At 41.8% G+C, this 60,948-nt stretch overlaps 1 protein-coding gene across 1 annotated transcript; it reads left to right on the top strand.

Annotated features, from left to right (window-relative positions):
- Positions 1–42,746: 42,746 nt before the first annotated feature.
- On the top strand, positions 42,747–60,617 carry LOC311112105 (butyrophilin subfamily 3 member A2-like; the record flags this gene model as incomplete). The annotated part of the gene is made up of 13 exons (XM_084155082.1): positions 42,747–42,886; positions 45,266–45,328; positions 47,255–47,602; positions 51,272–51,436; positions 51,539–51,673; positions 54,230–54,322; positions 54,637–54,663; positions 54,770–54,790; positions 55,081–55,113; positions 59,673–59,724; positions 59,931–59,959; positions 60,083–60,281; positions 60,584–60,617. Exons 1-13 carry the CDS (start codon positions 42,877–42,879, stop codon positions 60,615–60,617), a joined length of 1,209 nt encoding a protein of 402 aa, XP_084011208.1. The 5' UTR covers positions 42,747–42,876.
- Between the last annotated feature and the right edge of the window lie 331 nt (positions 60,618–60,948).

The raw sequence follows: 60,948 nt of genomic DNA on the forward strand, positions 1-60,948 counted from the left end.
ATTTCTGTAGGATCAGATATCAGTCCCTTAGTAGGGGATCTGATCAGCTGTATTGATGATCTTGTTTCAGCATGTTTAAGCTTCAGCAGCAGTAAGAGGCTAGGCCTACTCCCTTGAAAATAGTATTTTTATCTCACCCTCTGCATAATGAATTCTGCTCTATGTCGCAACAGGTCATTTAAGTTCCAGTCTACTTGTTTTTAGCTCTCTTTCTCTGTTGAATAGTTGTTTTTAAGAGAGTCTTCCAGCATTTTACAATGATTTTCCAATTCACTGATCTTCTGACGTCTTAATTTCTGTAAATTAGAGGAAGAATGTGCAGTGTTTCCTCTTATGAAACCTTTTAAAGCTAACCATACCATAGTTGAGTCCTCCACTGAGTGGTAATTTATTTCATTTATTAATTTTTTTGATCTAAACTGAACGATGAAGTCAGAGTTGTGTAGTAAAGTATTATTAAACCTCCATCTCAGTGCACACTTTTTCATTGGGAAGATTAGAAATTGACGAAGAATGGGATTATGATCAGATAGAATGGCTGGTAATGATTTTATAAGTTCCATGTTACCTGTAATATCAGTAGATGTTAAAACATAGTCAATTCTCAAGAAAGTCTTAAATCTAGCAGAAAAGCATGTATAGTCCTTAGTTGTGGGATTATGAAATCTCCAACAGTCATTAAGATCTTTAAGAAAATTTTTAAGTGCATTGGAAGCATTCACTTGTGAAGAGCTATGAGAAGGTCCATATCTATCTAGCTTAGAATCAATAATGGCATTCATGTCAGTCCCAATAATAAGCGTATAATCCGATAAATTGAGCAGGCTTCTGGTTACAGAAGGGAGAAAATCTTTGTCGTATGAGTTAGGATGTCACGCCCTGGCTCTGGGGACTCTTAAATGTTGAGCCAGGGTGTGGATTTGCTATGTTTAGTTTTTCTATGTTTTTGTTCTATGTTGGCCAGGGTGGTTCCCAATCAGAGGCAGCTGTAGCTCGTTGTCTCTGATTGGGGACCATACTTAGGCAGCCTGTTTTGCACTAGTCTTTGTGGGATCTTGTTCCGTAAAGGCTTGTGTTGTTAACCTCAGGACCTCACGTATCGTTCGTTTTGTTGTTTGGTTCGTGTGTTGTGTACTAAATAAAATGTACGCTTATCACGCTGCGCCTTGGTTCCACGAGTCATCAGTCAACGTTCGTGACAGAAGATCCCACCATAAGAGGACCAAGCAGCGTGCCCAGGAGGAGAAGATGGCGATGTCGCAGGTGGGCAAATAGTGGTCTTGGGAGGAGATATTCGTGGGTAAAGGGCCATGGGCAAAGGTGAATGCCCAGGCAGGAGAGGAGACTGTGGAGGCGCGCTACAGAGAGGAGCAGCGGCAACGCAGAGGGTACCGGCCGGGGAGGAAGCCCGAGAGACAGCCCCAAGATTTTTTTTTTGGGGGGGGGCTAAAAGGGTGGTTGGCGGAGCCACGTACTGTGCCGCGAGTGTTCCGGCACAGTCCTGTACGTCCTATGCTAGCACAACGCACGTGTCGTGCTAAGGTGGGCATGCAGCCAGGACGGGGTGTGCCGGCTCAACGCTCGTGGCCTCCAGTACCCCTCCTCGGTCCCGTATATCCTGCGCCAGTGCCACGTGCTGTAGCGCCAGTACGAGTGCACAGCCCTGTACGTCCTGTGCTGATGCCTCACACATATTGTGTGGAAATAGGCATTCAGCCAGGACGGGTTGTGTCAGCTCTCCACTCCAGACCTCCAGTCCGCCTCCACAGTCCGGCTCGGCCCGTTCCGGCTCCCCGCACCAAGCCAATGGTGCGTGTTCCCAGTCCAGCCCGGCCTGTTCCTGCTCCCCGCACCAAGCCAGTGGTGCGCGTCGCCAGCCCGGTCCGGCCGGTTCCTGTCCCTCGCACCAAGCCAGTGGTGCGCGTCACCAGCCCGGTCCGGCCTGTTCCTGTCCCTCGCACCAAGACAGTGGTGCGCGTCGCCAGCCCGGTCCGGCCTGTTCCTGTCCCTCGCACCAAGCCAGTGTTGCACGTCGCCAGCCCGGTCCGGCCTGTTCCTGTCCCTCGCACCAAGCCAGTGGTGCGCGTCGCCAGCCCGGTCCGGCCTGTTCCTGTCCCTCGCACCAAGACAGTGGTGCGCGTCGTCAGCCTGGTCCGGCCCATTCCTGCTCCCCGCACCAAGCCTGTGGTGCGTGTGTCCAGTCCGGCACGGCCCGTGCCTGTTCCACCGGTGCCTGGTCCGGCACCGGTCAGCTGCTCCACTCCGGAGCCAGAGCAATCCGCTCCACCGGGGTCCGGTCCAACTCCAGTCAGCGGATCCACTTCGGAGCCAGAGCAATCCGCTCCACCGGTGTCCAGTCCAGCTCCGGCCAGCGGGGCCAGACCAGATCAGGGGCGCAACGGGGGGGTGGAGAGAGAGTGGTGGTCACGCCCGGAGAACGATCCGCCTCCGAGGCGGAATGCCCACCCGGCCCCTACCCTCTTGTGTTTGTGTGGCGCGGTCGCAGTCTGCGCCTATGGGGGGGGGGGCGTACTGTCACGCCCTGGCTCTGGGGACTCTTAAATGTTGAGCCATGGTGTGGATTTGCTATGTTTAGTTTTTCTATGTTTTTGTTCTAGATCGTTTGATCTATGTTGGCCAGGGTGGTTCCCAATCAGAGGCAGCTGTAGCTCGTTGTCTCTGATTGGGGACCATACTTAGGCAGCCTGTTTTGCACTAGTCTTTATGGGATCTTGTTCCGTAAAGGTTTGTGTTGTTAACCTCAGGACTTCACGTATCGTTCGTTTTGTTGTTTTGTTCGTGTGTTGTGTACTAAATAAAATGTACGCTTATCACGCTGCGCCTTGGTTCCACGAGTCATCAGTCAACGTTCGTGACATAGGAGCATAAATAGATACAAATGCTTTTTTCCTTCCATACAGAGTGGAACATATGTAAGTAAATCTGCCCTGTTTATCATTTGCACTTTTTCCAATTTTAAGGGGTAAATTGCGTTCACGTAGAATAAGCACCCCTTTAGATTTAGATGTAAAGCAGGAAGCAGCTGCCAGTTTGTATGTCACGCCCTGGCTCTGGGGATTCTGAAATGTTGAGCCAGGGTGTGTAGTTTCTGTGTTATATTTTCTATGTTGATGTGCTAGATCGTTTAGATCTATGTTGGCCAGGGTGGTTCCCAATCAGAGGCAGCTGTATCTCGTTGTCTCTGATTGGGGACCATACTTAGGCAGCCTGTTTGGCACTAGTCGGTGTGGGATCTTGTTCCGTAAAGGTTTGTTTTGTGTAACCTAGGACTTCACGTATCGTTTGTTTGTTGTTTTGTGTCGTGTTAAGTACTTAATAAAATGTACGCTTATCACGCTGCGCCTTTGTCCGTATCTTCCGTTAACGATCGTGACATTGTATGATTTGTTTTGAAGTCTATGGACATCACCCTCTACAATATGTGTCTCTTGCAATAGAGCAATGTCAACTTTATTCCTATATAATATCAAGACATTTAATTCGCATTTAATGTGGTGATGTGAATACCAGTTTGATGGATAAAATGGGAGAAAAGTAACTTATGATAGCTATAAAATGACTATTCAGTTGCCAGCTAAATAATTGTAAACCAGATATTCCAGAAAAAAACTGTAAACATATCCATTGTTGGATAAAATTATATATAAAATTACAAAACCCTTCAGATTGCCATTCCACCCCAATAACCCTGCAAAATATATAAAAACTATTGAAACAAAGAATTCCTCCCCTCCCTAACAGGTTAGGACACAACAGTCATCCCTCCACTCAATGTTAGACCAGCGGTGTCTATCACTAAAACCCCCCCAATACCCCTGAATGTCTCACTCCATTTCCTAAATATCTTGCATTAACTGACACAATGGAGATATGAGAATGGCAAGAAATGCTCAATTGACTGAATGATTAAGCCTTAACGTAGCACAAACATGGAGAACTAACTTGCAAAATAATTCAGTGGTGATAGTTGACTTCTCTAGCTAGCAGTTGTTGTCATAGCAACATGAGACAAATTAGCTAGCCAGCCACCACCTGACAAACTTATCAAACAAATGTTGTAAACGTAACTTAGTTGTAAAATACAATTTTAGTTTATAGAAGATAGATAAACTTTCAACAACATGTAGGTTATACTGAACACTACTGAAGAGATAATCAGTTAGCTAGCTAACAGTTGTGATGATGACTTACTTAGCTAGCTGCTACCGTTATTAGCTGTAACGTTACTGTCCCAATCACCCAGCTAGCTGGAAAGCTAGTTCACTAGCTAGTGAGCTTGCTGGTGCTCAGTTGTCGAAGTTCATAATGATCACAAGTAATTAGATCAAATGTTCCTCAAAACTCCTTGGAGTTGTGGATAAATCCTCTTGACCAGTTCACTTATTCCATAGGTTCCCCGGTGCTTGCACGGGCCTGTTGTTGAGTCTTCCTCCTCACAACAGGACCAGTGGCGTGGTGCTCACTGCGGTGCTCGTGGTTGACCTCTCCCAGTGATACCACAAACTCCTCAGCGTCTTGTGCTGTGGTGAATGACAGGCGCTCTGTGTGGGTATAGACGTGGAATGACTTGATGCCCCTCAGTCTGAGTTTGTTCCGGACCTCGTTGAAGATTTTGCAGTGTTGGGAGGTGTGCGTGTTGCAGTCAGGGAAAAACCGCAGTACCTTACCAGCGTGGTGAATGAGCTCGGCTGCTCTGGTTCCTTGTAGAATGGCTTAGCGGTCGTTGTACTGGAGGACCTTGAAGATCAGCATCCTCGGTCTGTCTGAAGCATTACTAGTCCCAGGTCCCGAGTAGATGCAATAGGCTCTTTCTATCTCAACCTTGTGCGATATGGATGGGATCCATTTAGTGATCATTCTCTTTAGGAATTCGATGGGATCGTCAGTCTCCTCCTTTTAAATTAATTAATCTTACATTTGAGTGACGTGAACAGTCCTCCATTTCAGCCATCTTGAGCTGCATCTTCTCCAGTTGTGAAGAACAATTGTTGATTTTCCGTTTGCTTTCCCTATTTTCACCTTTCAGATTGTCCACTTTAGTAGACAGATTGTCAGTCACTTTCATCCTTCTCTCAACGTTGATTGTAAGAGCTTCAACAGCCACTCTGTTGAGTGGTTCCACTGCCTCAGCTAACACCCCATTGTAGCATATCCTTGAGAGAGTTCTGTTGCTTGGCTAACGCCTCAGAAATCGCGCCAGCTATGAAGGCCTCAGTTTCAGTGCTGAGGGCTGTTTTCTGACGGTTAACTATAGGGGAAGAAGTCGGAGAAGCAGCGTTTTTGTTGCCTCCTTGGGTAGTCGGCATTGTTAGTCAGTCTTGTTTTTTTTTTTTTTAAGAGTTCCTTATCGAAATAATGTAATAAAATATGAAAAAGAGGTATTGGGTTTGCAGTGCTCTATTGACTAGCCACCATAACGCCCGTTGGTCACGTGACCATCCTCCTTCTACATGAATGTCTTGATATTTTGTAGAAGTTTTTGCAACAACTTTACTTCATTAAAAAAAATTCAAGTATCGTCTCAAAGAGCGATAAGACTTCCTTTTTCACTGGTTTATTTGTAACTCTGTGTGGTTTGTAACCCCATATAGCAAGCATGGACCTGTGGCCACTTCCCCTTATGGCTCATAACCTTAGACCTAGGCTACACGGTCACTTCAATGGTTATTGTACATTCATTATACATACAGTGCATTCGGAAAGTATTCAGACCCCTTGACTTTTTCCACATTTTTTACGTTACAGCCTTATTCTAAAGTGGATTAATCTACACACAATACCCCATAATTTATAAATGTGTGCACATTTATTAAAAAAATAAGACTGAAATATCACATTTACACCTAAAGGACACTCAGACAATGAGAAACAAGATTCTCTGGTCTGATGAAACCAAGATTTAACTCTTTGGCCTGAATGCCAAGTGTCACGTCTGGAGGCAACCTGGCACCATCCCTACGGTGAAGCATGGTTGTGGCAGCATCATGCTGTGGGGAAGTTTTTCAGCGGCAGGGACTGGGAGAATAGTCAGGATCGAGGGAAAGATGAACAGAGCAAAGTACAGAGAGATCCTTGATGAAAAAATGCTCCGGAACGCTCAGGACCTCAGACTGGAGCGAAGGTTCTCCTTCCAACAGGACAAGGACCCTAAGCACATAACCAAGACAATGCAGGAGTGGCTTCGGGTCTCTGAATGTACTTGAGTGGCCCAGAGCCCGGACTTGAACCCGATCGAACATCTCTGGAGAGACCAGAAAATAGCTGTGCAGCGACGCTCCCCATCCAATTTGACAGAGTTTGAGATTATCTGCAGAGAAGAATGGGAGAAACTCCCCAAATACAGGTGTGCCAAACTTGTAGCGTCATACCCAAGAAGACTCGAGGCTGTAATCGCTGCCAGAGGTGCTTCAACAAAGTACTGAGTAACTGGTCTGAAATGTGATATTTCCGTTTTTATCTTGAATAAATGTGAAAAAATGTCTAATAACCTGTTTTTGCTTTGTCATTATGGGGTATTATATATATATATATATTTTTTTTTTAATGTTTATTTAAATTTTTTATTGTGTGTAGATTGATGAGGGGAAAAAAACGATTTAATCAATTTTAGAATAAGGCTGTAATGTAACAAAATGTGGAAAAGGTCAAGGGGTCTGTATACTTTCCGAATGCACTTTATTTCCTAAATTATAATAATTATTTATTACCATTGTTTTATTATTTATTTTTCTGCTGCCTCTTGGGCCCCCAACAGGCTTGTGCTCCGGGGCTTCAGAACCGGTAAGCCCCTGTATTAATAAGGCCCTGGTTTTCTGATTGACGCCCCTAGCTTTTTTAAAGGTATCTGTGACCAAGAGATGTATATCTGTATTCCCAGTGATGTGATTTCCATAGATTAGGGAATAATGAATTTATTTCAATTTACTGATTTCCTTTTATGACCTGTAACTCAGTAAAATCTTAGAAATTGTTGTATGTTGCGTTTATATTTTTGTTCAGTGTACAATATATTTACTCCAAAATGACACTACATTATTTAACATTTGTAGAGTCACAAACTTGATATAATCATTGCATGCTATGAATATTGGAGCAAATACTTAACTTCTTACTACTTTAATACACATATAAGTGAATTTGTCCCAATACTTTTGGTCCCCTAAAATGGGGCGACTATGTACAAAAAGTGCTGTAGTTTCTAAACGGTTAATCCAATATGGATGACAATACCCTCAAATTAAAGATGACAGTCTGCACTTTAATAAACCTATAATTTCAAATCCAAATTACTTTAGTACAGGGTCAAAACAACAACAAAAAACAGAACATGTTCACTGTCCCCAACACTTGGAGCTCACTGTATAATAATAATGTTGTTACACAAAATGAAATATATTGAGGTAAAAATTACTTTAGCCTACAATAGCAAAATATAACTCAATTGATTGAATATGTAATATGAATCTAGGACTGTAGCCTATGCCTATTTCATCTCGGTTTTCATTGAAATATTGTTTTATCCTTCACTTGTTTGTAACAATTGCAAAGATATTGTAAACTTTGTATTTGAATTCAACTTTGTTCTGAAGTTATCAGTGGTTACAGAGAGACAGATTATTTGTGGGAGGGCAAAACATCATCTAAAGATGCACCTACCTGTTCTACGAGTGGTCTGAGTCAGTTGTTAACTTCCGAGTGTTTTCAAGTGCAACTTAACTAGGAAAAAATGTTTTTAGGGAACAGCTAAGAGATATAACGATGCTCCTACAAAGGTTTTAACAATGAACTTAGCCTCAACACTAGAACTGCCATAGGCCAACGTCCCCTGCCGTTTGATTTTGTAATAAAAATAAATCTGCCATTTTGAAATAAATTTTTTACACCTAAATTGTTGTATTTTACATTGTTCGGTTGTCAGAATTGTAAAATCACAAACAGAAAAGTATTTAGAACCTGTTTACTTTTTCACACCTATTCCTAACTTAAGGAGAGAAGACAAATGTGCTGCTGGGCGTTGGTACCTAGGCGCTAATATGCCTCTGTCCTCAATGAATGAATGCCATCACTAGATGAATGAGTGATAGAAACTGATTATTGTGTACGTGACTTTACAATTACATTTGAATGAACTGAATGATGAGGAGGGTGAAGTGGGTGATTGAATTTAGAACAATAGTGTAATGATGATGAAGAATTGTGAACACCAAGAAAGCAAGCAACTGCGCGTCGTACTCCTCCTCCTCAGCATCGTGCACGTGCTCTATAACTAAACTAGCTAGTTTGAGAAAGAGAACGGCGGTCTGTGCATTGATCCTGCTGCTCTGATTGGATAGAGCGAAGCTGTCTATTTCACCCAATCACTTCTCATCGCATCTTTCGGTCTGATCATTTAGATTGTTTCTGCCTCCTGTTAGCCTGCTACTATGATGAATCAATAGGCAAGGATGTTTGCTAGCAGCTATCAATGTGCATAATATCTAACAAGTGAAGCGAGAGTAGGGAAAGAAGAAGAAACTCTGACAGCAAACTTGTCTGCCTGCTGCAAGTTTTAAGAACACACAGACAGTCACACACACACACACACACACAACTCAGCATGCTGCTCCTAACCTGCAGCTTTTTTGGTCTATAAACCTGCAGGGAGGTGAGGTATTTTGCCAACATCTAGTTAGGCATAAAAAAACACTTCATTTTTTCCCGATCACAAGTAACTGTCAATTTAAGGCTAAGATTACGAATACGAGCATAGTCAGGTTGTCACACCCCAGTAACACAGTATATGAATTTGATACGTAGGATAAAGAGGATGCCCGACAGCATGTTCTCTAGTGGGTACTTAGAGGCTGAGAATCCCAGCAATTATATTGTTAAGAAACCAGGGCCTGTGCAATTGTTATGCATCACAAAAATGTATCTATGCCTGAATCTCTCTCATAATAAATTGTTGTGTATCACCCACTTCTCTCTGTGTCAGATTCTCAGGGCTTGTTGAGTGTCAGTAGCTGGCTGCTGTATTCTCCCTCAGACTCAGATTGACTCTCCTGTACAGTCGCTCTGTCTGAGGAGAAGAGAGAGAGCAGAATCCTACCTCACAATCCTGGTAAGTGTGTCTTCTACACAAACAGCATATCAAATCAAATGTATTTGTCACACACAGTTTACAGCAGGTATAAAAGGTGCAGTGAAATTATTATGTACCACAGTACATTAATCAGTATTTAATAATAACAATGAAAAGAGTCAAGTACAAATATCCACATACAGTGCCTATAGAAAGTCTACACCCCCTTGGATCTTAACATTTTATTTTGTTACAAAGTGGGATTAACATATATTTAATTTCCCTTTTTTGTCAATGATCTACACAAAATACTTGAAAGTCAAAGTGGAAGAAAAATGATATCATTTCTTTTTTTTTACTAATGAAAAATAAAAACACTAATATACAGTACCTTGATTAGACAAGTATTTACCCCCCTGAGTCAATACATGTTAGAAACACCTTTGGCAGCGATTTACAGCTGTGAGTCTTATTGGGTAAGTCTCATAAGAGCTTTGCCCATTCTTCAAGCTCTGTCAAGGTGTTGGGGATCATGTCTAGACAGATTTTCAAGCAGATTTAAGTCAAAACTGTAACTTAGCCTCTGAGGAACATCCACACTCTTCTTGGTAAGCAACTCCAGTGTAGATTTGGCTTTGTGTTGTAGGGTATTGTCCTGCTGAAAGGTGAATTCCTCTCCCAATGTCTGTAAAGCAGACTGAAGCAGGTTTTCCTTTACAATTTTTGCCTGTGCTTAGCTCCATCCCATTTCTTTTCATCCCCAGTCTTTGCCGATGTCAAGCATTCCCATACCATAACGCAGCCACCACCACCAGGCTTGAAAATAAGGAGGCAGTTTTTCAGTGATGTGTTGGGTTGGATTTGCCGCAAACATAAGGCTTTGCATTTAGGCCAAAAAGTTTATTCCTTTGCCGTGTTGTTTTGCAGTATTACTTTAGTGCCTTGTTACATACATATGCAGGTTTGGGAATATTCTGTATATTTGTATTCTTCTTTTCACGCTGTCATTTAGATCATTATTGTGGAGTCACTACAATGTTGTTGATCCATCCTCAGTTTTCTCCCATCACAGCCATTGAACTCTGTAGCTGTTTTAATATTACCAATGGCCTCATTGTGACATCCCTAAGCAGTTTTCTTCCTGTCCTGCAGCTCAGTTCAGAAGGACAACTGCATATTTTATGTGTCTGGTTGGTTTAATACATAATCCACAGCATAATTATTAACTTGACCATGCTTCAAGATATACAGTATTCAATGTCTGATTTGTTATTGTTGCCTGTCTACCAATCACTGCCCTTCTTAATGAAGTTTTTGAAAAGCTCTCTGGTCTTTGTAGTTGAATCTGTGCTTGAAATGCAATACATGACTGAGGGAGTCCATATAATTTATTATGTGATTTGTTGAGCAAAATTGTACTTCTGAACTAATTTAGGCTTGCCTAAACAAAGGGGGTGAATACTTATGCAAAGACGACATTCTATAGGCACTGTATCCAAATATCCACTCACCCCCACAAAAACTGAGGTGAACATGCTTAGGAAGTCTATCTGTGTTTTATGAGGATTTTAGAACAATTTGGTCCATGTTGAATATCTGTGTGCAGGAGCCTGGAAAGAAGCTTTCATTGTGACTTTGGTCCTGTCTTTGCTCCTTCTCTGTGCTCTGGCAACTGTGGTCTGCATTCTGCTCAAACAAAGAGGTATAAAACACATTATTGTCATTAACAGCAATATACAGTATGTTAATGATAATAACATTACTGTAATGAGATTTGTTAACACAGATTTTTCTTTGAAAACCTTTCAACAGCCATCCTTGTTATCTTTCAGGGTCTTGCATGTTGTTTTCATCACAGAAAAGCAAAACCCATAAAGATTGTATATATGTGAAATCTCATCAGTGTGATGAAATTAGATATGACACGTTGTAACATAAAACATGATTGATTTTATATTAACATGATTTTGATTGTGGCTTTACTTTTCAGATCAAATTAGGCTTGAACAGAGTAAATCAGGTAAGCTAACTGTTCCATTCTGGCCACATTTTTGTGGGAGGTATTCTCATATAATATGTCTCGAACTCAAATTTCTAACTCGAATATCTGAAGTTTGGATTTGACTGTTCAACAAAGACCCCCCTCAGCCCCCAGATGTGCCCTGGACACCATATGTGAATTGATTGCCCCCCATTTATCCTCAGAGTTCGTACTGCTTGGTGACCTAAATTGGGATATGCTTAATACCCCGGCCATCCTACAATCCAAACTAGATGCCCTCAACCTCACGCAAATTATCAACGAACCTACCAGGTACAACCCTAAATCCGTAAACATGGGTACCCTCATAGATATCATCCTGACTAATATACCCTCTAAATACACCTCAGCTGTCTTCAACCAGGATCTCAGCGATCACTGCCTTATTGCCTGCGTCCGTAACGGGTCCGCGGTCAAACGACCATCCCTCATCACTGTCAAACGCTCCCTAAAACACTTTAGCGAGCAAGCCTTCCTAATTGACCTGGCCCAGGTATCCTGGATGGATATAGATCTCATTCCGTCAGTAGAGGATGCCTGGTTGTTCCTTAAAAGTAATTTCCTCTCAATCTTAAATAAACATGCCCCATTCAAAAAATACAGAACTAAGAACCGATATAGCCCCTGGTTCTCCTCAGACTTGACTGCCCTTGACCAGCACAAAAACATCCTGTGGCGTACTGCATTAGCATCAAATAGCCCCCGCGATATGCAACTTTTCAGGGAAGTTAGGAACCAATATACACAAGCAGTCAGGAAAGCAAAGGCAAACTTTTTCAAACAGAAATTTGCATCCTGTAGCACTAACTCCAAAAAGTTTTGGGACACTGTAAAGTCCATGGAGAATAAGAGTACTTCCTCCCAGTTGCCCACTGCACTGAGGCTAGGAAACACTATCACCACCGATAAATCTAAAATAATCGAGAATTTCAACAAGCATTTTGCTACAGCTGGCCATGCTTTCCATCTGGCTACCACTACCCCGGCCACCAACTCTGCACCCTCCGCTGAAACTTGCCCATGCCCCCCCCGCTTCTCCTTCACACAAATTCAGACAGCAGACGTTTTGAAAGAGCTGCAAAATCTGGACCCCTACAAATCAGCTGGGCTAGACAATCTGGACCCTTTCTTTCTAAAACTAGCCGCCGAAATTGTCGCAACCCCTATCACTAGTCTGTTCAACCTCTCTTTCATAACATCTGAGATCCCCAGAGATTGGAAAGCTGCCGCGGTCATCCCCCTCTTCAAAGGGGGTGACACTCTAGATCCAAACTGCTACAGACCTATATCCATCCTGCCCTGCCTTTCGAAAGTATTTGAAAGCCAAGTTAACAAACAGATCACCGACCATTTCGAATACCACCGTACCTTCTCCGCTATGCAATCCGGTTTCCGAGCTGGTCATGGGTGCACTTCAGCCACACTCAAGGTCCTAAACGATATTATAACCGCGATTGATAATAGACAGTACTGTGCAGCCGTCTTCATCGACCTGGCCAAGGCTTTCGACTCTGTCAACCACCGCATTCTTATTGGCAGACTAAATAGCCTTGGTTTCTCAAATGACTGCCTCGCCTGGTTCACCAACTACTTCTCAGATAGAGTTCAGTGTGTCAAATCGGAGGGCCTGTTGTCTGGACCTATGGCAGTCTCTATGGGGGTGCCACAGGGTTCAATTCTTGGGCCGACACTTTTCTCCGTGTATATCAATGATGTCGCTCTTTCTGCTGGTGACTCTCAGATCCACCTCTACGCAGACGACACCATTTTGTATACATCAGGCCCTTCATTGGACACTGTGTTAACAAACCTCCAAACGAGCTTCAATGCCATACAACACTCCTTCAGTAGCCTCCAACTGCTCTTAAACACTAGTAAAACTAAATGCATGCTTTTCAATCGAACGCTGCTGGCACCCGCCCACCCGACTAGAATCACCACTCTTGACGGGTCTGACCTAGAGTATGTGGACAACTACAAATACCTAGGTGTCTGGTTAGACTGTAAACTCTCCTTCCAGACTCACATAAATAATCTCCAATCCAAAGTTAAATCTAGAATCGGCTTACTATTTCGCAACAAAGCCTCCTTCACTCATGCTGCCAAACATGCCCTCGTAAAACTGACTATCCTACCGATCCTTGACTTCGGCGATGTCATTTACAAAATAGCCTCCAACACTCTACTCAGCAAATTGGATGTAGTCTATCACAGTGCCATCCGTTTTGTCTCCAAAGCCCCATATGCTACCCACCACTGTGACCTGTACGCTCTTGTTGGCTGGTCCTCACTACATGTTCGTCGTCAAACCCACTGGCTCCAGGCCATCTATAAATCACTGCTAGGCAAATCCCCGCCTTATCTTAGCTCATTGGTCACCATAGCAGCACCCACCCGTAGTCTGCGCTCCAGCAGGTATATCTCACTGGTCATTCCCAAAGCCAACACCTCCTTTGGCCGCCATTCCTTCCAGTTCACTGCTGCCAATGACTGGAACGAATTGCAAAAAACTCTGAAGCTGGAGACTCTTATCTCCCTCACTAACTTTAAGCATCAGTTGTCAGAGCACCTTACCGATCACTGCACCTGTACACAGCCCATCTGAAATTAGCCCACCCAACTACCTCATCCCTATATTGTTATTTATTTTGCTCTTTTGCACCCCAGTATCTCTATTTGCACATAATCTCTTGCACATCTAGCATTCCAGTGTTAATACTATTGTAATTATTTTGCACTATAGCCTATTTATTGCCTTACCTCCATAACTTGCTACATTTGCACACACTGTATATATATTTTCTGTTGTATTTTTGACTTTATGTTTTTTACCCCATATGTAACTCTGTTTTTATCGCACTGCTTTGCTTTATCTTGGCCAGGTCGCAGTTGTAAATGAGAACTTGTTCTCAACTGGCTTACCTGGTTAAATAAAGGTGAAAATAAAAAATAAATAAAAAAAATAAAAAATTCATCTTTGTACACTGACTTGAATTTTCACTGAACAGAGACAAAAAACAGAGGTAATTAAAGAACATTTATGATCATAAACTATGGCATAACATTGATAATCATGCTTAATTTCTTAGTTTGGTTTGCAATATATTTACTTAAGTATGTTTATTATGAATGTGCCCTGTTAGGGTCAGAAAACAGTCAGGAGAAACAACCCATCAAAGAAGGAATTCATCTAGAAGGTAAAAAATGTTTGTTATTTTCCTACACAATCTTCATTGTAACATTTGCGTTTCACATTTACTTGGAATTTGTTTGTATGCAGATTGGCGCCAGGTGAAAGGATTCAAAGGTAGGAAAAACAATCTATGCCAAGATTGTTACATGTTTTTGTTTACATTTAGGGGAAGTTCAACTTAATGTTGGATCGTTCCTTAGTCTATGAGCCAGGATAAACTGTGATCCATGGTAATACGGGAGAGATATGTGCATGCAGTGGCCAAATTACCATTACTTGGGTAATCAGCAGTTGCTACATCCATTTTTGGACTTATAAATTAATGATATGTACCCATTGATTTTTGAAGAATTTAACTTATAAATGCCTCATGAGCTTAGTTCAACTGTCATACCCCATCAGAACCCCACATATACAGCTTGTTTTTACTCCAATGTTTATAAACAAAGAAGAAGAAAAAACATGGTTAAAAGTATAATTCTGATATCATGGATGGTCAATCCTTGCATCCATAGCTCTGCTTATGAATTTGAGAGTGGTTACGTTTCTCCAGCCCCATTCCTCAACTTTTTACTGAACCAGGAGTGGGGAGCCACTTTAAGTAATTAAGACCAGTTGAAAATTGGGCAAAATTTAGATTTCCGCCTAAATAGACATACCCAAATGTAATTATTTGTCATGAAGTGGCCTTAACCAATAACTGGTAATGTTGCATATTTTAGAAAGGTCTGGAACTGCTTTCTGGTAAATGTTTTTATACATTGCTAAGGTGTACTCACTTTTGAGGACACAAGCTCAAGTACATAGTACAAATATTATTAAAATATATAAAATCATATTATATTTTTCCTATCCAACAAAAGTGGGCCAATAGGGCTTGAAATGACTGAAATGCTTTCTAAATATAGTAACAATCAAATTATAAACGACTTACTATAAGATTTCACATTTCTTAAAAAATATGATCATTAGACAGTACAACTGGCGACAGATGTTTTTACTTAAATCCCACTGAGCAGCGCAGAGACACCATTCAAACGTGTGCAGACTCGTTACAACTTCAGCGTTAAGCACACAGTGATTTCATCCGTCTGTGACCAAGACAAAGTGGTCTTAGTTAAATTCCATGAAATGTTCCTGTTTAGAGCTCTAAATCCGGCTGAGAAAATCACAGCGAGATTAAACTAGTACTGTTGCATTCACTAGATTCTCCCGTTTCATAAACCTATTGCAAGCACAGCTGTGAGTTTCGCAGACACAGGAAATTGTTCATTTGACTGAATAGGCCAGAAAATGTGATACGTCAGTCCCTATGCAAATATAGGGTCTGAAACCTGAAATTCAAGTCAGCTCCACTGGGAGAGTGGGAGCGGAGAGCAGAGAGATGGGGCTTTCTTGCACTATAGGCAAAGATTTGTATAACTAACTCAAAATAGAGCAGACCTTGTTGTTTCTAATGGGAGCAAATTAATCATAGTGGGCAGAACAAGCAAGGAGATGGGCAGAGCCAAGCACAAGCTAGTGAGATCCTATTGGTGCATTCTAGCATTTATTTGCACATTTCCGTTAGGGAACGCCTACTCTGTGAAGTGCGTGTGTGCAATAACTCAATTCACCCTTGTACTCCTTCTAAACAATTATATATTTTTAAGTTTGTGCATATATTATGATGACATTTTGGGACCTTTTTGTTCATTTTGGACTTCGGTAAGGGTTTCTTCTGCTGTTCGGGCACACCAAAGTCGGTAGCCGAAGTTGGTAGCCGTAGTCTACGCCTCACGTGATTGGTCAACAGTTCAACAGTAGGGATTCTTCAATAAAGTCTTGGTTGTCATTCAATGAGAGACGACTCATTTTCATGCACATTTTTTCATTGAGAAGTACTGTACCTAACATCTTAGTTAGATGTAAAATTGCATGACTAAGATCTCCTCGGCAAAAACTTCAAAATGAATGACAGATTTCTTGAGTTAATTCTGACTGTTGAAGAAGTGTATATTGGCTACGACGTCTCAAAATGGACAAACAGTACCATTGGCGCTTTATTTCTCGTTTTTAAAGGGAGTATACGGGGACACTCATTTGGTTTGAAATGAAGCATGCTGACGCCTTAAGACATGGTACCCTACGACGTTCACAGAGTGCTTTGTATACCAGAATATCAGTCAGAACCGGTCCAGAACCACTCAAAGCCCCCCAAATAGGTTACTTAACACCTAAGAGGTAATAATGTCAAACCAAAAAAAGTAGTTTATTTGAGTTGATTTGGTAATGCAATTTTTAACAGGCACTGTATGCCCCTATCAATCCTGTTGATTACAGTTTATCCTAGCCCATAGATCACTTTCAGGGTGAGTAACCATCTAACATTAAAAAAGTAAAATGCTGAACTTCCCTTTTAAAAGGGATAGTTCGGGATTTTGGCAATGAGGCCCTTTATCGACTTCCCCAGAGTCAGATGAACTTGTGGATACCATTTTTATGTCTCCGTCCAGTATGAAGGAAGTTAGAGGTAGTTTCGCGAGCTAATGCTAAGTAGCGTCAGCAAATGACTGGAAGTGTACAGGAACAGCTAGATAAAGGGCCTCATTGCCAAAATCCCAAACTATCCCTTTAAGATAATATTGTATAGGCCTAGATCACATTACTTTCACATCTTAATATTGTGTGTGAATGAATAAAACCATATTCTCTTCCCTCAGAGAACATTACTATGGATGATTATACAGCTCACAATGCTATAAGGGTGACAAAAAAAACTATGAAAACTTCCGGTCAAAGGCATCCTCATGTATTGGCTAATCAGGGTTTCAGATCGGAACAACACTACTGGGAAGTTAAGATGAGGGATGAAACAGTGGATAAAGCAGTGGGTGACTGTGGGCAACTGTCATGGTATGTTGGTGTGGCCAGAGATAATGCTGAGAGAACATCTATAGTCCCTGTAACACCTCATTATGGATTCTGGATTCTCTCTTATGAAGAAGGAAAGGGTTTCCATGTCAATACTGACCCTCCAACCTCAGTACCTGTGAGAGAAGATCTCTCTATGGTAGGAGTGTTTCTAGAATGTGATAAACACACTATCTTTTTATAATGTTGATGCAGAGTCACATATCTACACGTTTTATAATGTGGTGACATCACATAATTTCCTTCCTGTGTTCAGCCCTGTCAACGTGACCCACACCGAATAACAATATTGAATAAAAACTAAGACATGAGGGTAAAAACATGTCACATGAGACATACTGTGTTGTGCACATTTTTTTTTTTAAGGCCAACAATACAGGCCATCAATAGAACAGGCATGTTAAAGACAGGAACACATGGTCAGAGATAAATTTTTTGTCATGAGTGTTATTCAGTGATGCCCAGTTGTATATATTTTGTCGTTGGAGGCACAAGGGTAATCAAAACAACAAAAAATGTCAACTTGTTGCTACTTGTAGTGAGATTATTGATGTACACTGTAATTCAACTGTAATAAAAGCTAGTAGTATCATATATTCTTTAATTCTGTTGAAAGGTATTTAGATAATGATGTCCTGCTGTTAAAAAGGAAATATGCTTAAATAAATTCACATGAAGAGTACAAGACTGACTGCAAAATATTTTCCACGGACCATGGTGTCCAACCTGTCAGCTGCCACAAAACAGCTTTTGTTTCTGATTCCAATGCTACACCTCCTAGTGGTCTAGTTAGTGCATTGTACCGCGTGCATTGCACAGCAACATGTCCCAATCCTAAAACAAATAGACAAACCATAGCTCCTATAAGGAGCAGATGGAGAAAATATGCTGGTTTGCCTGTTGGTTAATACAAGCAAAGTATAGCATCGACGGTTTTGAATTTGTTCTATGTTATTGCCGTAATTTTGATCAATTAAATGAAATAGTAATGTTATGTTTTGTAAAACAATTTTGAAAAACAACTGACGATAGGATGACACAATACAATGACAAAATGGAAAAAACAAGACTCCTTTTAATCAACATGCAACATGTCTATGGGCTTTAAAATGGAGAGCTGTCCTTAGAAAGTATAACATAAGAAGTACAACTGTTACTTTTTGTTTTTAAGAAATATACTTTTTTCAGTTTTCCATCACTTCCATTGATTGTTAGCTAGCGGTGGCTAAAGTTAGCAAAAATGTGTAATGGTTGTATAAAGAAAACTGAACCATGGATTACAGTTTCTCCTGGTCCATAGACTACTTTCAGGGAAAGGAACCATCTAACATCAAGTTGTAAAATAGTGAACTACTCACTTAAGATGAATGCACTAACAATAAGTCGCTCTGGATAAGAGCATCTGATAAATCACTAAAATGTCAATGTAGATGTACAGTTCAAGTCGGAAGTTTACATACACATTAGCCAAATACATTTAAACTCAGTTTTTCATAATTCTTGACATTTAATCCTAGTAAAAATTCCCTGTCTTAGGTCCGGTAGGATCACCACATTATTTTAAGAATGTGAAATGTCAGAATAATAGTAGAGAGAATGATTTATTTAAGCTTTTAGTTCTTTCATCACATTCCCAGTGGGTCAGAAGTTTACATATACTCAATTAGTATTTGGTAGCATTGCCTTTACCTTGGGTCAAACGTTTCGGGTAGCCTTCCACAAGCTTCCCACAATAGGTTGGCTGAATTTTGGCCCATTCCTCCTGACAGAGCTGGTGTAACTGAGTCAGGTTTGTAATCCTCCTTGCTCGGACACGCTTTTTTAGTTCTGCCCACACATTTCTATAGGATTGTGGTCAGGGCTTTGTGATGGCCACTCCAATACCTTGACTTTGTTGTCCTTAAGCCATTTTGCCACAACTTTGGAAGTATGCTTGGGGTCATTGTTCATTTGGAAGACCCATTTGCGACCAAGCTTTAACTTCCTGACTGATGTCTTGAGATGTTGCTTCAATATATCCACATAATTTTCATAATTCTGACAAAAACAATGGATATACTGTATGTTGCCCTAAGAGTTGTGCAAGGTTAGTAACATCTTATTGAAAATGATTCACAGCTGTAATGGCTGCCAAAGGTGCTTCCACCAAGTATTAACTCTGGGTGTCAATACATCTTCATTTTCAATTTTCATTCATTAGTAACATTTTCTAGAATTTTTCTTCACTTTGAAAATGTGGAGTAGGTTGTGTAGATGGGTAGGAAAAAATCTAATTCAATCCCTTTTTACATTTAATTTTAAGGCAGAAAAATGTGAAGACTGTGCAAGGGGTGTATAGACTTTCACTAGCGACTGTATTTTTCAACAATGGCTCCTATTGTGTACGTTTTTTTAAGCAGTAATAATAGCAGTTATAAGATAAAACTTATCCAACAGCTGAAGGTCCAAAGTTCAGTATTACATAATCTATTTGTTCAAGGGTTCCTGCACATTGGTTGTATGACCTAATGGTTTTAGCTTTGAGACACAACGTGGAATTGAATCAAATGACCAGGGTCACATTCAGGGATGTGCAACATACTGAACATTGCACCCTGTGTTTACTGACGCAATAGATTAAACTTCTTCTAATAGTGGCAATTATGATGATATTGTCATCACAGTGATGTTCTGATCTTTACCACAGGGGTGTGGCTAAATTTGATGATACTGGCAGCTCAAAGTCCTGGTGAGCATATCAACTGTTTGCTAGTTGCAAAAGCTCCTATTTCTTCCATATACAGTGGGGAGAATAAGTATTTGATACACTGCCAATTTTGCAGGTTTTCCTACTTACAAAGCATGTAGAGGTCTGTCATTTTCATCATAGGTACACTTCAACTGTGAGAGACGGAATCTAAAACAAAAATCCAGAAAATCACATTGTATGATTTTTAACGAATTAATTTGCATTTTATTGCATGACATAAGTATTTGATCACCTACCAACCAGTAAGAATTCCGGCTCTCACAGACCTGTTAGTTTTTCTTTAAGAAGCCCTCCTGTTCTCCACTCATTACCTGTATTAACTGTACCTGTTTGAACTCGTTACCTGTATAAAAGACACCTGTCCACACACTCAATCAAACAGACTCCAACCTCTCCACAATGGCCAATACCAAAGAGCTGCGTAAGGACATCAGGGATAAAATTGTAGACCTGCACAAGGCTGGGATGGCCTACAGGACAATAGGCAAGCAGCTTGGTGAGAAGGCAACAACTGTTGGCGCAATTATTAGAAAATGGAAGAAGTTCAAGATGACGGTCAATCACCCTCGGTCTGGGGCTCCATGCAAGATCTCACCTCGTGGGGCATCAATGATCATGAGGAAGGTGAGGGATCAGCCCAGAACTACACGGCAGGACCTGGTCAATGACCTGAAGAGAGCTGGGACCACAGTCTGAAAGAAAACCATTAGTAACACACTACGCCGTCATGGATTGAAATCCTGCAGCACACGCAAGGTCCCCCTGCTCAAGCCAGCGCATGTCCAGGCCCGTCTGAAGTTTGCCAATGACCATCTGGATGATCCAGAGGAGGAATGGGAGAAGGTCATGTGGTCTGATGAGACAAAAATATAGCTTTTTGGTCTAAACTCCACTCGCCGTGTTTGGAGGAAGAAGAAGGATGAGTACAACCCCAAGAACACCATCCCAACCGTGAAGCATGGAGGTGGAAACATCATTCTTTGGGGATGCTTTTCTGCAAAGGGGACAGGATGACTGCACCGTACTGAGGGGAGGATGGATGGGGCCATGTATCGCGAGATCTTGGCCAACAACCTCCTTCCCTCAGTAAGAGCATTGAAGATGGGTCATGGCTGCGTCTTCCAGCATGACAACGACCTGAAACACACAGCCAGGGCAACTAAGGAGTGGCTCCGTAAGAAGCATCTCAAGGTCCTGGAGTGGCCTAGCCAGTCTCCAGACCTGAACCCAATAGAAAATATTTGGAGGGAGCTGAATGTCCGTATTGCCCAGCGACAGCCCCGAAACTTGAAGGATCTGGAGAAGGTCTGTATGGAGGAGTGGGCCAAAATCCCTGCTGCAGTGTGTGGAAACCTGGCCAAGACCTACAGGAAACGTATGATCTCTGTAATTGCAAACAAAGGTTTCTGTACCAAATATTAAGTTCTGCTTTTCTGATGTATCAAATACTTATGTCATGCAATAAAATGCAAATGAATTACTTAAAAATCATACAATGTGAATTTCTGGATTTTTGTTTTAGATTCCGTATCTCACAGTTGAAGTGTACCTATGATAAAAAAATTACAGACCTCTACATGCTTTGTAAGTAGGAAAACCTGCAAAATCGGAAGTGTATCAAATACTTGTTCTCCCCACTGTATATATATATATATATATATATATATATATATATATATATATATATATATATATATATATATTGTTTAGTAACACTTATCCTCTTCATAATCCATAAGCAGATGTATGCCTTATGAGCTATACATAATGAATTATAATGCACTACATCGGTAGTAATAACTGCTCATCAACATCTATAACCACATTCATAGAGGTTTCGGGCCAGGCTGTAGAAAGCCTTATGAAGCCAATGTGTTATAATGCCCTATATAAATGGCTTACTTGCACATCCTCTTACAAGCAGTACATCTCCCTCCTACCCCAGCGGTCTTCACCTTGTTGGTCCCTCATGGTCCGATCTTGACCTGGTGGGACTCTTCTTTCTCTCTCCTCTCTTTAATGCGGAGCGATTGGAGATGCATTGGTACTGGTCCGGTGACTTCAACCGACCTGCCTTGTTGTACAAATATCACATGATCCAGGAGGGCCTTGTGGACCCCCGGTACAGGGGCAGGGTGTCTTTAACTGGGGGGCTGGAGAGTATAATTATGTGGGCCTAATTCAGATAATGCATGTCTTCATAAAATGCCCAGCGCTTCAAGCCAAGCCTCCTCCTCTACCCTCTCTCGCTCTCTCCCCACCTGCAAAATTTCAGTTGCATCTCCTGCTCTTTCCATCACACATGTACAGTGAGGGAAAAAAGTATTTGATCCCCTGCTGATTTTGTACATTTGCCCACTTACAAACAAATGATCAGTCTATAATTTTAATGGTAGGTTTATTTGAACAGTGAGAGACAGAATAACAACAAAATAACCCAGAAAAACACATGTCAAAAATGTTATAAATTGATTAGCATTTGAATGAGGGGAATAAGTATTTGATCCCCTCTCAATCAGAAAGATTTCTGGCTCCCAGGTGTCTTTTATACAGGTAACGAGCTGAGATTAGGAGCACACTCTTAAAGGGAGTGCTCCTAATCTCAGTTTGTTACCTGTATAAAAGACACCTGTCCACAGAAGCAATCAATCAATCAGATTCCAAACTCTCCACCATGGCCAAGACCAAAGAACTCACCAAGGATGTCAGGGACAAGATTGTAGACCTACACAAGGCTGGAATGGGCTACAAGACCATCGCCAAGCAGCTTGGTGAGAAGGTGACAACAGTTGGTGCGATTATTCGCAAATGGTAGAAACACAAAATAACTGTCAATCTCCCTCGGCCTGGGGCTCCATGCAAGATCTCACCTCGTGGAGTTGCAATGATCATGAGAACGGTGAGGAATCAGCCCAGAACTACATGGGAGGATCTTGTCAATGATCTCAAGGCAGCTGGGACCATAGTCACCAAGAAAACAATTGGTAACACACTACGCCGTGAAGGACTGAAATCCTGCAGCGCCCGCAAGGTCCCCCTGCTCAAGAAACCACATATACAGGGCCGTCTGAAGTTTGCCAATGAGCATCTGAATGATTCAGAGGAGAACTGGGTGAAAGTGTTGTGGTCAGATGAGACCAAAATGGAGCTCTTTGGCATCAACTCAACTCGCCATGTTTGGAGGAGGAGGAATGCTGCCTATGACTCCAAGAACACCATCCCCACCGTCAAACATGGAGTTGGAAACATTATGCTTTGGGGGTGTTTTTCTGCTAAGGGGACAGGACAACTTCACCGCATCAAAGGGACGATGGACGGGGCCATGTACCGTCAAATCTTGGGTGTGAACCTCCTTCCCACAGCCAGGGCAGTGAAAATGGGTCGTGGATGGGTATTCCAGCATGAAAATGACCCAAAACACACGGCCAAGGCAACAAAGGAGTGGCTCAAGAAGAAGCACATTAAGGTCCTGGAGTGGCCTAGCCAGTCTCCAGACCTTAATCCCATAGAAAATCTGTGGAGGGAGCTGAAGGTTCTAGTTGCCAAACGTCAGCCTCGAAACCTTAATGACTTGGAGAAGATCTGCAAAGAGGAGTGGAACAAAATCCCTCCTGAGATGTGTGCAAACCTGGTGGCCAACTACAAGAAACGTCTGACCTCTGTGAATGCCAACAAGGGTTTTGCCACTAAGTACTAAGTCATGTTTTGCAGAGGGGTCAAATACTTATTTCCCTCATTATAATGCAAATCAATTTATGACATTTTTGACGTGTTTTTCTGGATTTTTTTGTTGTTATTCTGTCTCTCACTGTTCAAATAAACCTAACATTAAAATTATAGACTGATCATGTCTTTGTCAGTGGGCAAATGTACAAAATCAGCATGGGATAAAATACTTTTTTCTCCCACTGTAATCAACTCACTGAGCTATAGCTTGCCCACTTCAAAGCATGCTGCTCTATCCAAACTTCATGATTTGTGAAGTAATTTCATGCCGAGATAAATGTAAAAACAATATATGATTTCAGAGGTGAAGTGGACAGACTCCCTATTTTCTCACTGGTCTATTACCACTCTCGTCTACAAGGTATAACAATAATTATTTGAATAATTATTTAAATATACTATGATGTTCAGATTCAGCCATGATTCTATCAGATTACCAGAAGATCCCGTCCATTTTCGCCGCATAATAGCAGGAAATCAAGGTGGAGGGACCATGCAATCAGGTACAAGAGCGTTTAATAATACTTTATGGTTACAACCTTTCCTGTTATCGTTGAATAATGGTGTTCTTATTTGTCTCCCTCCACTTACAGAAAAACCACATGATTTCACATGTGGAAAATCACATGAATTCACGTGAAATGTCATGTGAAATCATGTGAAAATTTGTTTTTCCATAAGGGTCTCTTCCCTTCTTTTAGAATTTACATGATCTAATATCTTCTTGCTTGTCTCTTTGTTTTATGTTAGTTTTTGATCAAGGGCTTGTGATGCTGTTAGATAATTATACTTTTTTAAGAGTTTCAGTCAGCTTCTATTACTATGGTTTTCTACAGTGTATGTTGTATATAGGATCAGTGAAAGGCCAATGTTCATTGCTATATTGGCCAACAGTTTTTTATGACTTTGCATAATAACATTAATAAAATAGTAAAGCTGGACTATGTCTGAAAGAAAACAATTCAGCCCCTCAACCATTTTTCATTAGTCTGATTTGCTAGATCAGGGATGTGTACTTCATAGGACTGTTTGATTTATTAATCCATTTAGCTGGGTAATGTAACGGTGTTGTCCTCTTTCTTCAACACAGGGGTCTCAGGGTGCTGATACTGTCTGCGTTCAATGTTACCATCACAGCTCAAAAACCTGGTGAGAATGTTTGCTCTCTATTAATTACATTAGTTTCCATTTACCCAATAAAACAGTCTCTTGGTTATCTAAATTACATGACAATTTTTTTAAATTTGAGATATCTCAATCCACCTCATCCGCCAGTGTCGCACTTCCACATCTGTGGTGAAAGGTGGCAGAGCTGGAGCGGTGTTTGTCAGACTTTGAGACATCGGTCTTCTCACGTAAACGTCTGTAGCGTTTGGCCTACATAACTAATGGAACACCACTGTGGAAAGGGGACATTATCCCGAACACGATGGTGTTCTCCGTTTTGGACTCGTCTGAAGGTAGTTTTGTGCCTACCCAAAAAAGGGGTTAAATATGTGTAAGAAAAAACGAAATATATTTCCTAGATTTAAGGCAGACATTCAAAACCTTGTTTATTATTAACCTTGTATTATTATTATTATTATTATTATTATTATTATTATTATTATTATTATATTATTATTATTATTATTATTATTATTTATTTTTTGACTGTCCTTTTTGCCATTTATGAAAGTGTGCGTTTCTATGGGCTTCAGTAGTAAAGGCCAAAATCAATATTTAATCCAATCAGGGTGTCTCTAACTGGGGGACTGGAGAAGGGGAACGTGTCCCTGACACTGGAGAGGGTCACAGTGGAAGAGAGAGGTGAATATGTGTGCCATGTTAGCAGTGAACGGTGGTACAAAAAGGCCAATGTGGTCCTCTCAATGAATGGTAAGAACCTGAGGACTGAAATACACAATGTCACATTGGTTTTCAACTTGTTTACCAAGAAATACAGGTTGTGTTTGAAAAGACACCTAAACATGATTTTCCTCTTGCCTTGACTGTAGTGGATTAACCAAGGCAGGTGTTGGATATATTGGACTTACTTAAAGGGAAGTTTAGTGTTTTATACAGTAACTTGATGTTAGGAGAAACTGTAATCCATGGTTTGATTGTCTTTTTATGGAACTGAGCAATGCTTTTTTGAATGGCCAATTAACCTTCAATTAACATCAAACCAAATATTGAGTTGATTTTACCATGAAAAAAAACATTGCTCAGTTGCCACTATCACTTCCAATGCTAGTGGTGCTAAAGTTAGGTGAAGTTTGTAGTGGCTGTTTAAATCATTTACAGTATGTAGTGGATGGCTAAGTGCATCGCTATTCGCTACTGCCTTCCTGAGACCTAGAAGGAGTGTCGCCCTCGATCCTCCAACCAATGCCATGGTTTTGGTAGGGTAATGGACACGTTAGCTTGGAGTATGTGGTGTCATCTACATAGTTGTATCGTTCTCAACCTCTCCCCTTATCTCTCCATTAGTGACAGGCAGATTCCCAGTTTTCTCTGTGGCCAGTGGAGGTGTAGGTCAGGTGAACATGACCTGTTCATCAGAGGGCGGGTCACCACAACCTACACTCACCTGGAGAAACAGAGGAGACAGAGATCAGAAATGGACGAGAAGTATTCAACACCTCTGGTAAATACATGTAGACAGTAGTAGATCATCACTAGAAATGCAATCTGCGTGTGTATGTGCGTGTGTACGTGTGTGAATGTGTGTGTGCATGCTTATATGTTTTTCTGATACTAGGTGCGTTTGCGTTTTAAGCCTAATGTAACCGACTGTAAACAAAGACTTTAGTTTACAGTCTGTTGCAACGTTTACAGGGGGTGAAACAGCTGAAAGTCTGACACTATTATGGGTTTTCCAACAGCAAGGCTCAGATCTACATGGCAGTGTAGGCATTTTTTATTAAAGTTGTATTTTTATTTTTATCATGTCTCCAAACACCATATCACACAATCACAAACTGAAATCATATCAATCAATTAGCGAGAGTGTCACGCCCTGACTCAGGGGACGTTTATTTATTGAGTCAGGGTGTGTATATTCTATGTTGTATATTTCTATGGTGATATTCTAGTATGTCTATTTCTATGTTGGCCGGTGTGGTTCCCAATCAGAGGCAGCTGTCGCTCGTTGTCTCTGATTGGGGACCATACTTAGGCAGCCTTTTGGCACGAGTTAGTTGTGGGATCTTGTTCCGTGTTAAGGTATGTTGTGTTGTGCTGCCTTGGACTTCACGTATCGTTTGTTTATTGTTTTGTCGTTGTGTTTATTCGTAAATAAACATGTATGCATATCACGCTGCGCGTTGGTCCGTCCCGTCTATAAACGATCGTGACAGAAGATCCCACCAAACGAGGACCAAGCAGCGTGCCCAGGAAGAGCGTATAGCGATGTCACAGGTGGGCAAATGGTGGTCATGGGAGGAGATATTCGCGGGGAAAGGGCCATGGGCGAAGGTAAATGCTCAGGCAGGAGAGGAATGACGGCAACACAGAAGCCGGCCGAGGAGGAGGCCCGAGAAGCAGCCCCAAGAAAAAAAATTTTGGGGGCTAAAGGGGTGGTCGGGGAGCGATAGAGAAGAGCCCCGACCACTGCACCCGTTTGGGTTTCGGATTGGGTCCCTACGACCTTGGGAAGAGGAGTGGGAACAGTACTACACTGAGGAGTCGGAGGATGACGACGACGACGAGTGTCTGTTCCCTAACTCGTGGGGGCTCCCGGAGGAGTCCTCACGGGGAGAGGAGTGCCGACGAAGGAGACCCGAGAGGCAACCCCAAGAAAAACATTTGGGGGGGCACACGGTGTGGACGACGAGGCAGCAGGAGGCAGCGACAGGGCGGATCTGCAGGTTCGGAGAGGAGGCCACCAGGTTACGGGGGCTGTTGGTTCAGAGGGAGCAGGAGTTATTAGGTCAGAGGGAGGCGATACAGGAGGCTATAACGGAGAAGGAGAGTGTAGAGGCACAGCGAGAGGAGCTGGTTAGGCAGCAGAAGGAGCAGGGGTTTATAAAGGAACCCAGTCCCGCTCCTCGCACCAAGCAAGTGGTGTGTGTCGCCAGTCCGGTCCGTCCCGTTCCTGCTCCCCGCACTATGCCAGTGGTGCGTGTTCCCAGTACGGCCCGACCCGTTCCTGCTTCCCGCACTATGCCAGTGGTGTGTGTTCCCAGTACGGTTCGGTCCGTTCCTGCTCCTCGCATCAAGCCAGTGGTGCGCGTCACCAGCCCGGTCCGGCCTGTTCCTGTCCCTCGCACCAAGCCAGTGGTGCGTGTCGCCAGCCCGGTCCGGCCTGTTCCTGTCCCTCGCACCAAGCCAGTGGTGCGCGTCGCCAGCCCGGCCCGGCCTGTTCCTGCTTCCTGCTTCCCGCACTAAGCCATTGGTGTGTGTTCCCAGTACGGTTCGGTCCGTTCCTGCTCCTCGCATCAAGCCAGTGGTGCGTGTCGCCAGCCCGGTCCGGCCTGTTCCTGTCCCTCGCACCAAGCCAGTGGTGCGCGTCGCCAGCCCGGGCCGGCCTGTTCCTGCTTCCCGCACTATGCCAGTGGTGTGTGTTCCCAGTACGGTTCGGTCCGTTCCTGCTCCTCGCATCAAGCCAGTGGTGCGCGTCGCCAGCCCGGTCCGGCCTGTTCCTGTCCCTCGCACCAAACCAGTGGTGCGCGTCGCCAGAACGGTCTGGCCTGTTCCTGGCCCTCGCACCAAGCCAGTGGTGCGCGTCGCCAGCCCGGCCCGGCCTGTTCCTGCCCCTCGCACCAAACCAGTGGTGCGCGTCGCCAGCCCGGCCCGGCCCGGCCTGTTCCTGCCCCTCCCACCATGCCAGTGTTGCGCGTCGCCAGCCCGGTCCGGCCTGTTCCTGCCCCTCGCACCAAGCCAGTGGTGTGCGTCGCCAGCCCGGTCCGGCCCGTTCCTGTCCCTCGCACCAAGCCAGTGGTGCGCGTCGCCAGCCCGGTCCGGCCCGTTCCTGTCCTTCGCACCAAGCCAGTGGTGCGCGTCGCCAGCCCGGTCCGGCCTGTTCCTGTCCCTCGCACCAAGCCAGTGGTGCGCGTCGCCAGCCCTGTCCGGCCTGTTCCTGTCCCTCGCACCAAGCCAGTGGTGAGCGTCGCCAGCCCGGTCTGGCCTGTTCCTGTCCCTCGCACCAAGACAGTGGTGCGCGTCGCCAGCCCGGTCCGGCCTGTTCCTGCTCCTCGCACCAAGCCAGTGGTGCGTGTGTCCAGTCCGGCACGGCCCGTGCCTGTTCCACCGGTGCCTGGTCCGGCACCGGTCAGCTGCTCCACTCCGGAGCCAGAGCAATACGCTCCACCGGGGTCCAGTCCAGCTCCGGTCAGCGGCTCCACTGCGGAGCCAGAGCAGTCCGCTCCACCGGTGCCTGATCCAGCTCCGGTCAGCGGCTCCACTCCGGAGCCAGAGCAGTTCGCTCCACTGTCGTCGGGTCCAGCTCCAGTCAGCGGTTCCAGTCCAGACCCAGACATCAGCCCCTCTCCAGGTTCGGGGTCTCCCACACCAGGGTCCAGACAGGGCTTGGTACTTCGTGGGAGGAAGGAGAGGGGAAGCAGCGCGCCGAGGTCCAGACCAGACCAGGGGCGCAACAGGGAGGTGGAGAGTAAGTGGTGGTCACGCCCGGAGTCGGATCCGCCTCCGAGGCGGAATGCCCACCCGGCCCCTACCCTGTTATGTTTATGTGGCGCGGTCAGAGTCCGCACCTTTGGGGGTTACTGTCACGCCCTGACTCAGGGGACGTTTATTTGTTGAGTCAGGGTGTGTATATTCTATGTTGTATATTTCTATGGTGATATTCTAGTATGTCTATTTCTATGTTGGCGGTGTGGTTCCCAATCAGAGGCAGCTGTCGCTCGTTGTCTCTGATTGGGGACCATACTTAGGCAGCCTTTTGGCACGAGTTAGTTGTGGGATCTTGTTCCGTGTTAAGGTATGTTGTGTTGTGCTGCCTTGGACTTCACGTAACGTTTGTTTATTGTTTTGGCGTTGTGTTTATTCATAAATAAACATGTATGTATATCACGCTGCGCCTTGGTCCGTCCCGTCTATAAACGATCGTGACAGAGAGAGAGCCTCAAATATCACATTCATTTGTATATATCCACTGTATACATCAGTGGTCACCAACTGGTCGATCGCGATCGACTGGTTGATATTCAAGGCATTTCTAGTCGATCACCAAACATTTCTGTAGAAAAGCCAACGATAAAGGCATAAAGGCTTGCGCTCCTTTTTATTTTCGTGTTGTGCTTTTGGTTGTAGGTGCACTTGATTCAGAAGCCCTGCGCACCGGGTAGGCAAAGTGTTTCCATTTTGAACAATTTCATTTGTCTGAAAAGACAAACTCCGCCTACCCGGAAGAACAGGAGATCTGTGGCTAAATCGAGTGCACCAACTGGCTGACCAATCGGATAGCTCAAATCACGACCCTGGCCACAGCAAGTTTGATACTAGACTACGTGAGATTTCATAACTTTTAAAACCATGACCAGAGAGAGACTGTCAAATAATACAGCAAATAGCTGCTGTTTTTATGAGTGAGTTCATTTCTACGTTTTTATTCAGCACAGTCAATACTGTTGTTATTCAACACTATTATAAAACATAAATCGAGCTTCTCCCTACTTCCATTCGCGCTACAGCTGCAATGAATGAGTAGCCAAGTGTATCGATAGCTCTGCTTTTTTATTATTATTAGCAACTCATCGTATCTATTTTAATATTGAGGAATATTTCACTTTCTCTGGTCATAGGAACATGAATTTGTACACGAGGCAGATGCGGTTCGACTCGAGTTTCACCATCAGGTGGAAGATGGTGTCCCCACTCTCTTTATTTTATTTATTTTTATTTGTAGGTATTGAAAGCACCATGACCATCAGATGCAGGTACTATCAGTCAAGTAAAATAGAATAGCAAGTTATGATATTATTTGAATTTATGCTCACCTGTGCCTCACAAGTGCTACACCAACTGATCTATTTTGTTATCAAAGCTCGAGTTTTGAAATATAATATGGTCTGAGAAGAACAGTATTGGCAGGCCAGGCATATAGTTAATATGTTGTGATAAATGTATTAGGCCTACTGCACAAACCTCATTCCTGCAGACCTGTTTTTAAAGGTTAATGTTTTTTTTAAATAGTCATGTTTAAAAAAAAAAATCTAAGCGTTAGATCTCGGCTTGATTTTTGACTGCGAAAGTGATATTGACTCAGAAAAGGTTGGTGACCACTGGTATACATGAATCGCGGCAAAGTTGATTCCAGTTTCAGTCATGTCTTTGGTCACGTTTGCGTGGATCAAAGAAAAACACTCCAATGATTGTTTTACAATAGAGCCTCCCACAATGCAGGCTATGGCTGCAGGATAGAGTTGGTGAAGAGCAACTGCAGAAACTTACAGTCGACTGCAGTCAAAATGTCAAGATATTTGATCACATAATTTTTTCTAAAGTTCATGCAGTCGACATGTAGGCACACTTTTTTTCTCTTCTCTCTCTCTCTGCACAGATCTGCACCGTTTTTATATCTATGAATGTGTATCTCTGTCTCTCATAAATAATGGTTGTATTTATAGCCCCCTTTCTCTCTGTATCAAATCCTCAAGGCTGTGTGAATAGTTGGCTGCTGTATTCTCCCTCAGACTCAGATTGGCTCTCCTGTACAGTCTCTCTGTCTGAGTAGAAGAAGCTAGAGAGTAGAGTCCAGCCTCACAAACCTGGTAAGTGTGTATTATACTCAAACAGCATATCCAAAGATATCCACTCACTCCCACAAAAACGACTCTGCTCTGATAGAAGAGTGAACATGCTAAAGAAGTCTATCTGTGTCTTATGAGGATTTTAGAAGAATTTGATCCATGTTGAGTATATGTGTGCAGGAGCCTGGAAAGAAGCTTTCATTCTGACTCTGGTTCTGTCTCTGGTCCTTATCTGTACTCTGTCATCTGTGGTCCTCATCTTGTGCAAACAAAAAGGTATAAAACACATTATTATTATCATTAACAGCAATATATTTCGATGATAACATTACTGTAAAGAGATGTGTCAACACAGATCTGTCTTTGAAAACATTTCAACAGTCATCCTTGTAACAACGGTTAATGTAATGACACCGGTTAATGTAATAACTTTTCTAAATGTATTAACTTCTTTATTTTTTATGTAATAAAAACTGTTAATATAATAACTTGCCAGATAACATAATAAAATGTTAAACGGTTAACGTAATAACTTTTTCCGCTTAATGTAAAAAGTTATCTGGTGGTTATTACATAATCAGTGAGGTCCCGTGTAGCTCAGTTGGTAGAGCATGGCGCTTGCAACGCCAGGGTTGTGGTTTCGATTCCCACGGGGGGCCAGTATGAAAATAAATGTATGCACTCAGTAACTGTAAGTCGCTCTGGATAAGAGCGTCTGTTAAATGACTAAAATGTAAATGTAATAACTTTTTTGATGAATAATGTAATAATGTCAACCGATCATATAACAACATACCAAAATCAATGTTTTTTTGTATTACTTACCTCAATTTGATGCACATACCACCACCCACCGCCAATTACAAACACAAACCAACTCATGCACATCATAAAGGAATAGAGACACACTCACAAGCACACATTGAAATGTACACACACACACACACACACACACACACTCAGGTAACACTTTACTTGAATATAAATAGGCATTCATAAAACCTTTATGAAACCTTTCATAACATCAGTGGAATGTAATTTTCTAAATAAAAGTCCCAATAGAATACATCTTGTACAACTGGAAGTTGTCTTTTTGATGTCACAGTACCCAACCCCTGACACAACATATGCACAAGACTTAAGACTGTGGTGCACAGGAGACCCGGTTTAGAATCCAGTCTGTGCCCAGATGGGTCTCTGCTACGAGGGGGACACTGGTTAATGTAATAACTTTTCTAAATGTAAAAACTTCTTTATTTTGTATGTAATAAAAACTGTTAATATAATAACTTGCCGGATAACATAATAACATGTTGAACGGTTAATGTAATAACTTTTTCCGCTTAATGTAGCACATATTGAAATGTACACACAACACACACACACTTTGTGGTGCACAGTAGACCCGGGTTAGAATCCAGTCTGTGCCCAGACGGGTCTCTGCTAGGAGGGGGAGGTCAAAGGGGGTGAAGTGTAACAGAGGTGGTTTGGTAGTTTGGTGAACCACACTTGCGTGTTAAGTAACCTTGTGTGAGACCTGAAGACTTGCGTTAGCTCCCCTAAGATAAAGAAGATTACACCTCGGAACCGTTTTGTGGTTGTGCCACAACGGCAGGAGATGGTGTCTAGGATTAGATTCCAGCAACCCTCCTGTTGCCGATTCACATCCACCAGATTTTTCCAATCAGACCCAGGATTTAAACCAGCAACCCTCCGGTTGCTGGCCACCCCTCTAACCTTTAGGTTACATCCCGCCTCATAGTTCAGCAAGGTAGCAAGAGACCCAGGTTTGAACTCAGTCGATAACACCAGCAACTGTCTGGCTCACACCCGCTATTTTTTTCCTGTCAGCCCTGGGATTTAAACTGGCAACCTTCCAGTTACTGGCCTGCCACTCTAACCTCTTAAGGTATCAATAAAGGTTACTAAACACACAAGCATGGTTTACAGAACCACCTTCGTTACACTCCACCACCCATTTTCACCTCCTCACAGATACCTATCCAGGTCACGGTTTCTAACCTAGGTCTCCTGCATGCCACAAGACTGTGTTACCCTACCCTAATTTTCTGCATGTCAGTAGACAAGTTTTCAAGCTAATGGACTTTCAAGATGTAAAGTGTCACTTGCCACATCATCATGATGATGCAAAACGCATCATCATGATGATGTGGCAAGTGACAATTTGCTTCTTGAAAATCCTATATCTTGAAAACTTGACTGCTGACATGGGAACTGTATGAACAGTGGACTAATGAAAAAAATACACAAATATATTTTTTGAGTGGATTTTTTCCTTTAAGCATTTAAGCAAGTCTTCAGGTCTCATAAAAGATTACTCCACACCTACATCACTTTTCAAGGTGCCATCCTCTGCCGCCTTGGTGGCCATGAGTAAGGCATTTTGCCCCTGAACTGCTACAAGGGCAATGCTGACCCTATTCCACTCCAAAAAGAAAAGGAAAGCCGCACACTCTAGGAGCTCAAAGCACTTCATGGCTACAGACGACAGTGCTACGGGTCGGTAGTCATTTAGGCAGGTTATCTTAGAGTCCTTGGGCACGGGGACTATGGTGGTCTGCTTTCAACATGTCCCTGACTGAGTCTGTAATACCAACATGTTTCAAGCAGACCACCATAGTCCCCGTGCCCAAGGACTCTAAGATAACCTGCCTAAATGACTACCGACCCGTAGCACTGACGTCTGTAGCCATGAAGTGCTTTGAAAGGCTGGTCATGGCTCACATCAACAGCATTATCCCAGAAACCCTAGACCCACTCCAATTTGCATACCGCCCCAACAGATCCACAGATGATGCAATCTCTATTGCACTCCACACTGCCCTTTCCCACCTGGACAAGAGGCACACCTACGTGTGAATGCTATTCATTGACTACAGCTCAGCATTCAACACCATAGTGCCCTCTAAGCTCATCACTAAGCTAAGGATCCTGGGACTAAACACCTCCCTCTGCAACTGGATCCTGGACTTCCTGACGGGCCGCCCCCAGGTGGTAAGGGTAGGTAACAACACATCTGCCACACTGATCCTCAACACGGGGGCCCCTCAGGGGTGCGTGCTCAGTCCCCTCCTGTACTCTCTGTTCACCCATGACTGCATGGCCAGGCACGACTCCAACACCATCATTAAGTTTGCCGACGACACAACAGTGGTAGGCCTGATCACCGACAACGATGAGACAGACTATAGGGAGGAGGTCAGAGACCTGGCCGTGTGGTGCCAGGAAAACAACCTCTCCCTCAACGTGACCAAGACAAAGGAGATGATTGTGGACTACAGGAAAAAAAAGAGGACTGAGCACGCCCCCATTCTCATCGACGGGGCTGTAGTGGAACAGGTTGAGAGCTTCAAGTTCCTTGGTGTCCACATCACCAACGAACTATCATGGTCCAAACACACCAAGACAGTCGTGAAGAGGGCACGACAAAGCCTATTCCCCCTCAGGAGACTGAAAAGATTTGGCATGGGTCCTCAGATCCTCAAAAAATTCTACAGCTGCACCATCGAGAGCATCCTGACTGGTTGCATCACCGCCTGGTATGGCAACTGCTTGGCCTCCGACCGCAAGGCACTACAGAGGGTAGTGCGTACGGCCCAGTACATCACTGGGGCCAAACTTCCTGCCATCCAGCACCTCTATACCAGGCGGTGTCAGAGGAAGGCCCTCAAAATTGTCAAAGACTCCAGCCACCCTAGTCATAGACTGTTCTCTCTGCTACCGCACGGCAAGCGGTACCGGAGTGCCAAGTCTAGGTCCAAAAGACTTCTCAACAGCTTCTACCCCCAAGCCATAAGACTCCTGAACAGCTAATCATGGCTACCCGGACTATTTGCACTGCCGCCCCACCCCATCCTTTTACGCTGCTGCTACTCTGTTAATTATTTATGCATAGTCACTTTAACTCTACCCACATGTACATATTACTTCAACTACCTCAACTAGCCGGTGCCCCCGCACATTGACTCTGCACCGGTACCCCCCTGTATATATAGCCTCCCTACTGTTATTTTATTTTACTTCTGCTCTTTTTTTTCTCAACACTTTTTTTGTTGTTGTTTTATTTTTACTTTTTTTGTTAAAAATAAATGCACTGTTGGTTAAGGGCTGTAAGTAAGCATTTCACTGTAATGTCTGCACCTGTTGTATTCGGCGCATGTGGCCAATAAAATTTGATTTGATTTGATTTGATTTGATGCAATAATGTAATATCTTAATAACCAATGTTTCGACAGACAAGCTGTCTTCATCAGGGTATAATAGTGGGCAGCGACTGGGTATGTCGAGTTTTGGCACCTAATGGTGCTACGATGCTCAGAGATTCGTACCTATTCCGCTCCAAGCCTGTTATGTGTTTGGTGTGTAATAGGGTTGGGTACTGTGACAGCAAAAATACATATTTACCTTATACAATAGACTTTAATTTTGATATTTTTTTGCCTGAGTATGGGTGTGTTATTTAGTCACGTGCCTATGTGGGTACTACTAAGCTATATGGAATTGTTTTAAGACCCCTTGAAGTATCCAAAAAATATATTAAAATGTATTTGACGAAAAAGTATCTTTGTCCTTACTTATATAAGCCCATACAAACGCATTAAATAACAGATTCACTACATGTAACAACAAAAGGAAGTTTGTTCTGAAGTTTCTGTCCTATATCTGAGAGATATAAGCAGATCAGGAAACAGTTGTTTTAACCCCTTATTTTTGGCACTAAACAGTCTCCATATATACTGTATTTCCATTAATTTTTTCAACTGGTACCGGGGGACCTTCAGACGAGTCTTGTGAGGACAACCAACAGGTATGTGTTCGTGAGAGTCTCACCTTTCCACAGAGGGGTCATATTAGCGTGTAGCCCAAACTGTTCTGACGCTACAGACAGAAGTTGGCAGATCGGCTGTACCGACTTCAGACGAGTCCAAAGACACTTGTGGAGATCGTAGAGCAAAACAGAGATTTTTTTTTTAACTCTCAAAGTTACAATTGTTCATGGAGAAACATCGAAATTACATGTTCTGAGTCCACATCAATGATTAAATCACATCTGAAGACCATTTTTTTAAGTCCGATTTTGTTGTTGTAATTCCCCTTTAATTGCGCATCTGGCTCTTTAATTGTGCATCTAGTCTAGACAGTGAGGAATGTGCCATCTAGTATGCTGTTCTAGAGATGGTTCTGTACTGCTGCTGCTCATTTCATTGCAAATAACAAATAATAGATACAAATGATATACTTACTCATTGTATACTTCTGCCAGTTAAGCCTACTTTGCAGTTAACATTTAATTGAACCCACAATGGGTATCACATCAACTGGCTACACAAGGAGTGATGGACCAACGCGCGCACCACACAGACAGACGAGGGGCAATATTAAGTGGCAGATATTGTGTTAGGTTTGAATATAGTCGCTGGGAGCTTGCAGTGTCTGATGCTTGTGAGATTTTATGACAGTTTTGTGGTGGAACACGTGAAACTTGTGTGTACTTTCAGAATTGTTTGGGGAGTTACTCATAGGTGGGCTCTGGATCGGGCTGCGGATCAACCTGTTGGAAACACCTGCTCCTGCTCAGTGGAGGCTCCTCAGAGGAGGAAGAGGAGGACCATCCTCCTCAGTGAATTTCATAAAAAGTTATCCTTTTTAGATCAACCAATACTAAATATAATCACGTCACCAAATAATTGATTAAAACACACTATTTTGCAATGAAGGTCTACAGTAGCCTCAACAGCACTCTATAGGGTAGCACCATAGTGTAGCCGGAGGACAGCTAGCTTCCATCCTCCTCTGGGTACATTGACTTCAATACAAAACCTAGGAGGCTCATGGTTCTCACCGCCATAGACTTACACAGTAATTATGACAACTTCCGGAGGACGTCCTCCAACCTATCAGAGCTCTTGCAGCATGAACTGACATGTTGTCCACCCAGTCAAAGGATCAGAGAATGAATCTAGTACTGAAAGCAGAAGCTACAGCTAGCTAGCACTGCAGTGCATAAAATGTGGTGAGTAGTTGACTCAAAGAGAAAGACAATAGTTGAACAGTTTTGAACAAATTAATTTCCTCCAAAATGAAGGAGAAGCAAGAGGGCGAGAGAGAGATTTTTATTTATTTTTTACTTTCAATTTGACTTACTTAGCTAGCAAATGCAGCTAGCTAGTTTAGCCTACTCAAGCACCCTGCTCAAACAGAGGGATGCTATGTTAGCTAGCTGGCTATAACTATCCAACACAACACTGGAACTCTTTCAAGTCAAGGTAAGCTTTGGGTTTTACTAATTTATTGCCACCGGGGCCCACCGGTGTAAGTGTTAAACTGCTTACTGACTGTACACTGTAAAGTTACAGCATGATTGTAGGGGTTTACTAGCACGTTAGTTCTATTAGCTACAATATGTTGACTATGACGTTGCTTTAGCTAATATGGTGACAACGATGTAGGCTGTGTAGTGGTTATGATATGGTTTGGCTTGGAAAGGTTTTTTCGCCTGGTCACATACAGCTGATGTGTTATCCATTAAATTCCACAAGCGAAGGGAAAAGGTGAGAGGATGAGAGCGCATAGATGCGAGAAGGAATACAACGTGGCTGCTATGAAAGTGAACTGTGTTTACGCTTGATCAGGGGTGTATTCATTCTGCCGATTCTGTTGAAAAATGTTTCTTAAACGGAACAAAATGGGGATAAATATATCTGAATTTGTCCAATAGAAACTCTCGTTTGCAACTGTTGGACTAATGATTACACCATGTTTCAGCTAGATGCAGGCAAGAGTGTGCAAGGCGGTATTGAATGTGTCACCGTCTGTCCATGTGTCACTGTCTGTCACCACAAATGTTTCTCTTGACCTGTGTGCACCTACGTTGTAAACTTTCATTCATGGGTTGTAGCAACCTCATGATGGGTATAGAGAAAATTTGAGTATCGTGTAGTAGCCTAAACCTATCAATGTTACATTGAACTGGGTGAATGGAATATCAATGACAGTCATCCAATATGCTGTAATAGAAATAAGGCCATGCTCATGAACAAATTAAATCGTCCTCCCTCATCTTAAACGACACTGACCGCCACTGCTCCTGCTGTATGTATGGCAAATGTGAATGTCTGACTGAAAACGTTGAGGCCACAGCTCGTTCCAGCTAAGTTAACATTCTAATCACATCATTCTCGATACCATGCTGTCTCACAAAAACAATGATGTGATGATCGCGAGACAGTGGTATCGACAATTCTCAGACCAAGTGAAGAATCTTGTAGTGTGTGGCCCCCGTCTGTGCACCAATGTGTCGTGAATAACATTAGCCTGAGCAACGATAATGGAATCGGCCATTCCCCTTCAAAATAAAAATCCCTAATTGAAAGTGATGCAAACGGATACAAATAGTGAAATCATGCCATATTTGGAGTAGATAATGCTAAACAAGGTTGGAAATCACCTTCCCCATCAGACTATTGTGCTTATTGACATTCATATTCCACTGTACAGCCTTACCTATGGATTGTGGATCCATGATATGGGTTATCAGTCTACTCAGTGACACCCACAGAACACAATTGTGAAGAGCTTACACAAATATTAGCATTGTAGCTCTTATTGCGGAACTCTAACTGTGGGAAATCACCACACTATCCTACCTATTGTGCGTATTGACATTCATATTGCAATGTAAAGCCTTTTGTTGAATTTATATAACAACATTCCAACCGTGTTTTATGGAGGACTAAAAGTGCCACAATTAAATAAATAAATACACCATTAAATAATTACTTAAATGTGTCATTAATTAATTAAAATTAGAATTAAATACATAAATGTGTTATTAAATGTGTCATTAATTAATTCAAATACCGATTCATTTTATGTAAAATACATATATAATTATTTCACTATTTACATTTACATTTCATGATCCTGCATTGCAGTGATTCATGAATTACTTAAAACTGTCAAACTGACCCATCAAAGTCAGTGGGCGGGGCTAACGCGAATCTAGTCTGATCCATTGCTTTGGTCTGAAGTAGAGTAGGCCAACCTGGATAGAGACAATGGAGGATCTCCGTGAACTTTCCAGGGAGTTGGTTAGAGACATTTTAAACTTAGCAGAGGATGTAGAAGCAGGACCTGCTGACATTATCCGGAATTGATTTGTCTTGGCTTGATGCAGAGGGTAACCAATCAGGCGTTAGGTTCCGCCTACCAACTTTTGATGGGTCAGTTTGACAGTTTTAAGTAATTCAGGAAGCACTCCAACGCAGGACCATGAAATGTAAATGTAAATAGTGAAATTATTATATATGTATTTTACATAAAATGAATCGGTATTTGAATTAATTAATGACACATTTAATAACACATTTATGTATTTAATTCTAATTTTAATTAATTAATGACACATTTAAGTAATTATTTAATGGTGTATTTATTTATTTAATTGTGGCACTTTTAGTCCTCCATAGTGTTTAGCATTATCTTGTCCAATTGCGGCACCACTACGCTGGCAAGACAAAAACTACAGGAAAGATGGTTGTTTAATGTGAGAGGCTCAGCGATGTTACGATTTTGAAAGTCGCGTAGTTAAAGCCGGGCATTAGGATATTACTTTGTGTTAATCAATGTATTCACCTTTTTACACTAATTTAAATATTTTCCTTCCAACAGAGACAAAAAAAACGAATTAAAGGTGATTCATGACCATATTATATGACATAAAACTGACAGTCATGCTTCATTTCTTAGTTTGGTTTGCAATATATTTACCTAAGTATGTTTATTATGAATGTGCTTTAATCTGTAAGGTAAAAAAAAGTTGAAATTGTATTATCGCAGTGTTTTCCATTTACTTGGTATTTGTTTTATGCAGATTGGCAGGTGACAGAATTCAAAGGTTGGAAAAACAATCCATGGCAAGATTATTGCATGTTTATGTTGTGTTTAACATAATTATTGTATAGGCCTAGATTACATGACTTATATTAAACTACTACTACTACTAATAATAATAATAGTAATACTAATAGATTGGATTTATATTGCACTTTTCGACCTAGGTGCTCAATGCTCTTTACATATTAATGGGGGAAACTCGTCTCTAAATCTCAACATGTGTGCCGTTTTTTAAAATGTATGTAGTTCTGTCCTTGAGCTGTTCTTGTCTATTAATGTTCTGTATTATGTCATTTTTCATGTTCTGTGTGGACCCCAGGAATAGTAGCTGCGGCTTTCGCAACAGCTAATGGGGATCCTAATAAAATACCCCCCAAAAAATATATATTTGTGAATGAATTAAATAATTTTCTCTTCCTTTAGAGAACATCACTATTGATGTCCAGACTGCCCATCCTGCTATTAAAGTGACTGCTGAAGGAAGGAGGGCTCAGTACCTCAAAGCAAAAGATACTGGGAAGTCTAACATGCATCTATATGTATTAGGTAATAAGGGTTTTGTCTAAGGACAACACGACTGGCAAGTGGAGGTAAAGGATAAACAAATGGTTGTCTCTGAAAAACAGACATGGAATGTTGGTGTGACCAAAGCAAATGCTGAGAGAAGGCCTACTGTTCCATTAACACCCAAGTATGGTTTCTGGATTCTCTCTTATGATAAAAGACAAGGTTTCCATTTCCTTACTGACCCTTCAACACCAGTAACAGTTAGAGAAGAGCTATTTACATTGGGAGTGTTTCTAGACTGTGCCAGACACACTATGTATTTTTATAATGTTGATACAGTGTCACAGCTCTACACTTTTACTGATGTGAAAGCATCAAACTTTCTTCCTGTGTTCAGTCCTGGACAACGTGACTCATAGCAAATAAGAATATATTGAACGAGTACTAGGAGATGAAAGTGAAAACATGTCAAATTAGACATACTTTACATTATACACATGTATTTTAATTAGGCCAATACTACAGCTATGACTCTGTATGTTTTTTTGTATTTTTTAAAGAGGTACCGACCCCCTTTCATATTTTTTTATGGCTTTAGTCAGTACACCCGGAAGGTAGAGATGGGAGACGGACAGTAGGGGCATTAGCCTTTGCAGAGTTGCCAACAACTGGACATTTTATTTTCAGGGGAAATGAGAGAGCCTGTGACAGGACTTCTGCTTTTGGACGTTAAAGGGGAATTTCACTCAAAAACGATCTTTTGGTATTTTTTTCATTAGTCCAGTGTTGATACAGTCCCAAAATGGTTTGTCTGTCAGCAGTCAAGTTGTTAAGATATTGGACTTTTAAGAAGAAACGTTTCTCCAGCCACATCATCATGATTATGCGTTTTGCATCATATGATGCATTTTGTATCAACTGTGGACTAATTAAAAAATATATTTAAAAAAATAAATATATATAGTTTTTGAGTGATTTTTCCCTTTAACAAGGAGACACTCCATCTTAACTCCTCCTTCACATTTACTGGATTGGTTGAACAGTGCAGAAGAGAACCTCTCCTGACAGTTTTCTTTTACTCTCATCAAGACCAGAATGTGGGAGATCTCGTTTCAGGTGTTTATTTTACGCCTGGCTACCTTAGGTTAGTAGGGGCATTGAGGAGAAGTGGCTGAGACTGGTGTACAAAACCAAAAGTAAAAGACGCAAAAACAAATCTTAAGAACGGGAAGCCTAGAAATAGGGCACATAGAACAGATCTACTGTTTCTAGGCCATGTCTAGACTTGACAGTTCATACTATAGAGTTCTGTTCATGGAATTCCAAACGCGTCATGCATCTGTGTAGTAAATATTTCCATTTTTATTTTCATTGTTTTTATTCGTTTTTTCCTGTGAAACACATTGCATTGCATTCCATGTCTGAAATGTGCTGTATAAATAAAGTTTGATCTTATTTTATTTGGACCTTGCGACATGTGGAAGCTATACCATCCACTAGGTGCAATGTGAGCGCCTATTACCTTCTAGCAGCTGACGGCTCACTAGGGCGATGGTGGATGGTGGATAGGTGTTTAAGGTGCAGAGTCGAATCCGAGGCGCATGTGTTCAATCCCCGTGCTAGACAATTGTTTTTGTGTGTGTTTTTTAAGCCTTTCCCAAACCTTAATTTAACCATTTGGAATGAATGCCTAAACCTAAATTTTAGTTTCACTTTTGCGGAGTTTGACTAAGAGCCAAGATAAAGCACCACATGGCGTAATTATTTTACTGCAGTTACGCCAGGGTTGGCGTTTTATTTGAAGATTGGGCTGTGCAGTTTTCAAAAACATAGCCCTGTCACATGACTAGACGGAAATAGGGAAATATAGATAAGGGAAATATAGATAAGGGGAGGGGAGGGGAGGGGAGAAGCTGTACTATCTTCATTCTCGCTTACAAACTAGAATTAACATACACTGTGGATATGTCAACTGGTCATGAATCCATAGTGTAATCTGAGGATACCAAAGCCGAAGATTACTTTGTTACAACAGCTGGAAATTGAAGGAGAGGGATCATGCATTCAGGTAGAAATGAATTTCACCAGATAAACTACTACCATTCTTTTAAGAATGGTGTATCTCCCTTCACTTTCTCTCATCTCCTCGCCTTGTTTAGTTGTATTTAGAAAGACATGCTGCTTTATTGCTTTAAAGATGCACTATGAAGAAATCACTCCGCCATTTCCTGGTTGCTAAAATTCTAATAGCTTGCCTAATTTCAATTTAGTGACAAACAAGCAATTATAGTGTAAATAATCATTGTACCATCTAAACCGCTATGAATAATATTTTCCTTAACTAAAAATATTATATTTTCAGCTGTTTGAGACTGGTGTACAAAAACAAAAGTAAAAGATGCAAAAACAAATCTTAAGAACGAGAAGCAGCAGAAGTCCTGTCACAGGCACTCTCATGTCCCCTGAAATCCTGAATTTCCGGTTTTTGGCAACTCTGCAAAAACGAATGCTCCTACTATTCGTATCCCACCTCTACCTTCCCGCTGTACTGACTAAAGCCATGTAATCTAGGCCTATACAATAACTGTGTTAAACATAACATAAACATGCATTAATCTTGTCATGGATTGTTTTTCCTACCTTTGAATTTTTTCATCTGCCAATCTGCATAAAACAAATACCAAGTAAATAGAAAACACAGATAGCCTACAATTTAAATTGTGTGGAAAATGTATAAAAGCTTTTTTTTTTTTTTTACCTTACATATTAATGCACATTTGTAATAAACATACTTAGGTAAATATATTGTAAACCAAACTGTAAGAAATGAAGCATGATTGTCAGTGTTATGTCATATTATATGGTGAAGAATGTTCATGAATTATCTTTAATTCGTTTTTTTGTCTCTGTTGGATGGAAAATATTTAAGTTAGTGTAAAGGTGAATAAATTGATTAACACAAAGTAATTCCCTAATGCCCGGCTTACACTACATGACTTTCAAAATCGTAACATCCTTGAGCCTCTCACATTAAACAACCATCTTTCCTGAAGTTTTTTTGTCTTGCCAACGTCGTGGTGCGCACATTATGTGGCACAGACGACGTGTGTGTCCTGAACAACATTAGCGTGAGCAACAACAGTGGAATCGGTGGTTTGCCTTCAAAATAAAAGTCCCCATTGAAACTTGCAAAGATTGTGATACCATGTCGCAATTTGAATGCTCTCATGCATGCTTCAGTGTTGCTTGCCTCGAAGCGAGCATAGAAGTAATTTAGCTCGTCTGGTAGGCTCGTGTCACTGGGTAGCTCACGGCTGTGCTTCCCTTTGTAGTCTGTAATAGTTTGTAGGCCCTGCCACATCCGACGAGCGTTGGAGCCTGTGTAGTACGATTCAAACTTAGTCCAGAATTATATGATACCCTATATAATTGATCCACAATCCATAGGTAAGGCTGTACAGTGGAATATTAATGTCAATACGCACAATAGGCTGACTGGGGAGGTGATTTCCAACCTTGTTTAGCATTATCTAGTCCAAATAGGGCATGATTTCACTATTTGTATCCGTTTGCATTACTTTCAATTAGGGTTTTTTATTTTGAAGGGAAACCGCCGATTCCACTATTGTTCCACCAACATACCATGACAGTTTTTCAGAGACAACCATTATCCTTTTCCTCCACTTGCCAGTGTTGTCCTTTGACAAAACCCTTATTACCTAATACATAGAGACGCTCCCCATCCAACCTGACAGACCTTTAGAGGATCTGCAAAGAAGAATGGGAGAAAATCCCCAAATACAGGTGTGCCAAGCTTGTAGCGTCATACCCAAGAAGACTTGAGGCTGTAATCGCTTCCAAAAGTGCTTAAACAAAGTACTGTGTAAAGGGTCTGAATGGTTATGTAAATGTACATTTCAGGGGGGTTTTTGTATACATTTGCAAAAAATTCTAAAAACCAGTTTTTGTCATTATGGGGTATTGTGTGTAGATTGATGAGGGAAAACGTTTTTAAATCAATTTTAGATTAAGGCTGTAACGTAACGAAGTGGAGCAAGTCAAGGGGTCTGAATACTTTCCGAATGCACTGTAATTTAACTTGTCCAACATCTTATGGTCCAAAGTTCAGTATTACATAGTCTATTTGTTCAATGGTTCCTGCACATTGGCTGTATGACCTAATAGTTTTAGCTTTGAGACACATCGTGGAATTGGATCAAATGACCAAGGTCACATTCAGGAGGGTGCGACATACTGAACATTACAGAAATAAATTCCATTATACTCTACCTAAAGGCATGTCTGTTCTACTCAATATATATTTTTCTGAACATACCAGTGTATGTACTACTGTACGTGTTTATTGACGCAATAGATTAAATGTCTTATAATAACTGCAGTTATGATGATATTGTCATCAATAGGATGTCCTTTATCTTTAACACAGGTCTGTGGCTGAGAATGATGACACTGACAGCTCTGACAGTTCGCATGGCAGCTCAAAGTCCAGGTGAGCACATCAACTGTCTAATAGTTGCAAAAACATTGATTTCTTCCATATACAGTGGGGGGAAAAGTATTTAGTCAGCCACCAATTGTGCAAGTTCTCCCACTTAAAAAGATGAGAGAGGCCTGTAATTTTCATCATAGGTACACGTCAACTATGACAGACAAATTGAGATTTTTTTTCTCCAGAAAATCACATTGTAGGATTTTTAATGAATTTATTTGCAAATTATGGTGGAAAATAAGTATTTGGTTACCTACAAACAAGCAAGATTTCTGGCTCTCACAGACCTGTAACTTCTTCTTTAAGAGGCTCCTCTGTTCTCCACTCTTTACCTGTATTAATGGCACCTGTTTGAACTTGTTATCAGTATAAAAGACACCTGTCCACAACCTCAAACAGTCACACTCCAAACTCCACTATGGCCAAGACCAAAGAGCTGTCAAAGGACACCAGAAACAAAATTGTAGACCTGCACCAGGCTGGGAAGACTGAATCTGCAATAGGTAAGCAGCTTGGTTTGAAGAAATCAACTGTGGGAGCAATTATTAGGACATGGAAGACATACAAGACCACTGATAATCTCCCTCGATCTGGGGCTCCACGCAAGATCTCACCCCGTGGGGTCAAAATGATCACAAGAACGGTGAGCAAAAATCCCAGAACCACACGGGGGGACCTAGTGAATGACCTGCAGAGAGCTGGGACCAAAGTAACAAAGCCTACCATCAGTAACACACTACGCCGCCAGGGACTCAAATCCTGCAGTGACAGACGTGTCCCCCTGCTTAAGCCAGTACATGTCCAGGCCCGTCTGAAGTTTGCTAGAGTGCATTTGGATGATCCAGAAGAGGATTGGGAGAATGTCATATGGTCAGATGAAACCTAAATATAACTTTTTGGTAAAAACTCAACTCGTGGTGTTTGGAGGACAAAGAATGCTGAGTTGCATCCAAAGAACACCATACCTACTGTGAAGCATGGGGGTGGAAACATCATGCTTTGGGGCTGTTTTTCTGCAAAGGGACCAGGACGACTGATCCGTGTAAAGGAAATAATGAATGTATTGTGAGATTTTGAGTGAAAACCTCCTTCCATCAGCAAGGGCATTGAAGATTAAACGTGGCTGGGTCTTTCAGCATGACAATGATCCCAAAAACACCGCCCGGGCAACGAAGGAGTGGCTTCGTAAGAAGCATTTCAAGGTCCTGGAGTGGCCTAGCCAGTCTCCAGATCTCAACCCCATAGAAAATCTTTGGAGGGAGTTGAAAGTCTGTGTTGCCCAGCGACAGCCCCAAAACATCACTGTTCTAGAGGAGATCTGCATGGAGGAATGGGCCAAAATACCAGCAACAGTGTGTGAAAACCTTGTGAAGACTTACAAAAAACGTTTGACCTGTGTCATTGCCAACAAAGGGCATATAACAAAGTATTGAGAAACTTATGTTATTGACCAAATACTTATTTTCCACCATAATTTGCAAATAAATTCATTAAAAATCCTACAATGTGATTTTCTGGAGAAAAACATTCTCATTGTCTGTCATAGTTGACGTGTACCTGTGATTAAAATTACAGGCCTCTCTCATCTTTTTAAGTGGGAGAACCTGCACAATTGGTGGCTGACTAAATACTTTTTTCCCCCACTGTAACTGTCTTAGCTTTTTTAAATTATACCCTCTTTTTAAAAAATACCCTCTTCATAATGCATTATAAACACATGTATGCCTTATGAGCTATACATAATGCATTACAATGCACCACATACAGTAGGTGGTAATAACTGCTCATCAAAATCTATAACCACAGTTATAGAGGATTAACACCAGGCTGTATAGTCCCTTATGAAGCAAAGTGTTGTAATGCCCTATATAAATTGCTAATTTTCACACCCTCTTACAAGCACTCTACATCTCACTCTTATCTCAGCGGTTTTCACTTTGATGGTCCCTCATGGTCTGATCTTGACCGCATTGAACTCCTCGGTCTCTCTGGCTTGTGAACTCTCACCTCTCTTCAATGCGGAGCCATTGGAGGTGCGCTGGTACCGGTCCGGTGACTTCAACAAACCTGCCTTGTTGTACAAAGATCACAAGATCCAGGAAGCCCCTGTGGACCCCCAGTACAGGGGCAGGGTGTCTCTAACTGGGGGGCTGGAGAGAGGGAACGTATCACTGACACTGGAGAGGGTCACTCTAGAAGACAGGGGGGAGTATGTGTGCCATGTCAGCAGCGCACAGTGGTATGAAAAGGCCAGTGTCTTCCTCACAGTAAATGGTAAGGGACTGAAGACTGCACTGTGCTTGTGTAGACAGTGTGGAATGGGTAGCTACAGTGCCTTCAGAAAGTATTCACACCCCTTGACTTTTTCCAAATGTTGTTGTTTTACAGGCTGCATTTTATATGGATTAAATTGAGATGTTGTGTCACTGAACTACACACAATAATCCATAATGTCAAAGTGGAATTGTGTTTTTAGAAATGTTTACAAATTAATTAAAAATGAAAAGCTAAAATGTCTTGAGTCAAGAAGTATTCAATCCGTTTTGTTATGGCTGTCACGCCCTGGCTCTGGGGACTCTAGTATGTTGAGCCAGGGTGTGAGTTTTCATTTGTGTTCGTTCTAGTATTGTGTTTCTATGTTGGCCAGTGTGGTTCTCAATCAGAGGCAACGTGAATCAGCTGTTGCTTGTTGTCTCTGATTGGGAACCATACTTAGTCAGCCTGTTTCCCACAGTATGGTGTGGGATCTTGTTCCTTTTGGTTTGTGTTTGTACCGTAGGACTTCACGTATCGTTTGTTGTTTTGTTCGTGTAGCTTTAATAAAAAGCATGTTCACCTTCAACGCTGCGCCTTGGTCCTCTGTTCCCGACGATCGTGACAGAAGATCCCACCAAGACTGGACCAAGCAGCGTGTCCAGGAGCCATTGCCAGGGAGATCTCTAGCGGATCTCCTTCGCCTCCTCGACTGGGTCAAGCCGTGTGAGGAAGAGAGGGGCTTGACTTGGAAGCAGAAGGGCGAAAGGCTGGCGAGAGATATGGAGACCTGGTCCACGGGTAGGAGAGAAGCCCATACATTTTTTAGGGGGGGGCTCACGCCGTGGACGACGGGGCAGCAGGAGACCGCGATAGAGCGGCCCAGCGGGTTGGCAGAGGAGGCCGCCAGGTTACGGGGGCCACTGGTCAAAAAGGGGAAGGAAGGTGTAGAGGCACGGCGAGAGGTACTGGGGTGTGTTACCAGTCCAGTCCGGCCCGTTCCTGATCTCTGCGTAGGGCCAGTGGTGTGTGTCCCCAGTCCGGTCTGTTCCTGTCCCTTGCACCGAGCCTGTGGTGCGTGTCGCCAGCCCAGTCCGGTCCATTCCTGCTCTCCGCACCAAGTCAGTGGTGCGCTTCGTCAGCCCGGTCCGGCCCGCTCCTGCTCCCCGCACCAAGCCAATGGTGCGCGTCGCCAGCCCGACCCGGCCTGTTCCTGCTCCCCGCACCAAGCCAATGGTGAATGTCGCCAGCCCGGCCCGGCCTGTTCCTGCTCCCCGCACCAAGCCTATGGTGCGCGTCGCCGGCCCGGCCCGGCCTGTTCCTGCTCCCCGCACCAAGCCTATGGTGCGCGTCGCCGGCCCGGCCCGGCCTGTTCCTGCTCCCCGCACCAAGCCAATAGTGCGCATCGCCAGCCCGGTCCGGCCCGCTCCTGCTCCCCGCACCAAGCCAATGGTGCGCGTCGCCAGCCCGGTCCGGCCCGCTCCTGCTCCCCGCACCAAGCCTATGGTGAGCGTCGCCAGCCCGGTCCGGCCCGTTCCTGCTCCCCACACCAAGCCAGTGGTGTGCGTCGTCAGTCCGGCATGGCCCGTGCCTGTTCCACCGGTGCCTGGTCCGGCACCGGTCAGCTGCTTCACGCCGGTGCTAGAGCAATCCGCTCCACCAGTGTGCAGTCCAGCTCCGGCCAGCGGGGCCAGACCGGACCAGGGGTACTTTGGGGGGTTGGAGAGGGAGTGGGGATCAGGCCCGGAGCCGGATCCGCCGCCAAGGCGGAGTGCCCACCCGGTCCCTCCCCTGTGGTGTTTGGGGGGGGTACTGTCACGCCCTGGCTCTGGGGACTCTAGTATGTTGAGCCAGGGTGTGAGTTTTCATTTGTGTTCGTTCTAGTATTGTGTTTCTATGTTGGCCAGTGTGGTTCTCAATCAGAGGCAACGTGAATCAGCTGTTGCTTGTTGTCTCTGATTGGGAACCATACTTAGTCAGCCTGTTTCCCACAGTATGGTGTGGGATCTTGTTCCTTTTGGTTTGTGTTTGTACCGTAGGACTTCACGTATCGTTTGTTGTTTTGTTCGTGTAGCATTAATAAAAAGCATGTTCACCTTCAACGCTGCGCCTTGGTCCTCTGTTCCCGACGATCGTGACAATGGCAAGCCTAAAATAGTTCAGGAGTGTAAATGTGCTCAATAAGTCACATAATAAGTTGCATGGACTCACTTTGTGTGCAATAATAGTGTTTAACATTATTTTTAAATCACTACTACATTTCTGTACCACACACATAAAATTATCTGTAAGGTCCCTTAGTCGAGCAGTGAATTTCAAGCACAGATTCAACCACAAAGACCGGGGAGGTTTTCCAATGGTTCGCAAAGAAGGGCACCTATTGGTAGATGGGTAAAAAAAAAGAAAAGCAGACATTGAATATCCCTTTGAGCATGGTGAAATTATTAATTACACTTTGGATGGTGTATCAATACACCCAGCCACTACAAAGATACAGGCGCCCTTCCTAACTCAGTTTCTGGAGAGGAAGGAAACCGCTCAGGCATTTCACCATGGTGATTTTAAAACAGTTGTATGGTTTAATGGCTGTGATAGGAGAAAACTGAGGATGGATCAACAACATTGTATTTACTTTACAATACTAGAAGGAAAAGAAGGAAGCCTGTACAGAAAATAAATATTCCAAAACATGCATCCTGTTTGCAATAAGGCATTAAAGTAATACTGCAAAAAATATGGTGAATAAAATATAATTTTGTCCTGAATACAAAGCGTTATGTTTCGGGCAAATTCAACAAAACACTTAGTACCACACTTCATATTTTCAAGCATGGTGGTGCCTGCATCATGTTATGGGTATGCTTGTCATTTTTTGGGATAAAAATAAACAGAATAGAGCTAAGCACAGGCAAAATCCTAGAGCAAAACTTGGTTCAGTCTGCTTTCCAACAGTCTGGGAGATAAATCCACCTTTCGGCAGGACAATTACCTAAAACACAAGGCCAATGATCAACAAACAACTTGACAGAGCTTGAAGAATTTAAAAGAATAATGAGCAAATATTGTACAATCCAGGTGTGCAAAGCTCTTAGAGACTTACCCAGCTTACTCACAGCTATAATTGCTGCCAAAGGTGATTCTAACGTATTGACTCAGGGATTGAATACTTATCTAATCAAGATATATTAGTGTTTTATTTTCCACTTTGACAGTATTTTGTGCAGATTGTTGACAGAAAAATGACAATTAAATCCATTTCAATCCCACTTTGTAACAAAATGTGGAAAAGGGGTGTTAATACTTTCTGAAGGCACTGTGTTTAGCTGTGTGTGAGGGACAGACAGAACAGTTGCACTGCAAATATACTGTAATATTCACAATATTGTAGTGAAACGGATATTGTAACTTTAGTTTAAAGGAATAGTTCACAAAATGACATTGGTTTACTTAGTCTGTAAGCAGTCTATGGACAAGTGGCAGTCTAACACTGCTTACAGGGTAAGGAAACCAATATGCCATTTCGTAACTTGGGTGATCTCTCTCTTTGAAATGTAGAGAGGTGGCGGCAATTGTTTATGCAAGTTTAAAGTAACCCAGGGGAAAATGTAATGCACACAATTAAATAGATTCTCACAATCATTGTCCTCACGGTTGTAATTTGCCCCAACTCCCGCCTTATCTGGCCATTAGTACTAGGTGGTACCCCAGTGGTCTCTGTTGCTGAAGCAAGAGGAGGAGGAAGTCAGGTGAACGTTACCTGTTCATCAGAGGGATGGTCACCACAACCTACACTCACCTGGAGAAACAAAGCGGGGACAGAGATCAGAAATGGACAAGAAGTACTCAACACTCCAGGTTATTGCAGACACTAGTCTGGATCATTACTGCAACTATGTATGGCTGTTTGTGTCTGTCTGTGAATAAGTGTGTATATCCCCCCCTTGCTCTCTGTTTCAGATCCTCAGGGCTTGGTGAGTGTGAGTAGTTGGCTGCTGTATTCTCCCTCAGACTCCGATTGGCTCTCCTGTACAGTCTCTCTGTCTGAGGAGGTGAAGAAGGAGAGTAGAATCCTGCCCAGAGCTTCAACGAAGAGTGAGAATCTCAGAAATCTTAATCAGTATCTCATCATTTAATATCTTAGTCAACTTAACACAATAAGTTAATTATACCCACAAACCAGTCAACAAAAAAAACTTGGACCTGTTGTGAAATGGACCTTGGGCTTTCCTACACGGACACCCACCTGAATAAATTAATTCTTAAAAGATAGAGACTTGGTCTGAACGGACCCAAGGACAACCAGACCCGGTCTGATCCAATCTGAGGGAAGCAGCAAAAGAACTTAACTGGAGCTGTTAAAGCGTGATGGAGAGAGAAACGGAGCCACTCTAGCAGGGGGAGGGGCTGTGTGCGTGTGTGCGTGTGTGCGCGTGTGTGTGTGTGTGTGTGTGTGTGTGTGTGTGTGTGTGTGTGTGTGTGTGTGTGTGTGTGTGTGTGTGTGTGTGTGTGTGTGTGTGTGTGTGTGTGTGTGTGTGAGTAATGCGGGTCCAGGCAGGGAGAGAGAGAGAAAAACAGCAACCAAGCCGACTCGCACTAGTTAGACTAACTTCTAGCTGCCATAGATCTTGGTCATTGTAGTCTATCCTTCTCATTTACCTTTTAATTCCGTCATTTTAATTCCATATTCCATTAATTAGATATGATCAACAGGTAACTGACACAATAAAGAACACTTCAGTAAATGAGGGATACAAAGTATATTGAAAGCAGGTGCTTCCACATGTGTGATTCCTGAGTTAATTAATCCTTAAGAGTTGATTGACGCAACATAATACAAAAACACCAATCAAAATCCGTCTAAGATAGAGATCGTTTTTTTGTATTGGCTGCGTCTCAATCCACTACATACGCAAATGCAATGGAAAGTGGTAAACTAATACTCTATGGAAAGATGAGACTCTCACAAACATGATGTTGTTCTCCGTCTTGCTCTACGACTCCCACAAGCTCCACGGGACTCGTCTGAAGTCGGTATCATTGAAGTGTCAACTTCTGTGTGTCGCGTTTGAACCGTTTGGGCTACAAACTAATATGACCACTATATGGAAAGATGAGGCTCTCACAAACACAATGGTCTTCTCAGTTTGTACGACCCCCACAAGTGTCACGGGACTCATCTGAAGGTAACCCAGTAGCGGTTTAAAAAATGAATGAAAGTATGGAAGTAATACAATTTTCTCTTTGGACCTGTGTTTGCAATGTATCCAATTTTAGTTTGCGTGGTTGTTGGTGTAGCTTTCTGTAACTTTGTAGCCAGTACGGTCTGCATGTGTATGCGCTTGTTGCGTCATGATTGCAAGGTGTCCCAATATCTTTTCCAACTGTCCCGTTATCTGGTTTTAATGTCCATTCTAGAATGCCCTTCTAGCCAATAAGAAACGGGTATTCAACAATGTTGCTTTCTTATATATCCTAGATATAGTACAGACATGTCAAAACCTTATTCCTTATGATAAATGTTTTTGACTGTCTGTTTTGCCATTTATGAATGTGTTATTCAATGCAGTTCTATGGAAGCAGGTAGCCTAGCGGTTAAGAGCGTTGAGCCAGTAACCGAAAGGTCGCTGGTTCAAATCCCGAGCCGACAAGGTGAAAAATATGTTGATGTCCCCTTGAGCAAGGCACTTAAACCTAATTGCTCCTGTAAGTCGCTCTGGGTAAGAGCGTCTGCTAAATGACTAAAATGCAAATGGACTATAGTAGTAAATGCCAAATCCAATATTTTATCAAATCGTTTCTTTTTTCATACCTAAAGTGTCTTAAAATTCAAATTCAAATAGCAAAATTATCCATGGTATGACCATCTCCATGGTATGACCATGTTAGATCTCAGAAAAGATCAAATTGTGAACCCGCGACCCATATTCATCACATAAAATGTATATGTCATATCTCACAATTGATTGGACTTCCCCAATTTAGTATTTTCACTGTGACAGAATGTTTATTTTTTTCGTAGATTTCTGTTTTTCCACAAAGTTCTATCTAGCGCTGCAGTGAGTGGGGGGCTGCATAACCCTGTGGCATAGCTTTCACTCTAGCTCTCCCTGAGTGAGAGAGGTCTGCACTTTGACAGACAGTCCAACAACGAGTTCGAGGGGTTTAGGAACTTAGACACATTTTCGAAATTTGTCATTATTCCCCTTTAAGACACTTTGTCGGTGTTTCCTTTATTTTGGCAATTACCTGTATCTCCTAACTCGCTTGCCACACGGGGAGGCTCTTTTACTATAGTGATGCTTTTGATGACTTGTGATTGGCCGGCAACAACAGCAAGCTTCACGCACCACTTTAGTGAAAAGCAAGACATTTTCATTCTCTCTCTACGTCACCAGTCGCGTTCGGGTCTGTACAGGTCCTTACGGGCAAATCGGTTATAATTACAAATACCAGAGACCCATGACAACTAGGTCCAACCCGACTTTTCGGGTACAGGTGGACCGGTGAAGACCTCTAACATGTTGTCTCGAGTTACTGTATCTACCAAAAGACAAGATCATAAACTTGGAAAATAAGACTCACTTCAGATTTTAAATACAGATTTCATTAAATGTAAAATGTTTAATGGTTTGATAAATCCTTGTATAGGACATTGGAGTCTTGGAGCCTTCATCACAACTCTGATTATTTTACTGCTAGTCTTTACTGTCATTGGGCTCTTCATCTGGAACAAAAAAACAGGTATGTCAACAAGCTAACATATATTCAATTAAATGTGAACAGTCTATGCAGACGGTATTAAGTGTTGTCTAATCATTTAGGGGCAAATCTTAACTTCCACTTAAGTAACATTTTCACTTAGTCATGCATAGATGTCAATTGGAGACTTTGTGAAAATTCAACTGAAGTGAAAGTTAGGATTTGCCGCTTTATAATATTAGGTTTGATGATAACATTGAAAATATCCCTGATATAATACAATACATTTTAAAAATAAATAACAAAGTAATATTGCATGACCTACCTATATTAATATTAGTTTCATTTTATTTCAGATAAAACAGAGTCTACTGAGAAGCCAGGTATTACTTCTATATGTTTTACTATTGTGTGTATTTCTACACATATTATAACATGATTTTAACATATTTGGTTTCTTTTTTTTGTAATGTCTTCTTCTTTTAATAGAAGAAACAGCTCTTGTCGCAGGTACATTTTGTTTATTATTTAATTATAATTTTATTTAACATTGCTAAGGTAACTTGACTGAGCATTTATTGTGTTTTGTAGTGAAGATTATGTTTGTTGATTATTTTATGTAAAAATTGTGTATACTGTATATCTACAGTACATTAGCTAAATAATATGTGTCACTTAATTAGAAATTGACTAAAATACATTTAGAATTAAACTCAGTAAGGTGGTGTTCAAATTAAATAGATGTTCTATTTTCAAATGGTATTTCTTACTATGACACTCTGTTTCTTATACATCTCCAGGTGAAGTAGGTAAAAGTCAAGTGCCAAATGAAGGTACTGTTCCATTAAATAGTCTTTAATTGAAACAATAACAAAGTGTTCACCCCACCTCTGTTTTCGTTAAAAGCTAAGGCGTGGGCCTGTATAAATGTAACCACTCTCAAATTCATACACAGAGCTACGGATGCAAGGACTGACCATCCATGATATCAAAATTGTAGTTTTAACCTTGCCTGGAAACCCGACGTTGAGTTGCACTGAATTGTACTAAGGGCAGAAATGAGCGTTTGAATCAGGAAAGTTTCCTCTCATGACCTCTACAAGCCAGAATGTAGAATAAAATATATATTTTAACGTACTTTACCACATTACGGTTGTCCATGCGGTTGGCCCTTTTGGCAGTAGAAATGTGAGACAACACATCCACAGGAAAGTATAATTACTTTCCAGCTGAAATAATAAATCAAAATATTATATAAATGTTCTAAAGCAAAAAATATACACAAGTAATACATTATCTGATGAAATTGCTTTAGAAAAGGAGCACAAGATAGGGATGTCCTCTCTCCCCCCTCCTGTTTGCACTGGCAATTGAACCACTTGCAGAAACAATTAGACATGGGTCAGACCCAAAGATAACAGGTATCAGTATTGGTAAACATGAATATAAACTAAACTTATTTGCAGATGATCTCCTGATATACCTGACCAATATAAAAAAACTCAATGCCCCCCTTGCTAAAAATATTTACAGAATACTCTAAAATCTTAGGATATAAAATGGATGTGAAAAAAAAGAAACAAAATAATGGCAAAAGGAAAAAAAAATACTAATGATCTACAGCAATCCTTTAAGTGGACCACAAAAAATATAAAACACTTACTTAATAAGTGACAACAAACAACAATGATATAAAAATAACTTTTATTACTCAAAAATATGAGCAGATCTAATTAAATGGAATAATCTTCCCATAAATCTTACAGGTAGAATTAACCTCTTCAGAATGGCATGGCTCCCAAAGTTTGGATATTTATTCTTGGTAATATCAATTACCCCACTGAAGACATTCTTTAAAAAGTATACTCGGTCATAACAGACTTTGTATGGGCAAATAAAGCTCAGAGAATAAAAAAGAAAGATTAACATCTTCCTTAGTCTGAGGGAGGTTTTAACCTTCTAGACTTGGAATTGTATCAACTCGCCACCCAAGGATTTTACTTTACATATAATTAAATGCACTAGAGGACCAATGCGTACATATTGAAGATAAGCATGCTCATCCCCAGAATCTTTTCCATGTCTATTTTCAAAGGATAAAGCTAAGAACATTAACAACTTCATAGTTAAGAACACTATAACAACATGGAAGAAAATATATCACTCCTGAAAAACACAACCATATGGATAGCTTTTAAGAATTCACCGATAAATTGGTATACATGGAAAACTAAAGGCATAGAAATCGTAAATAAATTAGGAAATAAATGTATTTCCATGACAGAATTAGAAAGCCATTTTTGACTGACCAATGTAGATATTTTCAAATACATGCAACTTAAAAGTTTAATTTCAGAACATTTTGATTTGAAATCTTTTGGACATCAGAGCAATCTTGAGGGAATCCTATTTGAGTCAGTAAAAGATATTCACAATATACACTACCGGTCAAAAGTTTTAGAACACCTACTCATTCAAGGGTTTTTCTTTATTTTTACTGTTTTCTACATTATAGTGAAGACATCAACACTATGAAATAACACATATGGAATCATGTAGTAACCAAAAAAGTGTTAAACAAATCAAAATATATTTTATATTTGAGATTCTTCAAATAGCCACCCTTTGCCTTGATGACAGCTTTGCACACTCTTGGCATTATCTCAACCAGCTTCATGAGGTAGTCACCTGGAATGCATTTCAATTAACAGGTGTGCCGTCTTAAAAGTTAATTTGTGGAATTTCTTTCCTTCTTAATGCGTTTGAGACAATCAGTTGTGTTGTGACAAAGTAGGGGGTATACAGAAGATAGCCCTATTTGGTAAAAGACCAAGTCCATATTATGGCAAGAACAGCTCAAATAAGCAAAGAGAAATGACAGTCCATTACTTTAAGACATGAAGTTCAGTCAATACGGAACATTTCAAGAACTTTGAAAGTTTCTTCAAGTGCAGTCGAAAAAACCACCAAGTGCTATGATGAAACTGGCTCCCATGAGGACGCCACTGGAATGCTGCAGAGGATAAGTTCATTAGAGATACCAGCCTCAGAAATTGCTGCCCAAATAAATGCTTCACAGAGTTCAAGTAACATGCACATCTCAACATCAACTGTTCAGAGGCGTCTGTGTGAATCAGGCCTTCATGGTCGAATTGCTGCAAAGAAACCACTACTAAAGGACACCAATAATAAGAAGAGACTTGCTTGGGCCAAGAAACACGCGCAATGGACATTAGACCGGTGGAAATTTGTCCTTTGGTCTGGAGTCCAAATTTGAGATTTTTGGTTCCAACCGCCGTGTCTTTATGAGACGCGTGTGGGTGAACGGATGATCTCTGCATGTGTATTTCCCACCGTAAATCATGGAGGAGGAGGTGTTATGGTGTGGTGACACTGTCTGTGATTTATTTGGAATTCAAGGCACACTTAACCAGCATGGCTACCACAGCATTCTGCAGCGATACGCCATCCCATCTGGTTTGGGCTTAGTGGGACTATCATTTGTTTTTCAACAGGACAATGACCCAACACACCTCCAGGCTGTGTAAGGGCTATTTGACCAAGAAGGAGAGTGATGAAGTGCTGCATCAGATGACCTGGCCTCCACAATCCCCCGACCTCAACCCAATTGAGATGGTTTGGGATGAGTCGATCCGCAGAGTGAAGGAAAAGCAGCCAACAAGTGCTTAGCATATGCGGGAACTCCTTCAAGACTGTTGTAAAAGCATTCCAGGTGAAGCTGGTTAAGAGAATGCCAAGAGTGTGCAAAGCTGTCATCAAGGCAAAGGGTGGCTATTTGAAGAATCTCTAAAATGTGTTTAACACTTTTTTGGTTACTACATGATTCCATATGTGTTATTTCATAGTTTTGATGTCTTCACTATTATTCTACAATGTAGAAAATTGTAAAAATAAAGAAAAACCCTTGAATGAGTAGGTGTTCTAAAACTTTTGACCGGTACTGTAGGTAAGATATACAATACCTTGCAGAAAGCCTTTCCAACTGACGATCTCTTAGAAAAAAAATATAGACTATTGGAACCAAGATTGAAAAATAACTGATATTGGCACACGATGGAGAGAATGTTGGAACACAACTAACAAAATTACAGTTAAAACTGTACGCTTAATCCAGTATAAACTATATTGTTTATTATAGAAGAGACAAAATTCACAAATTTACAGCACATTGGCAGAGTCATGTAAAACTAACAATGACTCAATAATCCATGCCTTCTGGGAATGCTATAAAGTCCAAAAGGTATGGGTGTAGTTAGAAAGTTAGCTGTCTGAAGTATTACAATGTAAATGTACTTTTAATCCGTCCGTCTGCATATTTCAAGACATGGCATATGAGTGCAGTGAGTTACCCGAAGGGTTGGACGATACTTTTGTCATCAATTATCTTGAAAAACACGGATACTTAAAAACTGGAAATCAACCAATCCTCCATCATTAACACAATGGAAAGGTCAGATGTTTTATTAACTAAATGTTGAAAGTGCGTGGGCGACAGAGAGTAACAAAATGGTGCAGTTTGAGGCCATGTGGTGGAAAGTGATGTGGGCTCTGGAGATGGGGGTTTGACCAGGTGGGTCTGAGCAGGTGTTATGTCATTGATGTTTTATGTGCATTTGTATGCTGACGTTTGTATTGTTTAAAAAAAATAGGAAAGTATAATTACATCAACTTTTCAAAGCGCTGGTAGTGCTTTTCAGATTTCTATCACCTGAAGCATGCGCAGAACCATGTAAACACGTGCACGAGCTCGGCAAGTATGCATGCGTCTCGTGCAGGTATTTTTATCTTGTGCGCATGCTTCAGGTGATAGAAATCTGAAAGCACTACCAGCGCTTTGAAAAGTTTATGTAATTATAGTTTCCCGTGGATATATTGTCTCAAATTCCTACCGCCAAAAGGACCGACCTCACGGACAACCGGTAAAGTACGTTTAAATATACATTTATTCAACATTCTGGCTTGTAGAGGTCATGAGAGGAAACGTTCCTGATTCAAACGCTCATTTCTGCCCAAAGCAGAATTCAATGGAATTCAACGTCGGGTTTCCAGGGAAGTTTTAACCGTGTTTTGAGGCTTTACAGTGTTTGTTTACATTTACATTGTTTAAAAACATTGGAGTAAGTCTTATATTTTGGTCTCTGATGTGGTAAGACAGGTGAACTAAGCTCATGAGGCATTTATAAGTTATTGTCTTCAAGAATCAATGGGTATATATCATTCATTTATAAGTCCAAAAATGAATGTAGCAGCTAAGGATTTAACTTAATGAGTAATGTATCATGCATCGATCATAGAGATCAATCAATATGGTTGATTTATATTATGTATCAATAATAAACTATGTCAATAATCATATGTTTTACTCATGCAGAATGTGGGATGCAAAATGTCAAGGAAACAACTACACAGAAAGATGTACCAAAAGCTAAATTTATATTGACATACCTTTTCATTATTGAATGTTTTTTTTTCTAGGTTTTTAGAACTTATTCACCCCACAAGCACAGTCATTCAGGGTTATTAGCATTTATTGAACACCCATAAGAAGAAAGGTGGTGCAACCCAATGTCTATTTTCAGTTGATAAGATTAGTGGATAAATATTTATCTGATTTGATTTGTTCATTTACAGCATGGGGCGAAGTGAAAAGATTCAAAGGTAGGACACATGATCAAAGAACTAACATAATATCATTACATGGCTGTACCTTCATCAAGTTACATCCATATTAGCAAACCATGTGAGTGAATGAAATCACCAAATCCTATTCTCTTTTTTTAGTGGTAATCACTCTGGACCCAAAGTCTGCTAACCCTAACCTAGACGTGTATGCAGCTACAAGGAAGGCTTTTTGGAAGAAGTCAAAAGTAATTGATGTTTCCACAGCTCTTCGTGTCTTTAGTGAGGACATATTCCGCTCCGGACAGTTATACTGGGAAGTGAAGGTGAGGGATGATAATATTTTGAAGAAACAGTTATGGTATGTTGGTGTAGCCACATACGAAGCCACTCAGTCAAGGGCTGTTTTCCCCTTAACCCCTGAGAATGGTTTCTGGGTTGTTACATATGAAGAAGGAAAAGGTTATTATGTCCATGCTGACCCTCAAATGCCAGTATCTGGAAATGAAAGTCCTTTCATATTCTTAGACCTACCAGAATCTGGAGAAAATATTCTTACATCACTGGGAGTGTTCTTAGATTGTGACCGACAGATGCTTTCCTTTTATGATGCTGAATCAAAGGCACATCTCTACAGTTTGTTTAACGTTGTGTCATCTAAAGGATTCTTCGCTGTATTCAGCCCTGGGTTACGTGACAACTATCCCTTAACAGTTAAATGACTCTAGATGAGAAAGGTTAAGACATGCCACAATAATGGATTTTGTTTTAGACGCACAGAGTTGATATAAAAGCCTATTATAACACTCTTAGACACTCTCAGAGAATACAAAGACATACATTTTATACTTGAAATGTAGGTTGAACTTGAAATGTTATTCAGTTTCAAAATGGCATGAATATTTAATGTTTTTCTTTCCTTCTTAAAAAAAAAATCATTTGAAGCACACATTTTTTGAAAATGATTTATAGTTATCTACCTGTAGTGAGATCTCCTGTAATAAATATCCAAAACATTCTGAATTCTG

This window comes from Coregonus lavaretus (genome assembly GCF_964263955.1).
Source record: "Coregonus lavaretus genome assembly, chromosome: 38".
Taxonomy (NCBI): domain Eukaryota; kingdom Metazoa; phylum Chordata; class Actinopteri; order Salmoniformes; family Salmonidae; genus Coregonus; species Coregonus lavaretus.